At 41.1% G+C, this 51,343-nt stretch overlaps 1 protein-coding gene across 2 annotated transcripts; it reads left to right on the forward strand.

Annotated features, from left to right (window-relative positions):
* Positions 1-11,416: 11,416 nt before the first annotated feature.
* Positions 11,417-49,263, forward strand: tsc22d2 (TSC22 domain family 2). 2 transcript variants are annotated; one of them, XM_037114379.1, is made up of 3 exons: positions 11,450-13,795; positions 46,314-46,365; positions 46,766-49,263. In XM_037114379.1, the coding sequence occupies exons 1-3, from the start codon at positions 12,222-12,224 to the stop codon at positions 47,054-47,056; spliced, it is 1,917 nt and encodes a 638-aa protein (XP_036970274.1). In that variant the 5' UTR covers positions 11,450-12,221; the 3' UTR covers positions 47,057-49,263. The 2 variants fall into 2 exon arrangements, with proteins under 2 accessions (XP_036970276.1, XP_036970274.1); XM_037114381.1 differs by lacking the exons at positions 46,314-46,365; positions 46,766-49,263 and adding an exon at positions 14,599-15,408 and having other exon boundaries at positions 11,417-13,795.
* Positions 49,264-51,343: the final 2,080 nt, after the last annotated feature.

A 51,343-nucleotide genomic window follows, 5' to 3' on the forward strand; every position in this document is an offset into this window, starting at 1 on the left:
GCATTTTTACGAGCAGTTGATCGAGGCTGAGTGACGAACATATACGACCCTGTTATTTTCATAAACACTGTTACTAAGGCTGCAGAAAGTAATGACACCAATTAAGAGAATTAAACTGAGAAAGGAACAACACAAAAGGTTGCCACTGCACAAATGTGGATGAATTGAAGCTGCACGTGTTCTTCGCTTAGTCTGTGAGCGTGTGTGTGTGTGTGTGTTTGTGGATGATGAAACCACATTTCAGCTTCCTATGTATTAGACAGCCAAAGTCAACAGACCAGAAAGTTAATGAGAAAATCTCTCAATCCAAATTCTAATTCATATCCTGAATACAGCCGTTGAAAACAACATTACGACTGCAGTCTCACTCACCAGAATCAACTTTGAGAAATCAAATGTGAGAAATACAGCAGGCCCCACCCTCAGAATCCCCCGCTTTAATCTGCTTATTGATCTCATTTATAATCTACTACTCCCAAATATATGAGTGAGTATGAATTGTTCTCACATATATATTTTCAAAGCTCATTAGGATCTCCTGGAGATAAATGTAATGACTCACAGCATGCTTCCACTGCTGAAACACTTTCAGAGCTAATGAAGCAGTGGCCACTCTGAATCACTGTCTCAACCACTTTCATAAAGAACATTTATTAAGTTATCAAGTGATAGGATGAAGAGTCTACAGTCATGCCAGCTGCTCCTTGACGATGTATCCTTTGAGCTAAATGCTGACATCAGCATGCAAACATTCTGAGGTTTACCAGGTTTAATGTCTACCATGTTCTCAGTCTTAGTTCGGCATGTCTATAGTCATATGTCACTCTGCTTAACCATAATTTAAAGTGTACCTCCACCAATTTTCACATTAAGGTGAGTTTACAGGTATTGGGGAGTACTGCTGCATATGTGAAAAAAATAGTATACTGTAAAGCTTTTTGTGCACGTAATCTGATTGCATTGTGGGTAATGTAGGTGCCAAGATTTTAAAAGGGAAAATAATCTGTGGAATTAAAAAAAGGTGGTTTCTGCAATCGTACACCAGCGGACTACATTTCAAAACCTGGGGCCTGAACAGACCCCATAAACTTTCGATGGATCTTTTTCTCTCACTTTCTCGACATTATTATTAATTTCTCAGGGAATAATGTATGGATGTTGATGACAAAAATAAGGCATATTTAAGTGGCTAGAATATATGAGATTAACTTATGCTGGAACAAAAGTTAATGGGCAGAGGCCCATTCTCCATCCACAGTTCATGGAAATCTGTTCAGTAGTTTATGTGTAATCCTGCTGACAAACCAGCCCACTGGCAAATGGACACTGCATAAACACAATCTCCTTGGTGGGGGCAATAACTCGAGGCTAATTAGGGCAAGTTTTATGATAATAATTAAATTAATGACAATGTAACTGATGGATTTATTAACAATAAAAGTATTCTTAGTTTCAGCAAGAGGACTAAAGCCACACTGCACCCTCAGCCTCCACTCTTATTTTAATGACTTAAGCTGTAAATTATGATTTTTTTCTCTACATGTGGTTCTGAATGACCAATTGTTACTTCATCACAGTGTTTGTTGAGATGTCTGGTGCCTGCAGACAGAGCTTGAGTTAATGCACTTTGCATGATGCAACATTTACTTAATAGGGAATTGATCCAGCTTATCCATGTTAAATGGATCTGCGGTGCTTACTTTGAACAGACAGGTCTCGTCACCCTACGACCTGACGCCACCTCTAGTTGCAGCCCTACAGTTCATAAATGCTTAGTTCTAGGAATGGTTAGGTTGAGGTGAGGTTAGGGTTAGTTAAGTTTCAAGTTTTAACTTTTGGCTGTGAGTTGATCTGAGCCACTTGAACTGACCTTTTGAAGGGAAACAAAGACGTGTGAAAACACAATATGCTGGGTGCCAAAAAGCAGTAACAGGTGGTGGAATGAGACCAAGCATGTTTACATAAGTCATGTAAGAATTCAAGTTACTTATGCTTTACATGAGTGTTTCCATTTCATGGAATCCCAGAGACAAATATTGTACTTTTTATTGAACTACATTTATCTGACAGCGTGCTAACTTCTGTAGCTATTTCAACAACTGTATTTCCTCACAGTCTGTTTTTTCTTTTTTTATCATTTATCAATATATATTTTAAACCAAGATTCATACATATTGCACCTTCAAGTAAAGGACCTGAAACTTCTTCCACCACTCACCAAAACACATGTACCGCTTTATCTGAGATTCATTTGCTCTCACATACACACACAGAATCAGTTTGATCCAAAGATTTGCTGATGGAGATGAACATCTGTGACAGCTTGGAGGCAGAGTCAGAAGTGTTCCATGAACAACATTTCTCCTTTTTCCCCACTAATGCCTCATTATACCCGCTCCCTGTTCAGGCACCTGCATTACGTCATGTTTCAGCTTCAATAAAATGCCAGAAATCTGAAGAGGAAACAGTTCAAGCGAATTTGAGTATTGTTTTGTTATTGTTTTGTTCCGGCCCTGAACTTTCCACAATCCTATGAAAATATACACATTCAGTCATATGTGGGTGTGTAATCACACCTTTTTATTTCCCTGCTCAGTATCACGTATCCACATCCATGAGTCACTGCCTCTTTCACACAAACACACACTCGGTGTGATCCAAACTGCCTGAGGTGAGATCAGCTTTTCGGCCAAGTGCTTAAAGGAGATTCTTATTGTTTTTTTTCTGTCTTTGCTGCAGTTTCACACAATGAATCAGATTTGTGTCTCATTCAGGATTACTTTTTAAAATCTCTATTCGGTAGGAATGTTATTTCACCTTCTCTGCATTTATTTTCTGGGTAGATGGCATTATTCTTTGTGCTGTAAGGGATTTACAACTCTGAGGCCCTCAACTTTGTACTCTTTGCTTTTGGTTGCTTGTGATTTTGGTGATTAGGGGAACTTAAAAATATTCTGATGTCGCTTTCATTAGAATTTTTTTCCAGGAAATGTAAAAGAAACAAAGCAAACAGTGAGGAAATTTCATTATTAGAGCCTCTTCTAAAACTGGCTTTTCACCGGGAGTTGGTCAAACTAAATATGAAAAGATGTGACTGGAGTAATAAGATATGAAAATGCCAGATTTGAAAAAAAAAAACAAACAATCCCTCTTTGTCTGAAGACTGGCCAAGATGGTTTGATGAGCATGAAAATGATGTGAATCATAAGTTGTGGTCTTTGCAGTCCGTGATTTAGTATGAATGTGCAGCTACACAGCAATCCACCAGCATGTTCAAACATCACATTTTCAAACGTCTTTGTAAAGAATGGGGACTTGTAGGATCCACGCCAAGGAGAATTTGGTGGCCAAATTCCATCTTACCAGGAAAATGTTGTTAATTCGTCACCAATCTGTATCCTTCCTGGCACCGGCAGTGTTGATGTTTCTGGAGAAAATCAATTGATTGATGTTAAAATCTGACAGCAAGGATATTCCCAATAAATAATTGCAACTTCCTCCTTACAGTTAGTAAGCTTCTAAAGCAGGGCGTCTAAGTCTAGAAGGGGCTGTTGGAGCTGATGTTGCAGCATTTGTTTTTGAGGGAGTTGTTTCCAGATCCATTTACGGAGGGAGTAGGTGGCAATGTTTGGCTAACAAACATGAATATCAACTTGAAACACCTGCATTCAAATTGTATTTATGTCAATGGTGTTGCGGTCAGAGTCAAATTGCACAAATGCCAATTTCTACATAATGTTGCTTTGACATAATCAGACTAGACATGACTCCAACTGAGCCAGTTCACAAAATGCCCAATTAACTTTAAGAGATGAGTTGTAATTATGGCTACATTACAGTCCTGCTGTGCATTTATTAATGCACGGTGTAAATACATTTACATTTACATTTTAGGGCATTTAGCAGACGCTATTGTCCAAAGCGACTTACAGCAATTCATACATACATTCATACTGTGGTGCCACGCAAGGTGCCAGGAGCAGTTTGGGGTTCAGTGTCTTGCCCAAGGACACTTCGACATGCAGACCAGGGGAATCAAACCAGCGACCTTCTGATAACAAGATGCTAGCTCTACCCCTTGAGCCACAGCTAGAAATAGAAATTTGGTCTTACCCTCGACAAGGGACAGACCTCATAAGAAGGATATAACATCGTTTGTAACGCTACAGTAGGTGTGAATATGCTCCACTGGGTTGCACTCCGCCATTGAAAGAAGAAGACGAGGAGACTGAAGGAACATGCGTTGACAGCGAAATCACAGTGAAGGTGAACATGACCTGGAAAAGAGTTTCCCACAATGAAGTCTAGCTAATGAACTAACTTACCATAATGTGCCTGTATTATTGACCATTAACTGCCTCCATTGTACATTTTCTCTATATCAACTTAAAACCTTCTGTCTGAGGAAGAGCGTCAAACATCGGAGTACCTGTCCAAACCTTTTTTGTGTTCTTTGCTCCATTAAATGCCTGTAATTATGCACAAATTGTCCATCTCAATGCAAGTCTCCTTTACTTCTTTGTCATCCTGAAACCTATAATCACCTCGTTATTAAAATGATGAACGCCATCATCCAGTGAATCATCACCTTCAGGTAAAATCTCATCTGATGCAATTGGAGCGATACTGAACCTGTCTGCCTGTGAAGGCGATTAGCAGGAAAAGATGTTGTTACGAAATGATTTACATCTGATGGCACGGTCTTAACTACCCATGTCTCTTGGCGGCCTATTGACGGAGGAGGATTCACTGTAAGTTTCAATTCTCGTGCCAAATGAATCACAAGGAAATAAAACGTACTTTGGTGGTCTTACATTGCTCTGTCAGTTTTCTATCAGTTCTTTCTAACAGTGTGTGTTATATAAGATGTTTAACCATGCAGGCACACACTGTGTATTTCACCGTACATTTTTTAGATTACGCCTATGTTAAACACACATGAAGTGTTATGTAATCCCCAGGATATTGAGTAATAACTTAACTATGAGTCCCCCAAAAGACTCCCTCTGAAGGAATTCATGAGGTGGTAAAAACTATCAGGGGGAACATGCAAACCTGAGCGGACAAATATACCCAGTGATCTCCGAAAATATGCCAGACTTTAACCACGAGCTTGTTTCGTGAATCATGTGTATTTGAGCTAAAAAAGAGACAGGGCTGCAGCTTGAAACACACGCACGTGATGGTAATGTAACTTTATTTAACACTTACTTTTATTAGCAGTCAGACACAGGAAAAGAAATGGTCCAGGACAAAACCAACAATCCTGCGTGTGTTTTCTCTGGAAAAGGAGCCCAATAAACCTGAAACCATGCACAAGGTTCACGTGCATATTACATTATTTCATTTTCAGGCTGGTCAAGTTGCCCTGAACCAACCCCTTGTACCTCTCTCTCTGGGGAAGCCCTTCTTTTAGCAAGTGCTGAGTGATGTTTGGTCAGTCTGTTTGTTGATCGTGCACTCTCAGACCCCGCAGTGCTTTGCTAAAGGCCAGAGGTCTCCCAGGTTGGGCTGCTGAAAGTGACTGCTGGCCGGACCCCGGACCCCAAAATACAGCGGTACAACACCGGTCTTGTTGCTGTGGTGGTACGCTGAAAGTTGACCCAGCATGGTGGACCGTGTCACGCCGCAGCAGCACAGCCTGGTAGTCTTCACCCTCAGACCAGAGTAAATAAACACAACCAGCTACACAAACACTTTGGCTGGGGCTGGGAAAGCCCACGCATGGCCCGCTACTAAAGCAGGGCGTCTAAGTATAGAGGGGGCTGTTGGAGCTGATGTCGCAACATTGTTTTTTGAGGGAGTTGTTTCCAGATCCATTTAGAGAGGAGTAGGTAGTAATGTTTGGCTAATAAACATAAATCTCAACTTGAAGCATTTTAAAGGGCACTGCTATGTGAGATCAACTTTTAAAGTAACATTATGTAACTTCATTTTATCTCAAACTGACAGCTTCAGAATCGCGTTGATGGTTCAGTGTCCTGTTATACGGTGAATGGCGTCTCTGTCTCAACCACTCCACCTCCCTATCACAGTGGTATGTACATGTTAACTGGACGATACAAGTTTTCAACTCCGAACATTTCTATGATTAAAGGAGTTTTGTTAGTAGTCAGCACCTACATACATCACATCTGACTAACTGTGACAGACCTGGGATTTGTATTCACGACAGCAGTGTTCCGCTCAGAAACTATGGGGGGCGCCAAATCACTCAAAATGCAGATGTTTGCATTATGCGGCTACTTTTGTTTTTCAAGCCACTTTTTTCGCTGCCAACCCATCCTCGCATCGAAACAAGTGAATAGGTTGTTCCAGCAACTTCCAAAGCAACATGTATCATCGTTCACGAAACAACATGACCATTGCAGCGTACCAGTGAAAGGTGACTTTGTTGCTTTGGGGAAAATGTAGTGGGTTGGGTTGAGATCATTTTACTTCTGTGACAAATGTACATAGGTTACGCAAATCTGGCGTTAGTTCACAGTGTTTGGCACTGGACATGAACGACGGCCTCCTGAATCAAAGTCCTGTGCTTATTTTCTTGTCCATCCATCCCTGAACTCCTCCCCATGCATGCTGATAGACGGCAACGCCTAACAAGAAATGTAAATTAGGGTTGTCATAAGCTGCTTTCATAGTTAATCTATATGGTTGTCTTTCTGATGAGGATCTGAGCTTTTGTTGAGTTGTGCACTTTACATGATCTGAAACATTTAGAGCAATGTTTAATCTGGAGAAATCCATAACTTTACTGAAGATAGCGCTGCATGTCATTTGATCAGCTGTTGCTATAACTTCCGGTACACAGGCAGAAAACATGACATAACTTAACACGAATATAACTTTAAAGCATGAACCCGTCTGTGAACATGTCTGTCTGAGTCATGTATAGATTTTTCATCAGCAATCGTTGTTCAGCAGCGAAGTCAACAACTCACCACGTCACCGTCACCAAAGTCACACAATAACACAAAACAAGTGATAAGTGATCGAGGCAGTGTGGCTCCTGTGTTCTGCAAGATAAAATCACTGTTTTTGCCAATGGAGTCTGGTGGCTTTGAAGAGAGCAATATAAAGAGCTGTTTCCAATTAAATGAAAAGGATTTCACTCTTTAACGAAAAGGTGTCTGTAAAGATCTTTTCCATAACTGTCAGTACAAAAAAGGGACTTTCAGTGGGTGTACTTTTACGGGTGTTGTTGCCCCCAAGGATCGCGCTGCTGCCAGCTGCAGCCTGTTTTGCGATGACTGAAGCAATTCCAAAAGTTGTATTTGTTAATCTATTAGTCATTTCCACAGCAAAGGTTAGCAAATACCAGAATGACCTTTTTTTTTTTTTTTTTTTTACATTGGGTTTGTTGTTCCACCACTTAAAAATACAGAATGAATAAAAATAAAACAGTGTATTTTACGACTGTGTGAACTGAGTTGTTTTCCATCTCCTCTGTGTTATCTGAGGACTCGTGAAATTGTTTTTGTCAGACAGACCTTGTGAGTCCGCACCCGGACATTATGTAACGGTGTAACTCAATGATTAGTCAGTCGTGTCAGGGGAATAATACAGAAAAGCTATTTTCAACCTCACTCTTTATCACCCGTGTAGTGAGCTTTATGAAACTACGATAGTTCGTAGTATTGCCCTTTCTCATGCAGTTACATAGTTTTTTAAGATCAATAAAACTTTGAAAAACAGAATTAGAAAGTGAACTGTTGGTTTAAGTGATGAGGTTGAGAGGACAGTTTGGTCCCTTGAGTCTCTTATCCTGACAGACTGTCCTTGAGAAATAAACTAAACCCTGCACTTTCGACTGCAGCTCTACATTGTGGTGTTAGAGGGTCTAAAGCTGTAGCATGTTGTACAAATTGTACTCCCATGCGGAAAAATTGGAATTTTGGGCTCTCAAAATAAATTGATTTGACTGATCAGGCTACACTGATCACCAGCAACTGTGGCTGTAAAAGCTCAAAATGAACCAGAGATGTTTTTCAGGCTGAAGTTCATTCAGAAAGGAGGCCCTCAGTTTTACTTTGATTAAAGAGGGTTGGACTTTGTGTGGAACAACTTTGAAGTAATTATATTTCCATTTTTTTCTGCTTCTGTTCCAAGACATTTATTTGACAGCTATCATCACCCATTTCGTGCAGATTTTACACACAAATCAAATTTTATGCTTTTAAATTATAACGTAAAGCATCACTGTATTTATCCAGAGGGAAATTGTTGTTGCAGCTGCCATGCAAGAGTTTGAAGTATGACAAAATTAACTAAATCAGAATAGCCAGGGCTACATAATGAATACTACATACGAAAAGTAAGATTTTATGCAGGTTTTTACTTAATAAAATTTGTTTTCATACTGTGCCTTTGCTACTTTTACGAACATTTCTTCCAAATTTCCACATGGCGATTTCAGTATAACTCCCTATGTGTGTTACAGTTTAATTTTACATTTTACATTTGATACCCTCATCTGTCATCATTTACTGAAGCCCAATTGGCTGGACATTTCCTTCAGTGTATTTCTGACACGTCTGCCTCCATTGTCATGGCAAGTACACTTTCTTTCTCAACATTCTCTGGACGTTGCATTTTGTTTTGGCTCAGACAAAAGTCACAGATATAAGTAGGCTAGAACAGCAGTTTAGAGAGAAATGGTTTTTTTAAGGGTATTGTTGCTTTCATAAGACGAGAGCTATCAGGAAATGTGAGGAATGATAGGGAACGAAAGGCCTCAGCTGAACATTAACAGGGTACTTTTGCAATTATATGGTCTTTAACCCGAAGGTCACCGGGATGTTCCACAGTGAAATGTTTTTTCTGAAATTTTGTATATGTGGCTGAATCACTTTTGGCATTGGCTCTCATTTTCCACTTTATTTACATTTGAAAACATGTCAAGTGTTTTTTAGACATACTACTAAACTACCAGTCAAACAAGTCAGAAAACAAATGGCTCTGGGTGAGGCTAAATATCATGGTCGGAGCTGACGTCATTCACATGACACATTTCTGTCTTTGTGTCATGTATTGCTCTTGTGATAAACTGTCCAACAGTCGAGCACTCGCCTTTGATGACCTTTATTGAAGCAATGAGCTCCAGTCACAAGTTCATTACTAATGAGTCACCATCGGGGGATAAGGTCATCAATACAGCTCAGGTGAAATCAGGTCAACAAGTTTCTTCAGTGTCTTAAAGTGTCACGGCAAATGCAATATTTGTTAAAAATACATTTCCTTTCATTCAAAGGTCCTATCGGATCACTGATGTGAAGTCCATGATCATTTAAATCCCTATGAGTTGATCACACCCTACATGTTTTTAGACAGATTAAAGTGAGTCATCACAGTTACGTTGTATGAATGAGAGTTTGAATTGTGAAATCCTTAAGGTTACGCCGTCTGACACACCTCATATCAAGGGTATGTTAATAGACCACCTTGCTTAACTTCTACCTCATCAGTCCAAAATGTGACTATATCTGTCCTTTCATCAGTCCCCTGTAGTGCTTTAGTGTGCGTTTGCATTAATGAGCGATACTGATGGTACAACACAAGTACAGTGTGATGATACATCTTTTTTTATCCTTCCAAAGCAGGACTAGGGGTTAAAAGTCAAGTAACAAATTCAATTGAAGGAAGGTAGAGTAATCATACAGCTTAAATCTTTGGATCAAGTCAAACTAGATCTATGGGGGATGTACACTGTCCTCTAGTGAGAAAATAACACATGCTAGAATGACAGTCTACACTGAAGAGAAATGCAGTCCAAACTCTACCAAAACATTGACAAGAGTATATTTTCTCCTAATGATTGAATGGGTTTGTTTTGTGCTAGACCCTTAGGGGTCACCATAGTCATGGGCCATATGTATGAGGTATTTCCTGCTTCCTAGACATGACTGGATGTGAACACTGGCCACCAGCCAAATACCAATATGTTATACTGGAGATTGTGTCTGTGTCGTTGGATTAAAAGATGACAAGCCTGAGCTGAACCAGTGCTTTCTTTAATATGACTAGTCTGACGGGTGAAATCATTAAATTACTTGGCTATGTGATCAAACGTTTGTTAATGTATTCCTACCCTGATGCTGGTGACTAACGATCAAGCGGATGAAAGGTAAAGTTGACTTTCACACGAGGGAAGTTAAGTCTGTTTTGACATGGCAGAAAATGAATGTGAATGCTTTAGGCATTTCAAGTTTAAACATCAGATTGTTATTTTCTTCTATCAACAACAATTTGAGATGATTTTTCCAGTCTCATAAGATTTGTGTCATGATTTCAGTCTATCCCTACTTTCTTATATAGTTTCTTTAGTCCACTTTATTATAAATTCTGGTTCAATTACAGAAAACCTAACCTAAGTTCTTGTGCTTTAAGAAGAAGATCTCTCCGATGGAAAATGCTGCTCCTGGAATACCACATCAGTAGTCCTGTCTTTAACTCTGTGACTTTGTGACATCACAAGATGTCACCATGTCACATGTGCTGTTAGTGGTGCTTGGTCTGACTAGTCAGAATAGACTGGGTTTTAGTGAGGCGAAAACAGGGGGAAGGGAATAGAGTGGTGTAGAGATGACATACGTTCATAGGCTAATCTGGAAATTAGCCTGGTCCTGGTTCCCTTGATGACAAGATCTTTTTAATTGGATTTTGGATTTGAAAAGCTAAACATAAACAGACTGCACATGACTTAAACATCCCCACCCATTATCATCTCAATACACAATCACTACAATCATAGCATAGCAACAATTATATATATTTCTAAGATGTAAAATCTATCATTTCATAATCACATATCAACATGGTCATTAATCAAGAATGCCATCATTCATAAATCATGAGTGTCATCCCCATTAGGCAGCTTTATGCCAGCTAAACTGTCTCTGGATAGAGGCTCTATTTCCCGGAGATAAATGATTCATTCAGAAACAACGCATGTCTTGACTCATTTGATCTGAATCACAGGCGACTTCTGACCGCGATTTTGAAGAGTGAACGTCTCAGATTTGAATCCTAGATAGCAACTAAAGATAGCGACAGAGATCAGTTCAAAAGATAAATAACGACACTTCCACAATACTTCGTTTTGTCGGGCAAGTTTAGACGATTTAAAAGGGCGATGTTGCGCACGATGGTTGTAATAAAAGCAACCGTAAATATATATATATATATTTTTTACATAAACTGTATTTGTAATCCGTGAAGTTATTCTTAAAGACAATCGGTGAATTTTGAACCCCGAATCACCTCAAAAACGAACATCTGTCGACTGATGGAGAACGCTCTCTGCTGTTTCCACCGGGTGAGACGTCAACCGGAAGTGACGTCAGGGACCGGCAAACGTTTCAGCGGTATAAAATTAATGTAGCTTTATTTGACATTTTTTGAACAGCCATAAAACTTCATAAACAAATTTTAAAAAGTCTGTTGTGTCGTCGATGCGTACATATATTTTTGTGACGACAAAAAAATAGTTTGACCTCCATACCCAGGATGCACTTCGCTCACTTGCCATCTTGTCGAGTGGTTGGGGTAGAAGAGCGGCAGGCAGGAGTTAGCAGCCTGTTAGCATACTGCCTCTGTACTAAAGTGGTTATCTGTCAGCTAGCTGCTAGTAGCAGCTGCCAAAAGTGAGCTGTCCACACGAAGAGAGCCAAAACTTCAACGACTTTGAGACGTTTTCTCTGTCCACCGCTGGATTATTTGGTCTTTTTGACAAGCCAATGGATTTGTTTACATCATGATATCGCACACGCTGGTGCCCAGGTGTGGAAAACTAGCTAACATCAGCTAACTCAGCTAGTCGGCGAGAAATACATATATAGTTGAGAGAGAAGAGTGGGCTGTGAGACCGGGCCCGCCTCAGACTAAAGTACCGGTGGCAGCTGCTGAACAAGAACTTTGACAAGGGCCTCTTTGCAACTCCGCTGCCGGGACACAAGGAAGGCCGGGTGTCAGAGAGGCCGGAGAAGGAGAGCAGCAGTCGCCTCTGTGCTTTGACCGGACACCGCGGAACATTTCGGGACTTTCGCAGGGTCTGGCTACCCTTGTGACACTTTTCTCCGACAAGAGAGAGGAAGAGGAACGGTATGGAAATGACCTGTGACGGTACGTGTCTGTGTCATATCCCTCAGCTGTGAATTACTTCAGACATTAGTCTAGCACTTCGTTTCATCTGGGAGCAGACAGACTTGACGCAGATAGTCAGCATGTCGAAAATGCCAGCAAAGAAGAAAAGTTGCTTCCAGATCACGAGTGTAACGCAGGCTCAGGTGGCGGCCAGCAGCATCACCGACGACACCGAGAGCCTGGACGATCCGGACGAGTCCCGAACAGAAGACGTGTCGTCGGAAATATTTGATGTTTCTCGGGCCGACATGGGGGTGTGTGAGAGGAGTTCATCCGAGGAAACTCTTAACAACGTAGGGGAGCCTCAGGAGGGCCAGCTGCCGACCACAGGTCCTGTCAATGGGGGACTTTCTTACAAAAGTATAGGCACTGGTCGTGTCACCCCACATAATTTAGTAGGAAGTGTGCCTGTGCCAGCTACAGCTCAACCTTTTGTTCCAAACTCAGCCACCCATCCATCTACAGTCATCAATTCAGCCCCTGCTGTCACTGTCTCTGCCAGTGTGGCTCACACTGCCCCTGTGAGCACCAGCTGTAGTTCCCGTTTCAGGGTCATTAAACTTGACCATGGTACAGGAGAGCCCTTCAGACGGGGCAGGTGGACATGCACTGAGTTCTATGACAGAGATTCAGATTCAAATGTTAATCGAACTGTGGATAGCATAAAGCCAACTGTGACCCTTGATCACAGTATCGACAGAGACAGTGGGCTAGGGGCTACTATTAACTCTGTGGTCACTAGCAGTGCACAGGCTTCAGAGAACGCCGCGGACAGTGGTTACTCCATCGGGAACCTTGCCCACCCCCACGCTTCAGAGCCTCAGCAGCAAGGCTACAGCTTGGCTCCTCAGATAGGGAGCGGGACAAGTGCCTTCCAGCCCACAGGGTATACATCTACAGCATCACAGCAGCCACAACAGGGTCAGGTCAATATGCAACCTGGTGCCCCCCAAACCTTCCTTTCCAATAGCCTCAATGGTGTGCACCAAGGTGCCATGCAGCAGAAGGCTCCCATTATGCCTCCTGTCACGCAAGCCCAGCAGTTTGCCTATTCCTCTCATCCCACTGGCCTCTCAGGTGGTCAGCTGGACTATCGACAACAGCACTTTGGCTCAAGCACTCAGAACCTTCCCATGTCAACCCTCCCTGTGGGGCCTTCAACCAGCCAGGTACCCTCATCTCTATTAACCAGTGCTGGTGCAGGGGCCCACCGGCTGGGTGGGGAGGCAGGCTCAGTACAGGCCCTCCTCCTACAAGTGGGCAATGCAGCAGCCATGGCTCCCATCCTTACAGGAAGTGGCCAACATCCTAATGTCAACCAGACGCAGCCTTCAGGAGGGATACCCCCCAACTCCCAAAGCAGTGTCCAGAATGCGCCTGCCACAGTGCCCAGTACCACCAACACCCCTCCGGGTGGAGGACTTGTCCAGCCCCAGGGAGCCCACGGAGGAGCCACAACAGGCCTTCCCTCTGGCTTCAGTATCCAGGCAGACGATAGTAGGCAGAAGTCTGATGTCCTACCTCAGTCCAGTGCCCTTGTGGTGCCAGGGAAAGATGGTGTAAATCCTTTTATCGGTGAAGGCCTCAACCTGCCCACTCCTTCTGTCAACAGCCTGTTTGGCATCCAAATAACCATGAATGTGGATGACGACAGGTAAGAGAGTATAATGCAAAAAAGCTTTTGTTGAAGGATTTCACATCTATGAATATTGTTTACATCTTTTTTGTTCAGCTGTGTGCCTTCAGTGATGCAATATTACAGTGTGGATATCAGTTATCCCGAGTCTGAGAATTAAAAAGCTACCAGGTGATGCTGTCTGATAGATTCTTGGAGGTAGTACGTGTGTATCTGGAAGTTTGCCCACATATTAAACATTCTTGTAACATTCTACAGCAATGTGCTCATCCTCCAAACTCTGAAGAATGCCTCTCTCTTCACTAGCGCTCAAATTAGGCACACTTTAACTAGAAGTCTTCATTTGTACTTAAAGAACATTATAACAAAACACACATTTTACTTCTGTTTCTAAGTCTACAGTTGTAGACTGGGAGGAAGGAGGCATTAGAAGTGTAGTGAGCCAATGAAATCTGGCTGTGACAGGAAGAATATTCTGTCTCTTTCATTAATAGCCAACCCACAAAACCCTGGATAGTGTTGCCTGTTTAGACACCCACAGCCCCCTCCCTCAAGCTTCCATTCAACCATACAGGCTGTTTGGGTTTAGGGGGGCGTTAACAAGCACTTAGATATGTTACAACACACACACAGTAGCTGTGTTTTGTAGCTGAGAAATGAAAGGAAAAAAACCTCTCCAAACGTAGGCAGTGAGTTTTTTTCCCCTGTCTGCCGTGGAGAGACAGTGTTCCCAGACTTAAAACTTTAAAGCTTGTAAATACCGACTCTTCCCATACCTACTCACCATACTCCTTTAATGTACATACTGTATCTATTTTTAGGGTCCGTCAGACGGCCCTCAACACACTCTTCGCCATTCCAAGCAAGCAGTTGGAGAGGTGATGTTTGACCCAGATGAGAGCTGGAGTCCACCCACACACACGTGCAGAGTCTGTCCTGTATTTATGTAGGCCTCAGTGTTTATCAGTGTGCTCTTGTCCTGTTCTTCAGTGCTTATTATGAATGACACAACCAAGAGGAGGAGGTGCTAGTGTGTGTTTTAAGAGGTTGAGGTCTGATTTTTATTGCTTATAGTCCAGATATTCCAGAAGCTTATCGTTGTTTACAGACAGACCTTATCCCAGCAGCATCACTAATGTGCCGAGGGCAGAAACAGTGTTGCGTTGTGTGTCCCTGATTTCATCAAAGGAACAGCCAGTGCCCGTTCTCTAGCCATTTTTGTGTTTGTGTGTGTGAGAGAGAGAGAAAGAGAGATGAGTGACATCAGTGGCTGTGTGTGTAGCTATGGTGATGGTGGCAGCAGGACAGGACAGGACGTGTCAGGGAGGTGTAGAGGACAGACAGACGGGTGCACGGACACACACCTGTGGGAATGATTGTAGGCATTAATGCCACTGTGTCTCTGAATCAGCAGTATGATGTTTTCCTTCTTCGACTGTGGCTCTCGGACTCCTTGTCAGACCTGCCCATGTACATGTTGACACATAATCTTAAAGTGTTGACTTGTTCCTACCCTTTCAGGGGTTTAAGCTCCTTCTTCTTGTTTTCTTCACTCTTGCTCAGTTTTCACAAGACTGTAAATTGTGGAGACTTAAAACTGCTCACTTAGTCATTAAAGTTGCAACAATTAATTGATTGTTCATGATTGAATTAATTGCCAACTATTTTGACAGTCAATTGAAGTCAAGATTCTTTGATGCCAGCTTCTTAAGCATTTTCTAATTTCTTTACTCCTTTATTATAAAACAAGACATTTGAGGACTTCATCTGGGAAACACTGATTGATAATAGTCATTGTTTTCTTACATTTCAGACAGGAAAAAAATGATCAACAGATTAATCAACCGTAAAAATTAGTCACAGCATAAGATTTAAACAAAGCTTTGCGAAATGGGGGCTCGCTTTGCCACATAGGACAGCTATAATTGAAATGCATGTTAAGCCCTTTTTAAATGAGACTTAACTCCCACATTGGTTATGGTTATCTTCATAAATGTTTTTGGAGCCAGTTTCCAAAATATGTTTGTTGTTCAGTTTGCAACAAAATTGCTACATAGCTCCTTCAGACACACTTTAGAACATTTTTACGGCTAAATAAGATAAACAGTAACACTGCCATCTGCAAATAATCTAAAACCAGTGGACCACCACTTCAGATTACGAAATGGCTTCATTTTAGTTAACACAGTCAATAGGAAACACTGCATAAACATGATATTTTCCAATGATGTGGATCAAGGTGCGTTTTCAATTTCTGTCCTAAATGGCGTGGCCTGCGATCAGTGTCATAACTGTATAACTGTCTCTAGAAAGGCAGTTCACGTGTGCCACATTTCATGGAATTTCAATTTGACATTTCCAAAAATGTAAAGGCCTAATCTGACACAGTGCCAGAACCAAAACTGGGTTGACAGCTTAGGCCATCTAAGCTTTAAAATTGTTTCATGGGAAAAGAGTCTGTCATTTTGAATATTGCTGAAAACATTCCTGATGGTTGTGCTTTGTACAACGCACCAGGAAGCATATTTTGACAATGAACCACGCAAATCCCAAACATGTAAATAGGTTTTAGACCCTTTTAACTAAACTTAGTCTTTTAATCTAAAATGAAAAATGCTTAAATAAAACTGTTTCACTGATTCAGCCTGGATTAGCCCACCTCTTATGCACTTTTTGTAAATGATGAGAATTGCGGAACTTTCTATATGGACCATGCCTGCAGCATACATTCACATATGTACACACATGCTGCATTTAGGTTAACCTCAAATCTTGTGCAGTTTTTAAATCAAGTTGTGGGGCCCAAAGGCAGGTTGGCAGCCAAAGGCATAATTTTAACTATCATCAGTTGTAATTAAAACGCCTTGTTAACTCGTACCATTCTTGTGAATCTCAGTAGGGACCAAAAGGAAAAAAAAAAGTCTTTTAGGGAACACACCCCAGCATAACGGGACACATATTTTCAAACTTTTTCCTCTTGTCAGAGGTGCATTGTTCTTTGCAGAACCTCCACCTCCACGAGGAATCTGCTCCAAGTCTCATTGTTTGGTTCTGTTTTGAATTAGAGTGCATCACAAAAGTGGAACAAAAAATTGTGGGGGTGGAGTTGCGAGATTAGAATGATTTCCCCTCAGCTTGGACTGGTTAACATCTCTGCTCAGCATGCTGCATCTCTGCCAAATAAAGTGATGAAGCTGCCCCCTGGGAGGAATCGGTTTCCTTCAATAGGGGCACTTGACCTTAAACTCAATTACTTCTTCCCAGGACAGACACGCCCTCCCTCCCTCTTGCACTGTCTCAATTAGGGATGTTAATTATTAATCCACAATTAATTACATTTTCTCAAGCAGGAGAACAGTAGTAGCGTAACTGCACATAGGAGAGAAATGCGGTCTTACTGTAATTCTGGCACACAGTTCACTGTATATCATCACATTCCAGACAGAGGAGGAGCACAATAGCTCCCCTGTTGTCAAATTATTAATCTGATTGATGTGAATTAATAATTTGTAATTAAATAAATAAGGTTTGAACATCCAAAACATCTAAACTGATCACTTTCATCTTGCATGTTGTTGCTGGAAATATTAAAGATGAACCAAAGGAGGAATATGTAATGTGTCCTCCTTTAGGCTGTGTGCTGTGTCATATTGCTCTTTTGATGCAGATCACACCGAGCACAACTGGTGCACTTGAATGTTATCATTATTAACCTTCTCTTCGCTGAATTTGTAGGTGGTAAGAATCAGCTTTTAGTACACTGTCTTGCTTTCATTTGTCTCTTCCTCTGCTGGTTGAAGTGTGGCCACAGGCCTAAACACTTCTCACCCTCCCTCAGTCTGACATTTGTAGGGTGCTTTTTTTTAGTTGAGTTTCAACATCCCAGTCTTACTGGAAAACTTTTTTACTGGCCTAAAATGGTAATTCCCTCAGAAGAATTGGTTATTTGTGACTTTTGACACTGTCAGTAATGTTGTAGCAATCTTGTATGGGTCATTATAAATTAATTAAATGAGCATAAGTTGGTCTGCACATGCAGGCTTTTTCAAAAAAGACCCCTCGTCCCTTTTGTGCATAGATCCACATTCAAACTTGAGAGTGACCTAGTTCAGCTACAATGTGGTGTTGGCTGTTGAGTGGGTGCTACTTCATGAAATACAAGAGCCTGGGTGAAGATTATTGTTCACAGTCAGTATGGGGGATTTCAACTGAGCACCCTCTGGTCACGAGTATGGTTTCATGAACTTAAGTTTTGTTTCCGGCTGATTAAAAGACTGCCGCTCTTATCAGCAAACAATCCGATGAACTTGGGCCAACAAAAGGAGAGTAAGCCAGACCTCCTCGACTTGTCTGATAGCCGACATATGATGTCACCATGCAGTTTCGGAAACTCAAATACACACAAGATTAATTTCTCCTCGCACACACTGAATGCCACATAAAGTTGTAATCTGATTGGAACATTTATGAAAGGTCAGCTGCAAAGGGTGTGTGAGTTCAACTTGGTGGAAATTCTGAGTCTGAGCACGGACACTCCTGCAGTTGTAAACACAATGGTTCCACTGGTCGGGAGAGTGATTTTGTTGGTGTTCACATAAAAAAGTGTCAGTCTTCTTTACTGTGGACATTAAAGCAGCCTTCTGCTTATATATGTTAACACTGGATTGACTTGAAGCTTAGTTGGAGCTTAGCTGGTATGCGGATGTTTAACTGTTAATGTCTGTCAGCTGACTGTGTTGTGTCAGACTCAGAAGAATATAGTTTCACTCGTTAGCTGAGCAAGTGAATGGCCCCAATTCCCCAGAGCTCAAAGTGACATCCTCAGGTAGCGTTTTTTATCCAACCGACAGTCCAAAACCCAAAGACTCTTCTTTTGCTATCATAATTGACAAAGAAATGTTGCAAATTTGAGAAACTGAAACTGGCAAATGTGACTTCAATGATTAATTGATTAACAAAATAGTCGCTAATGAATTTTCTTCAGACAGACTAATCGTTTAATCAACTTACTGTCACAGCTTAATTGATAATATTCGTTTTTGTTGTCATTGTCTAGTGCTGAACCCGGGGCATGCATAAGCGTGGTCTTTTAGAGAGTAGTTTGTCAAATGCCTTTAAGGATTAATGTTCTCTTGTACTTTCCTCATGTCTTGTAGTTTTTTCTCTGTCTCTCTTAGGCAGACTATAATAGCACTTATTTTACAGTTTTGTCATTTTTATTTGTTTTGAAACAGTGAAGAAACACTTGTCTTTTGTTCAGTTGGATTAGTGTTGAAAGCTGGAGAAATGAGCAGGGTTTTAACCCCCACTGCTGCTCAAGGCTTTAAAGGCTGTGAAGGCACGTGTTTTACAAGCCTGGAATGCAGTGAAATGTCAAAGGTTCAAGCTGTTATTGACTGATATTTTAGTCTAAAAATGTGTGCTTTTTTTTTCTGTTGAAAGTGTTTTGGTTCTATAGATACAATGGAACACAAAAGGTACCTCCATTTAGCTATTCAAGAGCATGTCTGCATTGAATGTCTGAATGTGCACATGTTCACTGCTTGTACTGTAGCACCTCCCTCCATTTTACCTCTTTACCTCCTGTTTGACAGTCTAACGCAAAAGGGAAGGGGGCTGACGACAGGCCGGGATGGAAGGACAGGTTTGGGATGGGGTGTTTGTGTGTTGGGGGAGTCGTAGTTTGGTTGCCACAGTGTCTGGAAACAAGGGAGCAGCTTATTTTCCACAGATAGCTGACCTGCCTGAACCTCCAGTGGACACATTCCAGGATCCCTGAATGGCTACGATTGTGGGACAACTCGGGTTGCGGCCTGAGCTGACGGGTCTGCATCAGCTCTGTTTTTGGGCTGGATCACTGACCCTGCCCTTCTGTCTGTATCCCTCTAATGTGGCTGTTCTGTCTCTGGCTCTTGTTTTTTTTCAGTCCCCTGACCGACCTGTTAGCAGCCTCTCGCTCTCCTCTTCTAAACTCTGGATTACCCTTTATCATTGTGTTTTCTAGTGTTTATTAACCCTCCGTTCATCCACAAACTATTCTTTTTGCTGTTTAATTTGGGTTGTAAGTTTTAGGGTTGACCAATCACCAGCATGATTTTACATGCCTAAAAATTGACCAGAGTTTACTTTTGAATTATTTGTCCTGGAGCCTCATAGTGCAGAAAAAGACAGCGTTAGTTTCTTGCACAGAGCCAGCGCAAAACTAACATCCTCATTTTGTAAAAGCGCAACTGAATTGTGTTTGGTTTTGAAACATGTCAAGTTTGTTATATTTTTTCCCTCCTTGTTATACATTCTCAAAGATCCAAAGAGGCCAGTGGTGTGAGGCAAAGTGGTTTACTAAGTTAGCATAGCAGGACCCACCCTGTTATCTCAGCAAGATGCGGTCAGGGGATCACTTCCAATTAGAGTGGACCTGCCAAAGCAAGTAAACAACCGGCTCCTGGCGGCCTACCATTGCTAACTCAGTTTGTACTGGAAGCAAGGCCATTGAATCAGCCACAGAGTATGTTGCTGGCTGTTCCAGGAATAAGGACAGTGTGTGCAAACTGTATGTGTTAGGGAATAGACAACAAACGGTGTCAGTACAGAACAGGTTTGACCCCATCTTTTAGGCTAGTTACAGCATGTGAAGTATGCGACGACTCATTTCTAACCCTCTGACCAAAGAGAGAACCTGTTGACAGGTCCTTGTTACAGTTCAGTGCTTTCTACATGGAGAAGAGGGTTACGTTGAGCTGAAGGACCGTGTCATGTTTCAGTATCTTCCACTGGCTATGTTAGAGAATTGAGTAAATCAAGAACATATTAGTATGCACACCAATTCCAATTATGTTTTCACAAGATTGACATATGACAGTTTTTCGTCCAGATAACTGATCACGGGCTGCTAACAAAATCAAACAGACTTTTTGAAGCCTGTAACCAATAGCCATGCTTCCATCCCATGAATGATTGACAGCTGCTGTAGTACCAAGTAGGGAAAAAAAAATCTCTTTTGATACAAGTTTTGAGAGAGTGCGCTCACCTGTTGGAAATATACAGAAGAGAAGACATTTTTGTTGTAACCTGGGCCTTTCTAATGATTTAGCTGAAGTGCTGAGTGCTGCCACATCAAGATGCCACATAAAGATGCCACAGCATTTCAGTTCTGCTTGTTTTGACAAGGTTCCTTTGTCGGCCAGTTTTTTTTATTTTTTGTGAGACTTGCGCCTGTAGATCTGCAACAATTAGTCAAGTGATGGATAAGTTGATCAACAGAAATTATTCTGTCATTAATATTTTATATAAATATTTTTTTTTTGCTTATTATTCAAGCAAGAATGCCAAATATTGTCTACTTCCAGCCTCACAGATGCGAGGGTTTGCTGCTTTTTCCACTCATTATGATAGTAAGGTAAGTATCTTTGGTATTTGGGGCTGTTGGCTAGAAACAAGTAATTTTAAGACATCACCTTGGTGTGAAGGAAGTTGTGATGGTCATTTTTCATATTTTATTATGGACGGAACAATCAGTAATTGTGAACAAATTCCACAAATTAAAGGTAGGGACGCCTTTGGAATGACACTCAACAATCAGCTGTATTTCTCCTTAAAGCGATTATGACAGCAATTATTTGCAGACCAAGTGTTTACCATGAAAAACAGTGGTGTGTGTTATTTACATACCACAGCAACAGCAGCTTGTCAAAAAGCTCTGAACTACTTATCTTACAAAGTTCTCCCACGAGCACCTGTTGCCTGCAGCTCTTCCTTTAACGTGCTCACTCACGCTGTGTTGTTGTGACGCTGACATATTTGAACTCATGTTGCATTTGACCTAAAACAGCAGCGTCCATTTACAATGGAGAGTGATATGTTCAAGGACCTAAATCTGTTTCAACTTTCTGTCAATGAGATATTTAAATATATTTAAGATAAAACCCCTCTTGACAACTTTCTCGCTTCAGCCATCTTAGAAGCATGTCACATATTTTTGATTTTGTTGTGTCAGACCCTGTTGGTTTACGGTAAAGTCAGATATTCTGATACAAAAAAGAGGAAGTGAGAAAGAGGAAAGTTCATTTAGGGGAACATTTCTTTGCAAGCGTCTAGTACAGTTTCTGGACAACTGCTGGGCAAAACTGTCCTCACCTCAGACTTTCTCTTTCTCGTTTGCTCTCTGATATGTCATTATGAAATGATAAAAAAGCTGACCATAGATCAGAGTTTACGCTTTAAGCATGGAGGAAGGAGAATAAGAAGAATAAGAAGAATAAGCTAACCAGTTGCTATAGAAAATGTGGTGCTGTCCGTTGCAGCCCTTCACTCTCCCAGAGTGGGAAGCAAGGCCTGAACAACAAGGTTTCAGTGCATAGAGCCCCCCGGAGCCTGACATGACTGAATAGTGAGTAATGAGGATGTGTGGAAAGCATGGTAGGCAGCTGCGTTTGAGTCATCCATCCTCTCTCCGTGCTCTCGCTCTCTTTCAATGGGTGTCGTCGACTGATCTGGCTCGCTGGTGCCTGTGACTGCTCATCTGTTCTCCAGTCCTCTGTGTGTGTGTGTGTGTGTGTGTGTGTGTGTGTGTGTGTCTCCCAGTGACATTGTGGGATTGGCTGAAGATGGGCTTCAAGTTGAAGAAGAGTGAATTTGAAATCTTAGGGGGAGTTCTCATGTTTGGCTTCTTCTCAGCGTCTCCAGAGTCTGGGAGCTTTTTTTCCCTCAATCACTGCCTGCGTTGTTTTTTCTAATTTGTCCCAAATTTTTTCCAAAGGGGTTGTCTGTGGGTAAGTCCACACACAGAGAGACAAATCAATTTTTGGATGAACAACATAACTTAAGCAGATTTAGCCTGGCCTGTTTTGGCTTAAAGAAAATAAAAGGCTAAGATTTGTCAGTTATGATCAGATGTTCATCTTTGAATTCAGTTTTACTGTTTCATGTTTATGGAAGCCACATTTCCCCACTGAACAGCTTTCTCTATTGAGAAGCCAGGGCGAGGCAGAAAACCATTTCCAAACTAACATTAGCTACTGTTGCTCTCTGCTAGCGGAGCGGAGAGAGGCTCTGAGACGAGGCATGTGATAGTCAACTGCTTTATTGTTGTAGATGAACTGACCCGAATCCAGCAGCATTAAACAACTTAACACAACTCATTCACAGGATTACATGGGCAACTGGCAGATATGGGAAGATACCATTTATTTAAGACCCGTCACAATCCACTCACAGATGGCCAGTACAAGAGTGATTTATACATTTAATTTGCTACAAGTTGTGGCATAAAAGACCAGAGTGATATATCAGCCATTAACAATTGTTACCGTAAACACATAGCATATACCGGTATATCGTGTTTGATTGTTAAAGAATGATGAGCAAGATGTATACCGCCTAGGACTGTGTACTGTGTACAGACATTTCTGTCTGTATCTGTAGTAGAGACAATGTTTCTACATTACTGCAATCATATCTTTGCCATGACTGTATTGATAACCCTTGTTATTAACTGGTCGACTCTTAAAAAGTTTTGCTTATTGAACTAGAGGTGGTAGTATACTGGCATCCTAGCAGAACTTTAATCAATTCAGTCATCATCAATCATTTCACTGCAAATGCCTGATGGAGAAGATATTGATCTCAGGTGTCAAAAGGGCAGAAATGAAAAAAGGTTTTCATTAGTGATTAATCTTGCAGTTATCTGTTTGATTAAAGTAGAAAATGTAATCACAACCTCCTAAAGACCAAGATGATGTTTTGTCACATTAACAAAAGTCCCAAACTAAATTCTCTGCCGTACTATCTTGCAGCAAATCCTCCCAAATCAGAAGCTGTAGATGGAGATAGTTTGGCTCTTTTGCTTCTAACATTATTTAAGCAATGTATTGATAACACATTAGGTGTCAATAATAATACGCTACGGATTTAGTTTGTAGTTCTCTAAAGATCCCAACAAGTAAGTGAACACGGGCACAGCCTGCTCTAAAGGCCATCTTGGGTCATATCAGTTCTGCAAGTTGAATCTAACATCCATGCAGACACTGCAAATTCTTCAGTGTGCTTCTTTTTTTCTGCCTTCAGCTGAGAAAGGCGCAGGTTTAGTAAGAACCGAAGTTTCCTGCTTTGCTTTGATGTCCGCTTTCATATTCTGTCAAACACTTCCGCCGCTGTCTTCTTCCTCTTCTTTCTCTGAAGTTGACTTTGTCTCGAGTGTCTCCTCTCAGAAGCAGTGAACCACTCTCTGCCACCCCCCCAACACCATCACCACCTCCCTTTATGTTTTACAATGAGCAGGCTTCTGCAAGGAAACGGACGTGAGTCATTGTGGCTACGTAGACTGATAACGGTTTATTCACTCATTCGAAACACTGGTATCGAACAGGTGACACCTTGGCTTGTTATTACTGAATCAGGTTGGATTTGTCAGAAGTGTCCAAACTTGTCCTCTTTTTCAACCAGTGAAGATCACCCAGATCATATAATTTATCTCCTAGCTACCAGCAAATAACTTCCTGCAATTATGTGATTATAGTTGTGTGTGTGTGTGTGTGTGTGTGTAAGTAACTCCTACCGCTTACAAAATGATCAGCCTTTTCATAACTCTTTGTTGACCTTATTGCGTCATGTTGTTGTGATTCATTCTCTGCTCACGCGAGTCATTCAGTAAAAATGCTGAAATGTATAAAAACTTTACTGTCATTGTGAAAACCAGAAGCCTTTCTTCCTCTTTAAGCTTTCCTATCTGCTCTTTTAACATGATTGGTTCTCTTTTAGCCTTATAAGAAGCAGTGTTGACCTCCTGGTTAGCACTGTGGTGAGGTGTGATGACTGGTTCATTCGGAACTTTCACACTGATGTGCCTTTTCATCTGAGTCAGCCTCCAAGTTTAACACGTTTAAACATTTCACTCACATTCTCAATCATAAAACTGTGAAACAGGAAGACAGGCGTCAGAGTCACAACATGTGAAGTTAAAGCCCAACAAAGACAGTTTCCTGTTATATATGGTTTCTTGCCAAAAGTACAATATTGGCATCCAAAATACAGTAGAGTGGAAGTATAAACTTCTATAAAATGGAAACGCTCAAGTAGAAGTACCGTCAATGTTTACTTTAGTATAGCACTTGAGTGAATGTGCTATAAATGTTCATTTCCAATACTGCCACTGCTCTGCCCTGCTGCCACCCTCTGCTCTGACTCAGAATTAGGTCATCCAAAAAACTCCAAACAATGGAAAATATCCTGCGAGCACTTCCCTCACTGTCCATGAATGGACCTCAACAGACGCAGCAGCTGAAACCACAAAGGGTAGTGCACTGGCATTTAATGTAGGACTGCAACCAACACGTCTGACTGTACGACAGTCACTTTTATGAATACATTGCTCTGAAGTGCCAGCAGTGACCAGAAACTCGACAGTAGAACCCAAATACCTTTGAGGTGCTGGAACCATTCTTTGCAGGAGACAGAACAGCGACAGATTAGGTTATTTTTCATAGTCATAAATGACTGGAACATAATGCATCGATTTATTAGATTGAAAAACATAACCTCTACATAAACACATCAATACTTTACCACTCACTTTTACTTTTGATACATCAACAACTTTTGCATATATCATTTTATTCTCACATTAATGTTCTCAAACTTAATGTTTGACACCATGTGTTTAAAAACCCAATAATAACCACATAGGTGTGATACATTTTTTTTTATCCAATTTCATACATGAAGGTGAAACTTTCCTTTGGGGCTGGTCTTTAGGAGGTGGTAGAAAGCCATTTTGCCCTGTCTGCACAACACCAGTAAAAATAAAGTTTTTCACCATTTCAGATATGTGTATACAAAGTTTTGGTGCACCTTTAGCCACTCAAAAATGAGACAAAATTGGCCGACGAAAAATAAATCTTCCAATCAGTCAAAGATATCAGGTATTTATAAGGCATCTTGAACCGTGACCGTAAGCATACATGCAATAAAATAATATTTATTTTTCAGACATTATAGAGGATTGAGTCTTGAAAGAAATGACAAACTTCACAATGATACATTTGCTAAATTCAGCAGTAGGCCCACCTAATCTGCATGGTTCTGTTCTCTCATACAAAGACCCGTAAAAGAGGCCTATGCACTGTGCACTTTCTGTACTGGAGATTGCTTTAGAGGAAAGTTTACCTTAGGGCAGTTGATGTAAAGCCCACAAGACACACCCAGCGTACGGTATGTAAAAGGAGTTGGTTGTGATTTGTCACAGGAATCTGCCAGTGTTTTTCTGCACAGAGATATGAATGCCCGGGCAACCAGCAATACAACAGCTGGGAAGATCTTGGAGCAAAGCCAGAGCGAGGTATTGAACAGTTGCAATAACACACCCATGTTTGGAAGAGTTGCTTCTCCTGGAAGCGTGTATAATAAGCTGCAAGAGTGTATGGTTATGTTGTGATAGGTTAGGTTTTCTTGGCTAGAAAGATTCTAAAGGGAGACAACCTTCCCTGCCAATAGCCACCAAGAAGCTTGTGCTCCCTGTCTTGCTCTACATGTTCTTTGTACTTGTGGTCAGATCTGTGCTTTGCATCGGCCTGACCTGCCCATTCAGCCCGTGGCAAAGTTACCGGAGAGTGACAGACCAGTGTTGTTTCACAGCAGCTGACAAGCTGAGACACAAACCGACCTGAGGGCCAGTGTGGCAGGGTTCACTTGGCCGCCGTCACGCTTCAGGAACCAATTCTACTCTTTATTTAACCGGCTGAGTCAATGAACTTGAGCCCTGCAAAGTGAAATTGAGCAGAGATAGAGAGGCGGTGTAGCTCCAGGCTGACACGATCAGCTGCCACCCAGCTGAACGAGCCACCATGGGTCCCTGAAGTGTACCGACAAGACGGCACTCATGGTAACAATTATGTGTAACCAGAGCAGAAATTAACACCCGCTGCTTATTAGAATGCACATATCAGTGTGACATATTTTCACTCGTCTTTCTCTGACTTTGTGTTTGCTGAGGTGTTCAAGCCTGCCTTTTACATCCTTGAAGCTAAAGCTGTGATCTTACCTGCTGTGTTTATTATAGTTGACGCACAAAATACACCAGCAAACCCCTCGTCTCTGTCATACATGCTGTGTAGTCCCATAGGAAAGTTGGGTTGTCAGTGGTGGTTAGCTGCACAGCTGGGGCTTTGCCTGACTCGGGTATGACTGCAGACTCAGCCCCATGCTGAGGGTCACGTCCCTGTTTGCCATTGAGCCTTTCCCCCTCTCTCCCACGGCATCTCCTAATCACTGCATTATGAGGAGAACTCCTCCAGCCGCTGGGTCATATCTCATCCCTCCTGTGTCCAGTTTATTCAGCCTCCCTCTCTATCAGGCTTCAACCAAAAGAGTCCGCAAATTCAACTTGTGTGATGCAAAGAGGGCGAGAGTTTTTGTGCATGACATGAAGATAAAGATGTATTGTTACGTGTGTGGGGATAAAATCTGCCCAGATCTATGGCATTCAGCAACATCAAAGAGTCGGTGGCTGGAAAAACAACTCCAGGAAAAAATAAGCCTGCAGTTGAAAACCCAGTGATTGGCATGCTGCCTGTCCTTATGTCTCTGAGTCTATGTACTAAAGACTCCTTGTTTTTAAGTTATTTTAAAGGAAGGAAATTCAATTCTTCTGCCTTCCATTAAAAGCAGCAGCTTTTCCTCAAGTGACCCGAGGGAGCTTGTGTTCATTCAGGTCTGTGCAGCAGCCTTTTCTGATTCAGCTTAAGGATTGAATGGGCTTTTGCAGGCAAAATCCCACTTGAGACTCTGTTCTTTACCTTGTGTGTGTTGTGCCATGATTAACCTGTCAGAGCGGAGGGATTTTTATAGGCCTACTTGTTTTTATAAGTTCCCGTTCCACAGCAGGAAGTTGGAACATCATCAAACCAATATGGTTATATCATTGTAGTCATATCACATGTAGTGGATATTTATTTAATGAATAGTTTATGTTCTCAAAACACTGTCATCATTAATCAAATTATGTAATGTCCAAAGGCTTTGACACTGCATGTTCTAGATGTTCGAGTTTACGGGCTTGCTTTGTGTGATAAAGGATTGTGACATCGACAAAGTGTCTTTATTGACAGAAGTTCTGGCTATTAAATCCCTTGTCAATCACATATGAGAGCAGAGAAAAGTCTCTCAGTTTTTACTGTTTGGTGTGTCTTTGCTTCAGGCAACTCATCCTAATGTGAGACCCATTATTTGGCATTCTTTGCAGGGTGGTTACTCACGTTGTCATGCACCGTGACAGTGTTTCATTGTGCTTTCATCCAAAATATATCACAGCATAATGATTGTGTGAAGGGTTGCCATGGTATGAGATTTTCTTAGTATGATAAACATGTAAGAAAATAACAGTGTTGCAGTATGACACAATTATTATTATTATTTATATTAGCAGTTACCTTGACCTTTAACTGGATGCCAACAGAAACAGTGTTTCCCACGAGTGGCTGTGGACTTGTGGCGGGACCTGAGACGACCTGAGTGTGAGACTCAAACATCAACTATCTTTTCAGAATCAGTTTTCCTACATGACTGTTACAGACTGTTACTTTAATTGTCCTCCTAAATGCATACAAACTGGCCACTTCTTTCTCTTTTCAGTTTCTCTCTTATCTCTGTTTGGCTCCATCAGTAACGTTCTCCGCTTTGTTTTTCAGCAGACACACCTGAAATTTAGGATTTTCTCAACCACAAATCTCTTGCCATACCAGCAGTGTGGAGGAAGCTTGTTGATTATGTAGCACATCAAAACCAACATGTACCAAACAACAGTGCAACAACAAAGTGCACGTACAAGTTTGTACGAAACAACGGCATAAGCAGGCCTGCATTAAATAGGCAAGGTCACACCAGAATCAGTGTGTTTACAGGAGGGATGCAAATTTACCAGAGTCATCTAGTTAATTGATTGCGGTGGCGTCGTTGTCTCGGACGGATTAAAAAAAAAACAAGTATGAAATTCTGAAATGTGTCGCCATATTTAGAAATTACCTCAAAACAAATACCAAACATCTCCAAAATGTTGAGGCTCTTACAAGAGTCACGCGAACAGTGGACAAGCAGTGGCCTGATGTGGAGGCTCTGCAGGGCTTTCTTAAACTCTGATCCATAGAAACTCACCTTGAGGTCAAGTGCAGTCATATGCACATCAGTCAAACTGAAGGATAACTGCTGAGTCCTAAATTAATGCCCGAGGTGTGCATGCAAGTTTCCATCACGTTTTCTAGCAAGGCTCGAGGCTATAGGTCAGGCAGTTAACATACACTAAGGTGCTAATATGAATGTAGCTGCTTAAATATTTGCTTTTGGCAATGATGCAAGTTCCAACAGCTCAGCTAGGCCAATTATGTTATAGGTGCATCGTGTCAGAACAGAAGCGGCGCCATGTAACGTCAACTAACAGGATGAACGTAGTGAATGCCTCAATTTATGTATAGCCGCAGTATGACTTGACTTGCTTTACACGCATGACTGTGACCCATCTTTTTATGCTCCAACTCGTTTTTTCCTTAAATTTTGAAGTGCATGATTGTGTATTGAGCTGAAAGGAAATCCAGAAAAGATACATTTAGAGTAAATTTGGTGAGTGATTGATTACGAGGAGTGCAATGGATCAGAAACCTCATGTTTTGAATTGTATTACGGTACTGAGTAATGGATTAGATTTTGTATCAGAACAGCAAAAAAAAACAGGGTCAGGGTCATAAATTGATTAAGAAATATGCTAATGTAGGAGCCTTTTTCCATCTATTGTCACCATTTGTAGTCTTGCCAAGTGTCTGATTGGTTACACATCACAGATATGATTTGATGAAAAATTTTCAAACTTTGCACTAACACACATCACAATCTCATGATCTATCTACATGACGGAAAGCATGCCCAGTTTCCTAATAACATGACTGGAAAAGCCCAGAGGTCACAGCCTCAGGGATGTCACTCAGTGGAGGCAAATGTGTTATGGCTCTCATCTTATTTGCCAAATTTAACCCCTAAAACACATAAAGCACCTGCTCTAAAACATGAGTGATTCCTAGTGGTATAACATGCACTGGCCTGTGCACAGAACACAAACAAAACACAGAGCTTAAAAGTGGCTATTACAGTGTTGTTTACTGTATACTACTGTAACACACAAAATCAAACTTCACTCCACTTCAATCCTACAATTATCACAGCAGAGGGTGAGGTCACTAAAAGGGGTTCAGGTGAGTTGACACGCCACGCCTCCTGAGTTCCCTGTTCTTTTCTTCCTTGATTCTGAACTGCTCAGCTTCTCTGCAGGTATCTCTGCTTGTCAACTCTGTGCCTGATGAACTTGTCATGTAATAAAAAAGTCCTCATAAAACCAGTCATCTTGGTTAGTTCAGAGAGCCCAGCTCACAGCTGCTGTGTAGAAGTATGTTGTTTGTGAGCTCTTTAAACTTGCAATGTCTGAATACCTCACCAGCGCATGAGGAAACTAGAAGGTCCTGAGCTGCTGTTTGTGGGGTGTGGTGGAAATAAATCTGTCAAGGCCTCAGATATGGAGAAACTTGTCTATAAATCACTCGTGTCAGGTCACCAATACGGTAGTGGATGGTTCGCCCCGCTTTTCTTGTTTCGTAAATGAATTCCTTTCTCCCGCCTGCTTTTGTTTATCAGTCCTCTAGGCTCTCGTACATAATGAAACTGTCCACTTAACAATTGTGTAGACCACCCCTGCTTTTATTAAACAAGCCGCCTATAGAAAGTTTAACATTAAGGTTGCAGACACAAGGCTGACTGACATGAACTTGAACTCAGCAGGAACAAGCACTTGCTCAACCACGTTTTGTTTCGTGTCACCTCACCTTGTCTGGCTGTTCTTTTGTTGTTCATGATCATTAGTTTTAGCTGAAAGTCATTTCTTACATTGTACCTCAGTACATGGCTATCTCGATTTTTTTTTTTTTTTTAATTACATGCTGTCTGTGCAGTTTTAATGAAAACAATTTAGTTGCCTATCTAAGCACTAAATTCAGATCAGTTGAGAGCAAACATCGCAAGTGAAAACAAATCTTTTTTGCCTGGAAAGCATGTGGTCATAAATGCTAAAAATGTTAGCAGATGGACTAAAATGTCTCAACAAATTCTTGTAAGTACGTTTATTTACAGGAGAGAGTGCCTCTGTGGATCAGACATTGTGCTTTACAACAAAAGATCTAAATGTAAAATAAGGGATGTTAGTAATAAATGAAATAGAGATTAAATCAATACATTTTTCTGATGTGTGTGTGTGTGTATATATTGTTTTTGTTTAAGCAAGAAGTTGAAGTATCCGTTAAAGTTTAAGTGCTGTAATGAGTTGAAATATTAGTCAAAGTGCAGCATTAGGGGTCGAGCAATAAACCAAATGAGGAGAAAACATTTTCACTTGTAAATGTATTGGTCTGTATTTTTGTGGTCAATCATCTCGGACAGTTTTCAAGACTGAGATTTGTCACCAAGTGATATTAAGAACTTGGTGTATCATTAACATCCTGCGCTGCCACTTACCTGATAAATGCTGCTACTGATGAATATTTGATCCGGTTTGTAATTTTATCTTGTCTCAGCCACTGTGCCAGGACAACCAACCCTGTTTTGAGTTCACTTTCAAATCTAAAATCCTTCTGATCAGGTAATGTAGAGTAATAGCAGATTCAGTAAAGTTAATGGTTCACAGCAAAGTTTAACCCTGCTGTCCAGATCCTCCCTAATAGTGATGGTGGTGGCCTCCTGACATTGTTTACTTGGTTTGGTTTTATAGCAAATAGTAGTTTTACATTTGTATAAAACAAAAAATTAATTGTCAGGGTGGCCTTTTTTGCATCTTTGTAATTAAGAAGAGGATACAAGGGGAGGCGTCGGTCCAACATTCATTTTAATTAGTAATGTACACTTTTATAAAATCTGACTCCAAACTATTGATGAGGTAAAAAAATGTTATTCTCACATCTCACAGCAGACAAATACAGTGTAACAGAAATGTTTGCATTAAGCTTATTTGGTTTAAAACACTGATATGCCCATAATGCACTTGGTCTTGCTTCATCATGTCATGTCTGCAAAGATCTGGGCAATCTGGATTATATCATCATTTCCTCTCGACCTCTCAATGTGCTTCCATATCTTCCTCCACTCTCATTCACACTCTCTCTCTCCTAAAGCCCGTCTTGCTCTCTCCCTCCCTCATGTCTCTCTCTCCCAGCTTACATGTTTCCCTTCCTTTACTCATGTTTCTCCTGTCTCTGTTTCCTCCCCCATTAAAATGCAGGAACCCGTCCACTGCTTTCTACCAGGCTTTCCGGCCTAGCAGATTACGAGGGTCAAAGCCTGTCAATGATAGGTATGAGCTCGGGTGTGTTTACATGTATGTGTGTGGCCTGGCCTGGCTGACTAAAAACCAGACCCTGCACCCCTTCAACCGTGTGCACCTTGCAAGTAAATGTCCATGCTGACATGTTGCTTGTAGTAATTTTTCTAAAAATATATCAGCAAGGTGAGACATTGATGTCAGATTTGACTCCAACAACAGATAACACCCCCATTAAACTTGCATTGTTTGCCAGTTTAACACAAACATCAGGATGTTCAGATTGACCTTAGCTGCATTAAGTCTTCAGACCCAAAAATATATATTTTTTATACTTTTCTACAGTAGTTCTCCTGTTTATATTACAGGGTTAAAAAACTTCATAGTCTAAAATTATTTCTTTAGATTTTGGTTTAAGTGGAAATATTTGATAGTTGATTAATAGCAAGCAAGCAAATAGCGCAATTTCTTACAGAGACACCAAACAAAGATTAAGCATCTCATAATTGAAATGCTGTCGTACACTTTTCCTGCCAAAGGATAACAACACTAAATGTACTGGTAAAGTTATCAAATGGAGATTTTAAGTATTGGCTATCAATAACATCATTGTCAATTGTTATTTTCCTCTATCGGCAGACTCAGTGTTGACCAAATGCTGACTTAATGACTTGTCAAGCTGAACATTTAAGCAGGTGAGAGCGTGCAGTGCATGGAGAGAGCATGGCACTCGAGGAAGTGTCGGGGTGCAGTTAGTGACATTTTCAGCGACACTTTGAGTGTCTACGTTCTGCCTGTCACGAGGATCTGCTGCTCAGGTTTCTCTTGCCCCTACAACGTGTGACGCACAGTGCAGGGGCTTTGAGCACTGCGAATAGCAGACCACACAGACACACAGAGGTTGTGTTATATTATGTCATATTCTCTCAGAAGTCTTGTTTGTAGGCTCAGATGAGAAGCGGCTGATTACTGACCCAGATTCTTTGACTCAGGGAATTGTGATTTGAAGTGAATCCACATCCTGTAAGAACTCATCCTGAAGCCAAAGAATGAAAAACTGAGCTGCAGCTGCTTTAGTAACTAACCTGTCATGACTGTTGGCACTTTCTGTGTGAAATGCTATCAGCTAAGTAACAGCAGTGTTTCCTTTTAATTCATCATGTCGTTTTCAGCACAGGGAGATTGGAGATTTTGGAGATAAGCAATTTAAAGATGATTTGGAGGAATTACAGTGGGCATTTTCACAATTTCTTATTTACTTGATTGCCAGATCATGAGCAGTTCTCCCAACTGTGAAAAAGGAATCGCTTCTAACACTTCTTGGTCATGATAAAAGTTTGAAATTGGACAAAAATGTGACCAAAAAAAGTGAATTCACATAGAACTTCCCCTATACTTTACTTTATTATGGAAGATAATTTAAATCGGCTTCTTTACTTTATTGTTGGCTGTCTGAATAATCGATCATCAGTTATTCATTAGTGATACATGAAATATGTTTAATGTTTTTCACAGAAAATAATGACTTTTGATTCTAGTACTCTCGCCAGTCAGTATTGAATGACTAGCCCAACAAACCTCAACAAATTGAGGCTTCTAATTGGCCAGAATGTAATTATGATATGTAATAATAATGTGTTATCATTTGTATAGAATGTCTTTATTTTATATATTACAAATTACTTGTGTATATAAAGTAACAAGATACTTTTTGATGTATTTGTGCCCAACTTATTGTCAGTAAACACATTTTTAATCAGTTAAATTCTTAACAGCGATGAATCATTATTCATTAACATTGCTATTATACGTACCAGTTTATGCTGGTATACTTCCCTCTGCCTGTTCTCCATTTTTGATATCTGAAATGGTTCATTTCCTTACTTTCTGTCTTTGTGAAATTCACATTCTTTTGCTATCAAATAGCTAATATTTGAAATATATATTTGATTTTGGGGGGGTTTGCTTATGATATAAAAACACTTTTCTGTTGTAATTGGATTGCTTCATCAAACATTTCATAATCAGATGTTGGGCTATGTTATCAATGGATTGTTGATCATTATAAAGCATGTGACTACCTGTTGAGGAATGTTAATACGGGAAACAAATGCTTGGTGGTTTTGACTTGGGAGTCAACATGTCCATGGTTTAAGTGGTTTGCATTAGTCAGGACCCCTTTTTATTCCCATGTGATTTGTCAGGCAGGCTGAATGACTCTGCCAAGGATATTTAATTGGCTCCCAACAAACTTTGCAGTTGAGGTGGCAGCACATTTTTCATTCAATTCTTTCATGTCAGATGTGTTTGGCTTGTCAATTCATGACATGATATGAAGTTGTCTGATCAAAGATCTTAAAGAAAACAAGTCCCAGGTTGGGTCCCAGGACATGCTTCTTTTGAGGGAGTCTTTATGGCATTGTCAGTGATTTTAGTCATTTTAATTTAGTCTTTCACGTAATCAGCCAAATTTGAACAGTGTGAGCTCTATGTTATAGCTCAAGGATTGACCCAGCTTGACTTATTCAGGTGTAAAATTGACAAATTCCTTTTAAGCCCATGGTTGCTCTTGGAACAAAACCTGTCTTAACTAAATTAATCCTTTGATCAAATTTTACATTTGGCAGCATTTGATACAAACAATCGCTGCTCCTAAAATAACTAATTTCTGTTATGTCATTGTGAGGCAGTACAGTATGTGTTTGAACACATTAATGAAATAAAATTGGAGACAAAGGGATTAGAAACATACATTATTTAATTGTATAATTATTTAATTAACACAGATCATTTCAGGCTATTAGCAGGTAAAAGAAGACGATTATTGGACTACAACAGATGTAACTGTCATGAATCCAAATTTGGGGTGTGAACAATGCATTGCAGTCAGCACAAAATGTACCAATGACCAGGCCACAGAATTGGCACCAGCCACAAGATAAATGTTGGTAAATTACGCAAGTGCCTGGTAATTATTAATTTTTTTGTAACATTTACTAATCATTTGGGTGGTGGTTAATTTTGCACCTGATGTCCGTGTGACCATATTCCTCTTCAAAGTGAGCTGCTCCAGATGAGATGCAGATATTTAACAACAGTAGCAGTTGCGCAAGGGTGTAGCATCAAATCTGGCAGAAGATTCAACACTTTTGTTTGTTCTTCATCCAGCTCATGTTTGCCTGTGGGCTCTGTGACTAACAGTGCCGCTTTATTCAAAAGTTTCCGCTAACCGCAGGTAAACCCAAGGGAGGCGCCGCATTTCACCTCCCTTTGTCCAGAGCCAGCTCTCCTGCAAGGTCGGACTTGTTGGAAGTGAAGGGGGGATTGCACACAAACAGTTTAAGGGCATGAAGGAGCATTCCTGAAAGTGATTGCTTTGTGAAATATGTGAAACCTCAACTGGGCAGCATGCCCCCACATTTCTTTTTCATAACCAGCTGTGGAGTTTTGCGCAAGTTTGTACTATGAAGTGGGCATCAAACCATGCTTGGCTGTTTAAAGGATGCATGTGCTGCATCTCTGTAGGCTCAAATATGGCTCACAAAGATTAAACTTGTAGAATAATGGGTTCTATATAAGTCATTGTAACCTTGTGGCAACACTGAATTCATGTTTAGGAAATATTTGTTGTTGTAGCTTTTGTTCGGTTCCAAGGATTTTTCTTGGCCTCACTGTTAATATTAGAGCTGTAATGATTACCTGATTAATCACTTAATCAATTAACAGGGAATGAACCTGCAACTATATGTTAATTGATGGGTAAGTCATTTTCTTAATATTCTCTGGCTCCATATTGTATGTATATTGCTGTTGGACAAATTAACTTTTTTTTTGTTCAGATACCGATATCGGAACATCTGCGATGCACATCTGTGGATACCTCTTGTTTATATGTGTTGTTATTGCAGTGTTAGGTCAGTTTGACTGCCTTGTAGTTTATTGGGAGTCTCCACCGGATGCAACATGAGGCTTTATTTTGACTGTGCAGTGTTAAGTAACCTCAAAGTAAGTCTTGTTGGACTGGCAAGTGGGTTAGGGTTAGGTTAAAACCATCAGGGTAATCCTATCGGAGGCAGAGAAGAATATGCCTTTGCCATCCTTGGGAGAAAAAAATATTGCGAGCAGTTTAAACAACTCCCAAGGATTAATTCCTTAGAGTCTCGTTGTCTCTCTCACAAACACTAATTGATAACTGAGGCGCCTATAAAAAGCCTCTCTTCTTCTTGCAGAGGCTTAAAATTAGCCATGTCTAGAGGCACATATGAACATGCTTCCATTGCTTGAAGATTTACATTGCAATAAGGACAGAAGCAGATTGTCGAGATTCTTTGTGCGTGACATTTTGGTCCGCTATGCTGCAAGATTGCTTCAGGATATAGATCATTAGGATCATGTTGATGGCGTGCATGTTCCTGCTTTAAAAAATCTCGCTATGGAAATGATCATTTAATTTTAAAAAACTTTTTTTTTTTTTTTTACCTGAAAACTGTTTTGAGAAAATAAAGCTAAATGTTGTTTCCCTATTTGGTTATTTGAGTATTGGCATCCGAAGTACTTTTAATTCCAAACTCAAATGAACTTCAGTACATTGAATTACATTAAGCTTGTTGTGTCGTCGGATTAAACAGCAGTTAACTGTGTTATTTTTTCACGTTCCTCTGAACACAAACTCTCAGACCTGTGTGTTTCTATAGGTTAGCTCTGTAAACTCGACTGGCTCAGTTAGCTAAACACACTTCAGGACTCTGCTGCCTTATGGCTGCTAACAGCTAACTTACTCTGATGCTTCAACACAAATTAGTATTTTTCAAAATGCAGCATCAGCACTGGCAAAACGTAGGGTGCATACCCTGTTGGTAGTGAGTTTACTGCATCCTTTTTCAGATTTTAATGTAACAGATTGTTTTTTTGTTTGTTTTAGATCTTGCGGTGAATAGCCTCCCTCTATATTGACTAAAAATCCACCATGTCCAAAGGCACATTGAAGATTTACAATGCAGTAAGGACAGAAGCAGTTGAGAATATTTGATTTATGACTTTCAGTTCAGCATGCTATGGGGAATTTTTAAGTGTGCCAGGTATGCCTTGGGTTATAGGTTAACTGTTTGGATCAATAGATAGCATGTTGATTCCTATGCCCATACATCTCACTATGCAAATAATTTTACTGGCATGACACTCCAGACTTACTTTTTACAAATATCCTAGAGCAGTCCCGAGAGACAATTTTATCCAAACTTAAAGTATTTTCTTATATTTACTAGGCCATTTACTTGTTTTGCAATGTCACATCAAACAGTACTTTACTATTTAACGCTTTATGTTCCTCTGAACAAAAACTCTCCTGTGTGTTTCTATCGTTAGCTGTTAGCTATATTGGAGGCGTCACAGGGAAGATCTCTGTTTGTTCCAATCACATTTTCTATCATCACTGACAACGTGATCCCATTAGTCTCAAACCTTGGAGTCTCATTTTACTGTGCAAGTAAAAAAGAAAAACCTCTGACTGTGCAGTTTTAAGTAAAGAATGTAACAAGGTCATATTCGGTGGTTTTGGTGATGATTTTCTTAGTTGGTTCAGTTAACAGTTGTATAAAGAATGCATATGGATTGATTTGTTCAGGATGGATTAGTTAAAACAGAGTACCTGGAGGAAGGATTAGGTAGTATTCTCCTGGGTGCCTCCTCTGTCCTTCACTGCACAGAATATCAGCTGATAATTATCAGCGACTGATGGATCTGGGCATCCCTAATTTTCACAATTTTCTGACAGCTGCAGTTGACTATATTCGTGAACATTTTTTTTTTTTTGACAGGGTCAAATTCTTAGTACAACTACATATTATTTCCTCTCATTTCTCAGAGATGAGCTTTTTTACAGGTTTACAAAACTGATTTACAAACACAGGTTTTCAAACTATTTCTGAACATTATTTCACAAGCTCAAAATCTTAAGGACCCTCATTTGGTCCCATGTGACTCCACTTCACTCTCCTCTAGTTAACAGCTCGTATTTCAACTGCAACAAGCGAGAGATGAATTTATTTTAGCTGAACTAAATTACAAGTTACTCTCCGCATTTGTAAACATTCCAGGAAAGCGATTTGTTGGTCTGCTGAATGGAAACACTGTGAGGCTGCGATTGGTCCCAAGCAAAGCAACAGCAGCCCTTTTACTGCCCTTGGTCCACAATGATCAACTTTATGATCACGGACAATAAAGAAAAGACAGATTTATATTCCGACTGAGTGCACCTGATCAGTGGCCCCATGCTCAGCCACTGAGAGTTACTTGATCCAGACCAGGTATGCGATCGCTGTTTATGGCATAGAAACAAACATTTCATTATTGGGAAATGAGGGAGGAGGAGGAGGAAAGTTGAACGTGGGAACGCTGCAGCCTCACTCTTGAAGTTCCGACAGGAAAGAACCGTGCCAGTGAAGTGCTTTTTTTTGATTAATTGATAAATGACAGCAATTTGTATTTTTAGAAACACACAATTGATTCATTCAACATCTGTTACTGAATTATTACCAAATAATCATTCTTGGCATAAACTCGATTGGAAGTACTTTCTCTGTCACACACACACACACAAACACACACACACACACACACACACAAAAACACACAATGTAATTGTTAACAGGCTGTGGGGCATGTACACAGGACTTAGCCACATTCAATTTCAAGGTTTTTCTTTGAGGCACTTAGAATATTAAGAACATAATTTTGAACAGATTACTCAGTGGTTGTACAGGAGGTTCCCCCCTCCAGCCAAATCTCTTAACGCAGAGCCTTGATGGACATGGCGCGACTTTACGTTGTGAAGAGGTGGGAGGATCTGATAGATGATGGATGGAGATCATACCCATCAGAGATTTTTCCGACGTTTACATAACAGCCCTCACTTCTCAAAGGCGGCACTGTGCGAGGGCAACGTTTTCATCCTGTCAACTTATCTTTGGAAACTTCATGGATGTTTGACCTGTATTTATCCAGGGAATGATTGCTGAGCATACATGCCTCTTTTACAGCATCGTCTTGCTTCACAGTCAGCCTATTAGAGACATTTACACCTGGGAGAGACCTAATATAACCAAAGGCGTCTACTTGCGCTAATACATGCACTAATAAGAAGCCAAACAGTTAGGAAGGGGTTGCACATTTCACCTCTAGTGTTGACCTTAAACCCCTTTTCTAAACATTAAGATAACTGTATTGATTCAAGCTCAAGCCTCACAGAAGCCAGAGTGAAAGATGGTGGGCTGAGACACATATCAGTGTCAGTGTTTTTGCAGCATAGCCCCTAATGACATTAGTCTGACCCAAACCACACACTTCAGAGAGAAAGCCCAAATGAGGCTAAGTCCTTGATCCCGTGATAAATGCTCTGCTGAATACAGAAGGTCGTTAACGGCGAGGTGCCAGGATTTTCCCATTAAAGTCTTGGGAGTAACACTATTACTCTTAACACATACCAGAGGGGTCCACATTGAGCCAAACGAGTGGCACAGGCCCAAATTGTTCATGTAAAAAAAGAAAAATAAAAGGCAGTGAAATGTGATCTTGGGGCACATGTTACATGCTGAAGATCTGGTTTAAATTGTGCAGCATTGTGGCCCTGATTATTTAAGCCTGCCTGGAGTCCCAGCTGTGTTTGTTAATGGCTGCGTATTGTGACCATCAACGTCCACATGCAGACACCCCTGCTGGCGGTTATTTTGGAGTCTAATCAACGATGATGATCCGCTGTCTCAAGAATTCAGATTTTATCAGGGCCTTGATCCCCTCTCACGCTCCCTGTTGTCTGGTTCATCCGTCTGCTAGAGCTGAGCGCGTCTTCAGGGAGGACATGCTGGTGGTCTTTTGAGTACGTCATATGCATGCCGAGATGTTTGTGCACAAGTCTGGGGTTTATGTAACAGGCGAGTGGGACAGTTCCTTCGGTCTGTTTACGAGGAAACGCGGTGGCAGCAGACACACCTACTCATGACTCTGATTTAGTGCTGGAAAAATAAGACTTCCATCACCAGACAGGAGGTCCCTTCGGTCTGTCTAATTTTGTTTAGTCTCCCATTGTGCAAGTATGGACCGCCCTTTATCCTTTATGTAGTCGATACTTCTCAACAATGCGGCATTCGAAAAATCCGCCGTGTTGCTCAGAGGGACGCTCATCCTGTAGCCGTAAAAAACATTTCGGAAGCTTTAGGACAAAAGTGGTTTGTCAAGAATCCTTCTTCTATGGCTTGTTGCTTCAAAGTCTTTTTGGGGAATGTCAAAGACAGGTCACCAAATACCGAGTAGGCCTCATGTATTACGTCACTTGTTTCCCCCTTGAATTACTCAGGTTTCAGGCCATTTGTTTGTGACAAGCATGTTGATGGCATGACATGCATGTCCATAGTTTCAGGTCTCACTATGCAAATTAACATGAGACTGACTCATACTTCGCAAGTGAAAAAGTAAACAACTTAAAAGCCAAAGAATTGTTATGTAACAGTGAAATTAAGCTTGCTCCAACACAAGATTCATGTAGGAGCAGTTCGTGGCTTTTAATTGCATAAGTCTTCCCTGGTTTGCCAAGTTGTCAGGGCATTGTACTTTTCAAAAAGACTCAACTATGTTGGCTAAGAAGTTGAGATATTTTATTATGAGTTCAAGACATACTTAGTTGATTATTTGACAAAACATTTATGTGCAACTGTTTTGAAAGCCAGTAAATCACATTAGTAATTTTTAAAATGTTAATTCTGAACATTTGCAGATTTTCTCCCATTTGATGTTTTTTTTGGGGGGAAGTATTTTTAAACAAGGGCTGAACAATATGCAAAAGAAAATCACATTGGGATTATTTGTACAGATATTGTGATTGCGTGTAACATATTTAGTGGGAATGATAGTTTTTCCATTTTGCTTGCTCTGAAGAGAAAAAAATAAATAAAATGATGTGATTTTTGCTGGGGTCTCTGCCAGACAGACAGTATTTGTGGAGAAAATGATTTGTAGGCACAGTTTGCCCTCACCTAGTGCTTAGCCATATTGGCATTAAGACAATTGGTGCCCATTAAACACCTCCTAAAGCCTGAAAACTTTGACTAAAACTATTTCTCAGTCTCTGGAGCTGACGGAATCAAACACTCGAGCGATGCATCTTGTCTTGATAGGTTAATTTTTGCAGACTTAAAGTTAACTGTATTTATGATTTAAAGTGTTGGTCAGATAAAATAAGCAGTTTGAAAAAGTCACTTTGGGCACTTTTAGCTATTGTATGGCTTGTTAAAGATATAAAAAGTAAAATAGTATATTTCGGAATTAAGTTAATCTCCAGTAAAAACTTTTCAGTCCCTCGTGTAACTGATATTGATGTGTATTTTATGAAAAATAAACAATTCACAGTGGAGTTTTTGTGGAAAACTGGATGCGAACGCTGCCATGATCTAATTTATCTAATGTGACAGGTAAACATGAGAGGCTTGTAGATCCCTGTAAAGAGCACAGTCTTTCAAAAATAATGGTCTCTTTGTTTCCAAAGTCATCATTAGTTTATTTGCAGTTGTTTTCGAGCATGTCAGTAAGTCAGATTTAGAGGCCACTTTCAGTTCTCTGAGCCTTTTTCAAAACATGTGACATTTCCATGGTCATTTATAGCATTCGGCTGACATGACAGAATAAGTTAGTGATTGTAAAAAAAGTTGAACTCGCTAGATCACAACTACAAATGTTAATGAAGGGTCGGTCAGAGCTGCGATGACAGGATCCCTGTGTCTATTGAGTTGTTTTTCGCTCATTAACATGGATGATGAAAGGTAATTATTTGAAGCAAGATAGTTCTTGAGTGAGCTTGTAAAATGGAAGCTTCTAGTTCACTTTGGGGCCCTGACAATGAATTCTTTGTGATCATTTAGACATGACTAAACTGCTCTGGCCCGGAGCAGCCCTGTGAAGTTTTGTGTCGCGGCTAATCGGAGCCTCTGCTGACCTCCACTGGCGTCCCAGCTGAAGTGCACCTCTTAGGAACAGTCTATATGAACTGGGCTGAATGCGTCTTAAGAGAACAACAGTTAGTCGTAAGTGAGCGCGCTTGTCTGTTGTTACAGCCCCCACCCTCTAGCTATTGTTGTGAAATACACTTTCCAAGGGGGGGGGTTATCACTTAAAGGCTGAGGTCTGGTTTATTCAGCTGCCACCCCCCACAGTGAGTGTTTGTATGCTTTGCGACGGGGACGTGTGCCGGTGCATGTGTGCCCTCAAAGGAGAGAGCGCATTGGATTTCTGATGCTATGAAACATCATGTGATGAACCCAGAGGCATGGAGGAGACCACACTTTGCTTGTGCACGTGTCTCCTCTGATGTAGAGCGACGCATGAAGTCAGTCTCGGTCATCATATCTATCTGTCTATCTAAACGCCTGTTGAGCTTTTTCCTCGGAACGGCTTGCAAGAATGCGAGCAAAGCCGGGTGGACTTCAGCTGGCGTCAAAACCAAAACTCGCGGTTCCGGGACTGTTTTGATAGTGAGGAACTGGACTGTGTACTGTCGCAGCGTGATGGTGGCTCTGACACAGATGTCTCGGTTTAAAGGCGCTGGCCTCTGGGCCGGAGGTGTCCGGAGTTGGAATGTGCTGCCTTGTGGTCCCGGAGATGTTTGGGGGCATGTGTTGTGCTGCTGAAGTCTGCGGGGAAGGCCCATGTTGAGGTTAACGCAGCGAGAGCTCCTTATATAAACCACCACATGTCTTCCTCCTTGAATAAAATGTACAGTTCGCTTTGTTGTGCTTGGACATCGAATGGCAACAATGAGTTTCTGTCCCCCTAACTTTTAACATTTCGTGTAACTGCTACGAGACAGATCTCCCGGTCACTTGTCATGTCTCCTGTGGACATTCTTCTGTCTCTCTTTGTCCCAGATGTGTAAATGCTCAGTTCAAAGCGAGGAATGTGTTCTCCTCGTGTTGTTTATCAGACTTTCGATCGCACGACCGAGCGAGTCCCTGGTTGTGGAATGTAACTCATTTACCCCGCTGTCGCCACATCAGTGTGGATCTGACATGCTGTACATCGGCTCCAATCTGCATTTATGATATTTCTAGAGGCTCTGAGTTGATAAATAAGTTAATTCTTACGTTTCCTCACATGTTGGACTCTTCAGGAGCAGTGGAAATGTGAAATGCTGCATTACAAATTTGATTATGACTTGTTATGGTGACTCATTTCACTGATGTCAGCTTAATGTCAACGTGAGCAATAAAAAACGTGTGAGATCTTTATCACTATATACATAATATACATTTTATGTCACTCAAACCGCATTTCACACTCGATTTTGATGTTGCCTGCACAGATTTGATGATTTCATAGCTTGAAGTTGTTTTTCCTGAACACTAGTAACAAAATAATCACATTAAAAGGGGGATGGACCGTCCAATGTGTGGAGAAAACAAAACTGCGATGTGGAAGCAGTAATGGACAGATTTAATGGCTCATTTGATTGCAGAGGGCTCCAAACCCAATAAATGTAATTTATTGTAACAGAGGGAACAGGTACAACCAGATGTTGATGATATGATGTTGTTCGACCAGAGGCTCTTTGTCAGAACATGCAAAACCACTTTAATTAACGTTTGGCTTTTTAATAAGCCGTCCTGTCCCTCAGGAGTCCTGGCATGTGAGAATTTTTTTGACGGTTGCAGTTAATAAAGTAGTTTGTACAGGCGGCTCCCTTGGAGTAAATTAAGTGGAGACTGGAGGGTAGGGAGGAGGAGGGAGAAGCTCAGCCCCGCCCCTCTGTTTTGTCACCATGTGACTGAGCGTGCTTTTAAGAGACACACGCTCAGCTCCGAGTTTTAAGCGAGAAGTATTTGTGTTTGAACACTGAGTCAGAGGAGTCGCACGACAGAGAAACTTTTAGAGCAACATGCGCTGCAAAATGAGCTACAGCCTGCCCTGCTCGCCGGGAACCTCGCCGACATATTCGGGACGTTTGATGACCTACAGGGCCAGATGCGTCAGGTAAAGGACTTTCATATACCATCTGTGTCATTTGTTTACGATCGGACAAGTCGGCGTTCATATGTCCTGTGTGTTTTGTGGGGGGTTATGTCCCTTTGGCGGCGCGTGTTATGTTTTATTGTACAGGATGAATTCCCTCCTACATAGGTGTTAAAACTTAGTGGCACGTTCCCACTCCGGGTACTAAAGTGATCTCATTCAGATGCATGTCGGGTTGGAATCCCGTCTTCCCAGTGTCCATTTGCTCTCGCTCCGTGCCCCCCTCCCCCTGCATCTGTTTGTGATCTGGAGCGCTGTACGTGCCCTCCAGCACGCAGGGGAGCTACATGGACACGCTGGAGAGACGGCCGGTGATTCAATTGGTGTTGTGTGGCGATGGTTACTTTCAACATTTTAAATAAATCCACAGTAAATTTGTAGTTGGCCTCAGCTTTCAAGAAGACTTTTTTCCCCCCCTTTTTTTGGCCTGCACTTGTTTCTCGTCCAATCGGCGAGAATTTACGCACAACTTTTACGCACAACAAACCCCCATTCACCCAAAGATTTAAACACGTCAATATATTTTGCATACTATATTTAGCGTGTATCAGTCCTCCATCTCCAGTTTTACGTTTGTGTTTTTAAGACAAGTCGATCCAGAAGAGATGTGTCCGACTTTGAGTGCTTTAACCCTGTGTATTGTACTGTTTTGTTTTTGTTTTGAACGCGTGCTTTCTCGTCGGACTCGAGTCCCAAACTAATTTTCCAAACATCACTGGATGCTGTGTGCACAGTGTGTTCCCCTCACGTCTCAGATTCACGCCACAGCTCCTTCTAGCGGCGCAAAAACGCTTCGGTCTGTCTTTGTGTTTGCGTCCACATCCCAGCAGGGCGGTGATTGTGCAAGCAGCCTCGTCTGTCGTGGCGGATCACGATTTTTAAAAGATACTCCCGTTCCGCGAAGTCAATCCCGAAACTTGGCATCGTGTCTGTTTCCGCGAGGATCGTGTGCGTGGCTTTAGTAAGTCGGTCTTTCTTATGTGCAAAAATTGGTTGTAGAAGCGATTTCGTTCTTTGTTTCAGGGGGGAAGGGGTGGTGGCAAACAAAATGTGCGCTGCTCTCAAGCCAATATGTAGATATGTGGGTGCACACAGCCTCAACTCTGCTGCTGAAAACGGGGTTTTTTGGTTGAGATTTGCCTGATTTATGAGAGGTGAAAAGCGACATCAGCCGCACCCCGATGCACAACTCCCACCCCATTCCTGGCATGTAATCAGGTTTGATTGCAGTGGAGGAGGCATGCATACATTTAAAGCAGATGTCACCGCGACTAATGGAGATGTCCAGTATCCAGAAGCTTTGTTATGCGAGCTTTTAGTAAGAGGTATTGAGAAAACAGTGCTTAAACTTCATTTAAATGTCTCTAAAAACCCTTACAGACAAGCACAGTAAGATGATCATGCTCTGATTCAGACATGACTGTTTCACCATCATCAGGATGTCTGGTTTCACTGATGAAAGACGTCACACCAGGCGCATCAGTTGCTTCTGTCTAATGGAAATTTACTGTACTCTACTCTAGCCTCCTGACAATGCAGGCCTACAAATACACCTCTGAAGTAAAAGACGTGTTTATGATTTTTGTTTTCAGCCATTTTGTGTCTTTATGCAGTAATCTTTGTCTGTGAAATGTGTCTAAGCTGCAGGTTTCCCCCCTTGATGCTAGAGCTGTAACCATTATTTAACTGATCGTTCGGAAAATAAATTGGAGAGCTGATTTACTGTTGAGACATCTTTACATCTCACCCCCTCACCTTCTAAAAAAAACCCCAAAAAACAACAAGAACACCATTCCTCTTCGCCCGTATTGACATTGAAAAAAAGCTCAGGAAGAGACCATCTGATACGCTTCCTGTTAAGTGCGCTAAAAATAGTCATGTTTTTTTTATTTTTGGTCCCTGTGTTTTGGATTCCTTCTCAAATCTCCTCATCTCATTCTCTGGAAACGGATTTGACCGTTAATCTCGGCATCGGATATTTGTTTAGCGTCCCAAGGCGCCAGTCAATTCATGTTTGGGGTCATGTTTGGCATTCACTGTCACTGCCAAATCTGGTCCGTAACGTGCCAAAGAGCTGATATCATCTAAACTATGCAGAAGACATGAGATGAGTATCTTGTTGTTAACTGTCGCTCTCTGTCTCTACAGTGCATCCGGTGCCAGCGTCGTTGCCATCGATAACAAGATTGAACAGGCAATGGTAAGTTTCCACACATTTTAAAAGCTAAAACAAGAGGTGACACACATTCCCTGTAAGCCTTGACAGTGACCTGTTAACCAATGAGTTGTCCCAATTACACAACTGTCTCAGAGCTGATGAAGGCAAAAGTGACTTGGAAGAACATTTAATCTTATACATGACAAATTTACCTATATTTAGCTCATGAAAGCTCCCACATTTCCTGGTCTGAGCACCCTGCCTTCTTTCGGCCTCTCTTCAAAACAACACAGCTCAAAATACTGTTTAATTGTTCACGCACGTTCACTTCACCTCGAGATTTAAGATGTCAACACTTACACTTGCACGTTGTCAGGTGACATTTTCTGTTGTTTGTTGTTATTCATGTGCTTATTATAGTTTCCTTTGTCTCGTGTTACAGGATTTGGTGAAGAGCCACCTGATGTATGCTGTTCGTGAGGAGGTGGAGGTGTTAAAGGAGCACATCAAGGAGCTGTACGAGAGGAACTCGGTGTTGGAGCGCGAGAACGCCGTGCTGAAGTCGCTGGCCAACTCGGATCAGCTCGGTCAGCTGTCCACTCAGCTCGTCCAGAGCAGCAGCACGTCGCCGCCACTTCTGCAGCAGCAGCAGCACCCGCTCGTCACCAACAACAACAACAACAACGAGGGGAGCCAGAGTGTCCCTCATCAGCCCAACATCACGTCGGCGTGATTCCCCTTCTTCAGCACACACACTCAAACACACACCACCCACGGACAGGAGTGGAAGATCCTGTTAGTAATGACAACAACTGCTCCCGTCCCCATAGCTCCATAAAGCAAAAGGCTTGGCTCTGCATTCAATATGCTCCATTCGAGGAAAAATCAACAACAGCAACATCTTTGTTTGCCACCAAGAGCCATGCTTCAGTGTGTGCACGCTGCCGTCGCCGGGCCTTCACATTATTAAGACATTTTACCACCCTGTCAAAGTCTTATTCTGTCCCCCGTGGTAGGCTGCAAAGAAAGCTGAAAAAGGAGGAGTGGCAGGGGAGCCGGTGCACACCATAAAACTGCATGCTGTTCTTGTGCAGGGGATGGTGTCAAAGGGGCGCAGAGAGCTTGATTTGTCTGGGCAAAAGTGGTGGAAAAGGGCGGTGCAATCCTGTGAAGGGACTGACGTAGGTCCTGTAACATCCAGCAGGGACTGTTCCTCCCGTTATCCCCATGCCACATCACTCTCTGGCCCAGAAGAGTCCAGAGAACTCGGGGTGGGGCAGGTCGTGGGGGTGGGGCAGGTCGTGGGGGGAGTTGGGGAGGGTGGGGATGGAAGTATTCGTCCTGCCTGAGCGGAGGACACCAGCGGTTGCCTCGGCATGAGTGGAGCAAGTCGAGAGCCTCGGCTTGTAATATGCTGCAACAAATGCTTGTGTTGTTTTCTCAGAGCCACCGTTCTTTGACATGAATCATTATACCTTTTTTTTTTTTTTTTCATTAGTTCAGTTTTAGTATTTGCATTTATTTATTTCAGGGCTGCTATTTTCATAATGTAAGTGAACAGTGTCATGGAGATACTTATTAAAAACAAAAAAGAAAAACCTTTCTCTTTGGTCTTTTGGTATTTTAGAATCTGTCAGGTATTAAATTTGGTAGTCTCTCCTGCAACAAGTTAGATCTCAGTAAGTAGGCAATAAGTTCCATACTAGAAAACCTTTTCTTCTCATGAAATAGTGCTAACACTAAAGCCGAGCTTACATTAGGTGAAATCCAGGTTGAATGTATATTTTGTAAAGTGTAAAGTATTAAGAGCGAGGAGGGTCTGTACAGGAGAACACCTGTTGTTAAAGATGTGATGGGATGTTTCGATAAAGAAAACTATTAATGTACCTTTTTTTTTTTTTTAAGACTTTCTTTGTCAAAACAAAAAATAAATAATTTGTGGGTTTGGTTGGGGGATGAAAAGCTGTGAAAATTGTTTGACCTACTTTATAACCAAAGACGCAAAGCTGTGTAAGTCTTTTTTTTTTTCATTTTTAAATGCACACTCATACTTTTTTTCTACTCTCTCCTTCCCTATATTTTTTTTTTTTGTCGCTCTTTTGCATGTTCTGCATGATCTATAATCAAACCACTTTCTTACCTCATGTTTTTATCTAGCACTCTTTATTTTTTCTGTCAGTCTGTGAATGATTGTGAGAGGATTTATGAATGAGAAAGGGAACAATGAGGTGCAGAGAGGGGGCAGAGTCGAGAGGGAGGAGCAAGATAAAGAATGGAAAGGTGTTTGTGTCGGGGAGGGAAGGGTCAGAAAAGGAGCCATCTTTTTTTTTTGTCATGTAAATGCTGTGTTGACTTTCATATGCAGAGAAAAGGTTTTGTTACATTGCCGATTTTAATGTATTTAATGAATGCAGCATTTAGATTTTCGATCGTAGTGTACCAACACTTTGCTTACAAAGGAAAAACAAACAACTAGACGAACGTTATCTGCAGAAAACAAAAACGATGGAAACTATTAAACATTTCACACTTTAAAAGCCGGAACCCAGTCGATTGTGTGCGAGCATATTATGGGATGTCCTGTCTGTGTCATGTCTTTTGTGCCTCCTGCGCCGTCGCCTGCTGTCGCCAGGCGATTCGGTTTCTCTGTGGCTTAGAACCAAACCAAAACGCTTGGTAAATGTACAATCAGTCATCTTTTTACAGGATGGACTCTATGATTTCCTTTTTTTTTTTTGCAAATGGGCTTATTTCTGCACTCGTTTAGACTTTTTTTTTTTTTTTCGTTTTTCTTTAGTTTGAAGGAGATGCCGTGTACATGCCAAGTGTACTGTATGAAAGTGATCACTGAGCCTTGGATAAAATATCTTAATGCCCTTGTTAATGTGCTGTTTCAGACAATTTTAGTTTCCAGTCAAAAATAAATTACTGTTTTATTAAGAGAATGTCTTCATGTGCCCTTTTTTTCTTATTACATTTACTCCTCACAGTAGTGAGATTGCAAACATGGGTCTGCAAAATACTGAATAGTTTCATGAACACATTTTCCCAACAAGTCTAACAGTGAGCCGGGGTGCACGACACCAGGAGCCTGAAACTGAGGCAGCTCATTGTACGTCAGACATTATTATTTTCACCTGTGTTTTACTACTCTAACGTGGCAAAGTGTTGTCCCTGAAGTAGCTTCCAACATTAATTCCCCTTGGGAGTGTGCAAAATTTGTCCCAAATGTTGAACTTGGACTTCAGAATAAAACCTCAGCCCTTCATGTGCAGGAATTTACATCTCTCTCTCTCAAAGTTACTTCAAAGTATTATTACATGTATTGTTCAGTTATCTATGATAAGAATATGCTTTGTCAGAAAACAAAATAATTTGAGGTAACTTATAGTTTACTGAATGTAGATTGTTTGGAAACCAGCACACAAGGAGGAAGTGGGTCAAGGGTTATTCCAATTGTTTTTTAATTTCCTGCAGAACATCGGGCCGACATCATGATGAACAGTTTAATGCAAATCGTTTCCCATCGCAAGTTTTACATTTAGATGAGGATTTAGACAATTTGGGATTCATTTTATGACATTGTATGCTTTAGTTTACACTCCATTTCAGTTAAATTTTTTTCTCTCACAAAATAAAATGTTTCCTTTTAATCCAAACAGAGATGTTAAATAAATCACAACAAAAATATCTTATGAAAGGAAAAATAGAACAAAGAGACAGATTGGCCATGGACAGCAAAGGAGAGGAACATTTAAATACAATTGATCTATAAAATGAATAGATACAATCAAACAACAACAAATAATGGCAGTTTAAATTCCAAATATTTTCAAAAATACAGTTTAAGAACATTTAATTGTGTCTCTTTTAGTTCAGAGCTGATTCAGTGTGTAAAAGGAATAAGTGTATACATTGTCTCGTTATTTTCTCTATTAAAATCCCCAAATTTGCAATAAACTTAATTGTTTGGCCTTTACATTCAAAACTGTGAATAACAAATCTAAGATTCACTTTTCACAGTGTCTCTGCAGTGTTTCGAAATGCCAACAAAAATCCATCTGATCAGTTCGTCTGTGATGTGAAACTCTCTGGTTCTGCTTTTCAGATTGTTGACACGGCATTTCCAAATCGCAGTCATCTGTAAAAGAGCTCAAATCCTCAAATCCCGCAGCTCCTCAGAACAGCAGGGGACTCTGATAAAGCTCCTCTGTGGAATCTGATTGTTAGTTTGGAGGAATTTATTTTTTTCCAACAGGGAAGTAGATAATCCCGGTGAGTTCGCCTCAAGGAAACACGAGACAAAACAATCTGCTTCCCCTGAAGCAGGAATGGAAGTTCAGATTGGCATGGAAGAATGTGTGAGACCCTAAGTGATGACATGTTGAGTCTCTAATCACCTGGCTGTCATCACTTCAGACGTGATTTATGGCGTGCCTGCTTAGAAAGGTGGGAGTTTTCAACCGTTCATCCACTGACATCACCTGTAAGCTACCAGTGTGTAAATCAAGTAGGAAATATTAACCCTAAAGTCAACTCGTTGCTTTTTTTTATAATTCGCTTAAATCTTTCTGAAAGGAAAGGTTCACCAAAACAAACAAACAAAAAATCACTCATTGTCTCAAACGAATGCATAAAACAGCAAAACATAAAATGGCTCCGTACAGCTCCTCTGGTGTAGTCGAGTCTGCGGAAGCCCAAATATCTGAGATCGCTGAGATGTCCTGAGCTTTGTGTGCAATTTTCAATGATTCTGCCTTTCTCACTCTGATTGTCGGGCCTACAGTGGTGGAGAGGGTGGTGTTGTGACGGGTGGTGACAAGACTTTTTGACCCCGCTGTTCTGTATGTATTCTAATAATCAGAGTGCTTTCAGTGGTTCAGCCCTGCATTTTATTCACAATATTTAGTGTTTTAATCGCGTGTTTTACCCCAGCACTTTGTGTTACAATGCTCCAGAAATGTTTTGTGTACTACCCCTTTTCCCTTTAAGATCCTTTAAGTGTGTGTGTGTGTGTGTT

The sequence above is a fragment of the Acanthopagrus latus genome, chromosome 11 (genome assembly GCF_904848185.1).
Source record: "Acanthopagrus latus isolate v.2019 chromosome 11, fAcaLat1.1, whole genome shotgun sequence".
NCBI classification, from domain to species: Eukaryota; Metazoa; Chordata; class Actinopteri; order Spariformes; family Sparidae; genus Acanthopagrus; species Acanthopagrus latus.

Bases quoted from the DNA above. Each gene is read 5' to 3' on its own strand.
- tsc22d2 (XM_037114379.1), top strand. From the start codon at position 12,222: ATGTCGAAAATGCCAGCAAAGAAGAAAAGTTGCTTCCAGATCACGAGT. The intron at 13,796-46,313 runs GTAAGAGAGTAT...CTGTCTCTACAG, and splicing joins ATGAATGTGGATGACGACAG to TGCATCCGGTGCCAGCGTCG. The intron at 46,366-46,765 runs GTAAGTTTCCAC...CTCGTGTTACAG, and splicing joins ACAAGATTGAACAGGCAATG to GATTTGGTGAAGAGCCACCT.